Source organism: Beta vulgaris, chromosome 1, assembly GCF_026745355.1.
Source record: "Beta vulgaris subsp. vulgaris cultivar EL10 chromosome 1, EL10.2, whole genome shotgun sequence".
In the NCBI taxonomy this organism is placed as follows: Eukaryota; Viridiplantae; Streptophyta; class Magnoliopsida; order Caryophyllales; family Amaranthaceae; genus Beta; species Beta vulgaris.
Window position 1 is genome coordinate 19,610,800 of NC_079202.1, and position 72,089 is coordinate 19,682,888.

Below are 72,089 nucleotides of genomic sequence, written 5' to 3' on the forward strand. Positions count from 1 at the left end.
TCAAGAGCTCGAGAATGGAAGTGAAGCAAGATTATAATGTCGTCCTAGATTAAGGATTGAGTTTGTATCTAGATAGTTGATTTGAGAATAGTTTTTTATATTTCGTTGTATATAATATTCTGGAATATTAGTCGAGATATTGGTGTAATTGAAGTCTTACATAAAGGATTTTGTTTTATGGGCCCAATAACCCAAAGGTCCATGATCGTTTTATAGGTTATGTTTCCGCTGCGAGTAAATATATAATTCGAGGCTTATTAAACGTTGATTGTGATTAGTGAATCTTAAGTGTGTTTAGCTAGCAACTCGGGAATCGGGCTGTTACAGTCCATGATTAAGAGATTGATCCTACTCTTTTTACCTCTACTTAAAGAGGTGCCGACTTGTAAGACGCACTCCAGTTCTCAAGTCAAGAACAAGAGAACAATGCCATGGTTGTGTAGATTTCTTTATGAATAAGATCAAACACTATCACTCAGGAAGCTTTTTGGAAGGACAAAGTGAAAACCCCATGGAGGTGACCTCACGCATAGATTACGTGCTAATGAGCCAAGGTAGATTGTCCTTATGGTGGCTTAAACAATTGCTATGCATATGCAGAACTGTAATTTCATTATAAAGCATAAAAAGACTACGAATCGTATTTTTCAAGTTTCACCCGCTCATTGAATTTTTTTCTTTTAAATCCTCCCCAACGGTGTGAGCGCACATTTGAGTACCTCATTGTAAAGGTTATGTTTGAAAACATTTTGAAATCACCAAGTCTTTAAAGGAAGACTCATAGACCTAATTAGAGATGGGGATATCATAAGGACAATTTAAGGACTTATCCAATGTATATTTTCCCGTCCTGACTCCATAGATGGTCAATGAACCATAAATTGAGTTCGTCTTGAGGGTACGAACACAGTCGGGAACCATACTCGCCCGTTACTGGCATATACTTAATATTATTGATTTATATCGATTTTTATGCAATAGAATATCAAAATAATATTTTCACGCACTCTAAAAATTATAGTCTAAGCTGATTCAGAAAACATATAAAAACTATTTTTTCGTGATAAGTTATTATTCAATCAAATTACAGGGAACCTAGCATGTTGTTTAAATTATTTGATTAATGTTTAGGACAAATCTTTAGGTCATGATTCGAGAAAATAACAACATGTGGGTGATGAAAGCATTAAATAATACAGAATATATCATGTAAATGTATAAAGATAAATAAAAATAAAGAAAAAGGTTTAAATGTACAAATAGAACAATTTTTATATTAAAGATCTACATCAAGAAATAAAAAAGTTAGTAACTTCAATATTAAAATAATAGATTTATTCGAGGACCCTCAAAATTATATTGTGGCTTGGGTATGAGAGATTGACAACCTTCATGATGAGCAATCGTGAAGCCTGAAAATCTAAAAGTGTATGTATAGGTTTGTATGTGTTTTTGCTAGAAAATATGTGTTTTGTAGGTGTTCGTAAAGTGTTGAAGTGTAAAATGAAAGTCGTATGAAAAACCGTGGAAAATCAAGACCTATTTATAGGAAAACAAAATATTGCGTCACGCAGAGAGTGCGCCAGGCGCACGTCTCTGTGTGACGCAAAATTTCCCGTGTCAGGCACACATTGACGCAATATGCCCAATCAGATGCGTACATGTGGGAACACGCTTGAAAAAAGATATAACGGATATTGCGCGTCACGCAGGGGAATGCACCAAGCGCACGACTGTGTGTGACGCATAGTTTCACGTGTTATGTGGAGATTAGTACACCTGACACACTTGGACAATGGTGTGCCAGGCGCATACCCTTGCTTTTTGACATATTTTGATAGCTCTTTTATAAAATGCATTTTGATGATTTTCTTTTATCTTTTACGTCCAAAAATCCAGTTTTAATTATAAAAATACCTTTGAAAAAATTTATTTATTAAAATAAAACATTAACTATCATAAATAATCAATGATTGAGATTTTTCAAAGGATTGAGCTCAAAAAATTTTTTATAGGCCCAAAACACAATTAATTATCAGGAACAATTAATTGAGCTGTAGGACTTTAATTACCACTTTCACTAGAAGAAAAAAGCTCAAGTACTACTTAAATAGGGTTGTGGTTAATGTGAAAATCGCATCACTTAAGTCAAGGGTTGCGATTAGCCAAAAATCCTCAACCTACGATTTTTGCGCTAACCGCAGCCCTTAGGCCTTAATACTCTATTTGCCCTGAACGAACCCCATGCCTTCCTCCCTTCATATTCGCGTTAAACAACTTCCCATACCCAAACCCTAGCTTATCTTCTCTCTCTCCTTGATTCAACCCCCCCCCCCCCTCTCAAGACTCACTCGAATAACCCAACCCTCTTTCACAGCTCTCCACACCCTTCGTTATCATTCCTTCCTCTCATCGAAGTTTCTGTCTCTCCCACATGCAAATGGTACTCCTACGAATTCGTGCTTGGAGTCGCACGCTACTAGTACTATGATGAATTCGTGCTCGTCGTCACGTGCTGCTACTGCTGCCGTTGCTGCCTTCCTTCATAGTTGTCGGCGGTGCTAATAATTATGGTCAAGTACTCTTCTCTCTTTCCCTCTCCTAAATTCTCTTCTTTCATCTCCATTATTAATCCTAATTGTATGTTTTACATTGCTTCAATGCTATTTGACTTGTTTAGTTTTATTAGTTTCTTTCATCCTAAATGTTGCATTTTTTTAAATATTGTTTCTACTTTGTCAATTTTAGTGCAGGTAGTGAAGAGGAAATGATTCGAATTAGTGGAAAATCACTCTTTGTTCTACAAATCGTCTGCGAATAAAAAGTTTGTAATTCTTTTCGATACTGTAGTGTCAAGTAATTTTCTTTTTCAAATCATAGCTGGTTTATTTTCATTTGCAGTTGCAACCATGCCTGTTTCATCTCCCATTCTTTATCCGGTGAAATGGAGTTCTCTCTCCTCTATTTTTTTTTTTAATTTATGAGAATTTTTTTATTATTGAAGAGGGATCAATGGGTGTAATTCAGAGGAAGACATTATTGTAGATCCATCAAAGATACAAGCATTAACATAATGGGCAAGACCTAGTAATGTAATAGAGATTAGAAGTTTCTTAGGACTTGTTGGTTACTATAGGAGGTTTGTGCAAGAATACTCAAAAGTAACTCAACCATTGACAAATTTGATGAAGAAAACAACTCGATTTCAATGGGATGAGAAGTGTGAGAAAGCTTTCCAAGAAATGAAGCAAAGACTTACTTCAGCATCAGTTTTGACGCTATTATCTGGATTAGAAGGTTTTAAGGTGTATAGTGACGCTTCTAAAAATGGATTGGGATGGGTATTGATGCAACATGGTAAGGTGATAACATATGATTCAAGAAAACTTAAGCCTTATGAAAAGAATTACCCTACTCATGATTTAGAGTTAGTTGCGATAGTGTTTGCATTGAAAATTTGGAGGCATTATTTGTATGGTGTGTCGTGTAATATTTTCACTGATCATAAAAGTATGAAGTATATATTTACTCAGAAGGAGTTAAACATGAGACAAAGGATATTTACTCAGAAGGAGTTGTATGGCATGCTGCTTGCAGAAGCAATTTACAATATTTGGCTTCAAAGGAATCATCAAGTGTTTGAAGGCAACCACAAGCTCCCTGATCAGACAATGGATTTAATTTTATTCAATGTAGCTTGTAGAATTCCTGATTCCATGAAAACCCAACTTAGTTGATAAATTTAGTTGTTGTTCCTTTGCTGTTTTGTTGGCTAGGCTTAGTTGTTTCTTCAGAGAAGCACATGAAGGGTCTTTTCTTACAACCCTTCCTAGAAGGTGGGTAAGTTTGGATACTTATGCTTTCTTACTCTGAAGATTGGAGAATTGGTGTTTGTATTCCTTTTTTTGGTTATCAATAACAATTTTGAATTTCCAAAAAAAAAAAGGATATGGCTTAAACTCGTTAAGGATTATGATTTGGAGATGTTGTATCATGAGGGTAAAGCTAATAAAGTTGTTGATGCGCTGAGTAGGAAGACTAGCCATACGATGAACATGATGGTGTTATCTGAGGGATTGTGTGTAGAATTGAGAAGAATGTGTTAAGAGGTCATGGAGTAAGGGCTAGTACGAAGCTCAATTGAATGCACTATGTGTTACTAATTGATGAGATTTGAGGGAAGCAAAGTAGTGATGAGTGGATGGTGAAGATCAGGAAATATAAGAAGATGGCGTTGCCATCGAGTTTGACATCGATGAGAATGGTGTTATGAGATACAAGGGAAGATGGTGTGAACCTAAGGATGAGGAGTTAAAAAGAAAGATTTTGGAAAAAGCTCATAATACGCTATATTTTGTGCATACTGGAGGAGATAAACTCCATAAGAATTTAAAGCAACATTTTCTAAGGGAAAAAAATGAAATGTGAAGTTGTTGAGTTTGTTGCAAAGTGTTTGACGTGTCAGAAAGTGAAGATTCAGCATATGAGACCTGGTGGAATGATGCAACCTTTGGAAGTGTCGAGTTAGAAATGAGAGTCTATTTCAATGGATTTTTTAATAGGATTACTACTTACTAAGTCGGCAAAGAATGCCATATGGCTTATTAGTGGATCGTTTAACAAAGTCGACCATTTTATAGCAATGAAGGATACTTGGAGTATGCATCAATTGCATATGACAAGTTCTAGGAGAAGTTACAACAAGCATTTGGGACATTACTCAAGTTTAGTACAGCTTTTAACCTTCGATAGATGGACAGACAAAAAGAATAATTCAAAGTTTGGATGATATGTTAGGAGCATGTGTGATAGACTTTGGAGGATCTTGGATGATCATTTGTCGACTATAGAGTTTTCATTTAACAACAATTCTCACTCAAGTATAAAGATGGCACCTTATGAATCATAGTATATATGGGCGTAAATGTATGAGTCCTTTGTGTTGGATGGAGTGACACAAGTGAGACGATGACTTTAGGGCCAGAGATGATTGAAGAAACAACGAAACATGTTAGACTTATTCAGGAGCATATGAGGGTAGTTGAAGATCGACAAAAGGCTTATGCAGTTCAGAATAAAAAGGAGATGTAATTTGAGGTTGGGGATAAGGCTTTTTTGGAAGTGTCACCAACAAAGGGGATCATGAGATTTAGTAGGAAAGCGTTACATCGGACCGTATGAGATCTTGGAGTGAATTGGGGAATTAACCTATATATTAGCCTTTTCAATGGAGTTAGCCAATGTACATAATGTCTTTCATGTATCGCAACTTCGAAAATATGTCAATGATCCTAACCAAATCATTCAACCTGAAACCATTGAGGGAGCGTTTGGTTTACATAGTGGTATGGGTTTGAAATCAGGAATAATAAAATCAAGGTGGTATAAGTTTGGAACTTGATACCTAATACCATGTGTTTGGTTTTATTTGGAAATGAAATTTTTTCTTCTATTTAATACCTAGAGGTATTGGTATGAGCCAAACCCACCTTTCCCCTTGGGTTTTTAAACCACATACCTGATGGGTTTGAGGTATGTGTTTTAAATTTATCAAATTATTAAACAAACACTAGGTATGGGTTTTGCTTATTCTAAACCCATACCTCATACCAAAATCATATGAACCAAACACTCCTTGAGACCTTATCCTTTGAGCAACGTCCAGTTAGGATCCTTGATACCAAAGCGAGAAGTACTCAGAATAAGGTGGTAAAATAAGTTAAGGTGTTATGGTCATGTCAAACTTCTAAAGAGGCTACATGGGAAGTTGAAGATATATGAAAAAATCGTTGTCCCGAACTTTTTCAACAGGTACGCTACAGTTTTGGGGGACGGAACTCTTTAGGGGAGGGGGTAGAATGTGATACTAACTTTTTATTTTCGTATTAGTAGCAAGTGTTAACATTAAAGTTCAAGTACAAACTTTATTTTAAGAGAGAGTAGATGTAATATTCCAAATTGTTACAATTATTCTATTAAGTTGATTTTGTTATAATAAGATTTTATAAATATAAAACTCTGAAAAATAAAATAAAATAATAATAAATTAGATTTTTATAAAAATTCGTTTTATTAATACTAGATTTTTATCCTTTGAAAAAATTAATTTTCGAAATCATAGAAATTTTGGAAAAATATAATTTGAGTTGGTTTTGGAAAAGATCCAATTTTTGAAGTTTTATCTTTTGGAGAAACCCTAGATTTACTTACTTATATACTCTCCAAATCACTCAAAAAAATCCCTACATAATTACTCTTTCTGCATCAAATTGGTAAATTTCAAACCCTGATCTAGCATTCAGTATTGTTACTTTTCAAAGGTTTTAAACAAAAAAAATAAATAACTTCTAAAAATCCCAACGCCGCGGCTTGGTCGAAGTACATGCATTGCTGGTCTTCTTCTTTCTCATACTTCTGTTTCTTCTTTCTCTTTCCCCTATTGTGTGGCATGCGACGGAAGATGCTATTGCAGACTTGCGGTACTATCCTACCTTTGCTTCAAAGCTTTACTTTATTTTTACTAAAAAAAAGGAAAAATTGTTTTAAATAAATCAACATTTGCGTGATCTTCCAATTTCAAGTCTAACTTTTGATTTTTCTTAGTCAAGTCAACTTTGTAGCATCATTATCTTTAATTAGGTTAAATGACCGGTAACCTAATGAACTGGTAAATAAAAAGTTTGACTTTACAAAAACCCATTGACCCACCCATTAACCCACCCAAAACTAAAAACCCACCCAAAACTAAAATAAACCTATTAACCCACCCCTGCAAACACCCCTTCCCCACCTTGCGAACACTCCTTCCCCTGCAAACACCCCATCCACACCCTTTTCCGCCTTTGCAAACACCCCTTCTCCCACCCCAACCCCGCAAACTCCCCTCCCTGCACCCCCCTCCTTACACCAGCCTCTTTATGCGACCTTCCCCACCCCCTGCAAACACCTCCCCTGACCCCCCTCTCTCCTATTTCTCCTCTCTCTCTCTCCCCGCCACCTTCACCGAGCGAGGTTAATGTTGGGCGAAGGGAGATGATAGGGGAATGTGCGAGGGAGGTGAAGGGTGGAGGTAGGAATGGGGAGGGGGTGGCAGCAGAAGAGGGGTTGTGTCGTGGGCTGGGGTAGGGGAAGGTGAGGGGAGGGGTGGGGGTGGGAGTGCTGCTGGTGGAAACGCAGCAGGGGCGGGGGAGGGGTGGAGTGGGCGAATGTTGTTGGTGAAAATGTAGAGGCAGAGAAGGGGTGGGGGTGGGGCTGCGGGGAGTAAGGGTAGGAGGCGTGGCGGTGGGGTGTGCTTCTAGGGATGTAGGGGGCAGGGGAAGGGTGGTCTTAAGGGAGAGGGAAGAGAAAGATGAGAGGAGGAAAGGAGTCCGTGGAAAATAAAACAAAAGTAACAAAAAAAAAAAGCAAACCAATCATGTGACGACACATAACGCATGTAACCTACTAAATAGGTCACAAACAGGTTAAAACTCAATAGAAGAAAATAACCCTGCAAGTCTAACTCAATCAGAGATAATCAAAAGTTAGACTTGAAATTGGAAGATCACGCAAAGGTTGACTTATTTAAAATAATTTTTTAAAAAAAAATAAGAAATTAGGCACCATTGTGACATAATGTCACGTGAAATTGCTTTGACTTTTCAAACATAATTTTCAATGCTTTGCTTTTACTTTTATCTACTTTTAGTTTTGCGATCAATCTCATCTAATTCTAAGTTTAACTAATATAAGATTTCAGTTAATAATTATTATTAAAGTTTTGAACTTCAGTTTTATTTTTGGAATATTATATCAAGTAACTAACTTTAGGTAATATTATTTCTTGTAGACGGAAACTTCGTAAAAGGTGACTTTTAGGTGATATTGCTATACTTGGACACATTCGAGCTAATTCACAATGCCCATCAACAAGTAGAATTTCGTTAGAAATTTTATGTGCTATGTGTAATACATATAGTTATGTGATTCTATGTCTATGTTCGACGCATATTATCTGACATGAATAATATAAGTACGTTTTTTTGGCTCCCTTTCGGGAACCCCCGGTAAGATGAATTTCCTCTGGGCAGCCCTCGCACAGGGCCACTCACTCATTATATCATTAAGGGTAATTTAGTATTTTCAAAGGGGGACACCATCTTCCTTTCCCTTATATAATAGAGATTATTTGTTTTAAACAGAAGTTTCGTAAAGGCGACTTTTAGGTATATTGCTATCGTTGGACGCGTTCGAGATAATTTACAATTTTCATCAACAATTAGAATCTCGTTAGTAATTTTATGTGATGTGTATAATACATGTAGTTATTTGATTCTATGTATATGTTAGATGTACATTATGTGACATGAATAATATCAGTACTTGGCATGACTAAAATTATTATTATTATTATTATTATTATTATTATTATTATTATTATTATTATTATTATTATTATTATTATTATTATTATTATCATCATCATCATCCCTACGCATAATACATATGCATCTACTAGTATTGTTGTAATTATTGTGGACTTATAAATGAAACTATTCATACCATTGTATTAAAATTATACTAATTTTGATGTAATTTGATGGGTACAACTAGTGATTTAATAATGTTGAACAATATTATAAGTTGTCATTGTGACCCTATGAATTTCTAATGATGGACGTATTGGTTATTATGAATTATGGATGTTGATTCTTATAATTCTATAAAGTGATTAGGTTTGATAAAAAAATTTAATGAACTAAAGATGTTCCTGTTAATGTTTATTGTAAGGTTCGATGAGTCATGACTATTAAAATTCATTAATCACGTAAAGTGGAAATATTATTGAGGAAATTATCCTGTGTACTTGGATCCTCCATAGGTGATGAATAATGCTTATTTTTTATTGTGCTACAATTATGTTATTGTCTTCCTCCTAATACTATTGATGCGCATTGCGGATACCCATTAAATTAGTGAGGGATGTGCACTATAGGGACGTTATGCAAAAACGATATTGGCCATTACCCTTAATTTATTTGGGTGATGACCTATGTTGAAGTAGGTGGTTACTACGATTGGTCTCGGTCTACTGACATTCAATTCTCCTCTAATAATTAACTTTATTGTTGTACGAGTCATATAAACTTGAAGTATTTAAATTGGTTAAGTATATTATATATTTGTTTGTATTATGTTATACCTGTATCTACTATGTTATACTTGTATGTAATGTGCTATGTTAGAAAATTTTTTTTCAAAATACAACTATTATTATTTTACAGGGTGGAGTTGTAATTACTTAGCTTTCACTAATTTTTGTGTATTTTTTTCTTTGTTCTTTTCCAATTTAAATTGTGCAGGTTGGTGAAAGTAAGGGATTACGTTGCAGGAATAAGCCCGCTTATAGTTTTAAGTTCACCTAGTTTAATAACATTACATTACTATTATTTAAGATTCTTTGGTTTTGAATTGGTTTAAGTTGGACAACTTAGATTGGTTTATTTTGATAATTTGGATTGTAAATTAAATTTTATATTAGTCATTAGTCTTGCGTTATTTTTTAACAATAGATGCGGCGTTAACAACCTAATGGTTTGGTCAAATATTTAATTGAAAAGTGAATATTTTATAAAAATTTTAAACCAAAGTTTTGAGGTGCGTGTTACGATTATATACTACATTTATACTATAGTCATGATTACATTTAAAATGTGATATATTAATAGTTAAATGAATTTATATATATTAATTGGCTAATGTGAAAAAAGTAATAAAGGTTGTGAGTGATTTTTAATATTAAATTTTTGTGAATAAATTTTGAACGAAAAGAATAGGCATAATGATTTGGTTTGACTAAATTAAATAGTATCAAAGATAGTGAGTATTTTAGACTTTTCAGGTATACGTCATGCATACCATCTTTTCTTATGAAAAAGGTCAAGATATTTTGTCCATTAATTTTTTTGATTGAAATATTTGATACATATACCATTTTTAATTTGTTTAGAATGACAAGTTGAAATGAGTTAGGATTCTTAACTTGTTTCGTTTTGTAATTTTTTTAATTCCATAAATAAACCTCATTTCATTCTTAAAAACCCGACCCGATTGCCCCGATATATTGACCCATCGTTCCGCTAGAAAAAAAAATCGGTTATTTTTGTTATAAAAAAAATATGATTTTGACGGATCGGGTATCTAACATGCGAAAAGTGAGTCAGGTCATGGGTCGTTTAGTGTTACAATGAGTTACCCGGTACACAAGAAATATTTTTAAAATTCTATTTTAGACGGACTGCAACAGTGGGCCTGGCCCATTCACTCCCTAAATCTCACGGTTCAAGATGGATCATTCTTTCTATATTACATTCTCATTCTTACTCATGCCGACTTAGTGTTAGGGTTCTCTCATTCTTACTAAGGCTCCATTTGGTAGGGCGTAAAATATTTTTCTGGAAAATATTTTTCTCTATTTTCAAATTTTTACATTGTTTGGTTTGCAAAAGAGTAAAACCATTTTCCCTTGAAGTAAAATTGCTCTCTCAATGATGGAAAACCATTTTCCTTTTAAAATGAAGGCAAAACTGTTTTCCTTCTCTCTCTTGTACACTCTTCTCACTATCTCATTACTTTCCCTTTTATTTTCCTCTGATCTCTTTTTATCATTTTTCTTACATAGAACCAAACAACGGAAAACTAATTTTGGAATTGTGTTTTTCGTTGTAAATTGTTTTCCATGAAAATTATTTTACACTGAAAAAATTTTACGCTAAACCAAACAAAGCCTAAGTGTGTCTCTTTGCGAACTCCAACTTGTCATTCTCACTAAATCTCAGTCTCATGCCTGTAGGAATTCATTTTCATAAGTGTAATGTGTATCGCAATTATGGTGTGCTACTGTGCTTTACTTGTGAAAAATAACAAGAAGAGGGAAGAGAAAGTAGTGATCATCCAAGTATTAGTTAGTTGTTTCTTTTATCTCTATTGTATGCTGATGTAATCAGTTAGAATCAGTTAGAGGTTGTTATAGAGATTGTACATGTCAGCTTTTCTATGATTGGTTGTAAGAGCATTAGCTCATTATGATTGGCTAGGATAGGTCATGTTGTTGTCGTATTTAAGTCAATCAATGCTGTAATAATAACAATCATCAGAAATACAATCTCATTTCGCTCTCATTCTATTATCTTCTATTGTTCTTTCTCTCTCAAATCTGAGAAGAAATATAAATGAAGTTCTAAGAACTTCTTCATGGTATCAGAGCCTCCAACAACTACTTTCTTTCCTGAGTACTGAAAGACATGTCTAGGAGCTAGCTTGTTGAAGTGCTTTCACCAGATTGATCTCTAGTACTCTCTGAGACATTGTAAGCATACACCTGACCTGCTGAAGGATTTGATGAAGTCTGTCTTTGTTTCTCATCTTGAACCAATAATAACCTGTAAGCCAAAGATAGCTTAGGTAAAGGCTGCATCATCAAGATATTTGACCTGGCATTGGCATACTGATTATCCAACTTCATTAACATTTGTATAAGCTTGTCCTCATCTTGCTGTTCCATGAACTTCTGTGTGAGATTACACTTGCATCCATTACAAGTACAAGTAGGCAGAGGCCTAATTGCACTAAGCTCATCCCAGATTCCTTTAATCTGAGTGAAATAATCAATTATGGAAGAAGATCCTTGAGAGATTTCACTCAGATTTTGCTGTAAAGAATAAAATTGAGGTCCTGAGATTTGTGAAAACCTTTCCTCAAGATCTTGCCATATTTCAGTGGCCGTACTCAAATACATCACACTCTTGGCAATGCTAAGCTCTAAAGACCTCAAGATATATGATATTATAATATCATTACAGCAAAATTGGATTGTGGAACGCAAACATAGGCACTTACTTGAAACAGCAAGAGCATTGTTCTTTCAAGGTAAGGATCCTGATAGATTTTGGGGAGATTGTTTAATGTGTGTCACACATATAGTGAACAGAATGCCTCTTAGCAGCATTGGATTGTATTCCCCTTATGAGAAGCTTCATGGTACTAAACCATCTCTTGCTCACCTTAGAGTCTTTGGATGCCTCTGTTCAGCTTCTACTCTTAAAGCTCAGAGAACCAAATTTGATTCCAGAGCCAACCTATGTGTTTTCATAGGTTATCCACCTGATCAGAAAGCTTACAAGCTTTATTGCCTGGACTCTCACAAAATCCTAATTTCAAGAGATGTTATTTTCTATGAACATCATCTTCCCTTTCACTACACAACTCAATCTTCTTCTTCCACATCTTCTTCACCTATCTACATCCCCTCAGACAACACCATTGATCTCTCCTTAGACTTTCATATCCCTGAACTTCTTCTATATCCTGACATACCTTTCAATACACCCTCAAACACCACTTCTCATTTGTCTCCTCCTGACACTACATCCGCTATCCAAACCATTCCTTCTCCTTCCCAACTTCTTGATACATCTAGTTCAGTTCCTCCACCTAGATGTTTTACCAGACCTAAATCCAAACCTGGTTATCTTGATAACTATATCTGCCTAGCTGATAATGCCCTCACTCATTGGTGCAACATTGTCCAACTAAATCAACTACCTTCCCAAATCCAAGCTCACATCACTCACACTTCTTATGTCACTGAACCTCTGAATTATTGGGAAGCTTCTCAACACCCTGGCTGGGTGGCTGCTATGCAGAAGGAAATTGATGCTTTGGTTGCCAACCAAACTTGGGATTTAGTTCCTTTACCCAAACACCAGAAGGCAATAGGTTGCAAGTGGGTGTACAAGGTTAAATTGAAGGCTGATGGGTCAGTGGAAAGATTGAAAGCTAGACTTGTAGTTAAGGGTTTTACTCAAAGATATTGCCTTGATTATAAAGAAACATTCTCTCCTGTCATCAAGATGACTACAATCAGATGTTTACTTTTAATTGCAGCTTCTCATACCTGACCCTGGCATCAATTGGATATAAACAATGCCTTCTTACATGGCACTCTCCATGAGGAGGTTTATATGAAGGCACCTGAGGGATTCTCTAATCCTGATCAGCTTGTTTGCAAACTTAATAAGTCTTTATATGGACTTAAACAAGCATCTCGTCAGTGTTTTGCAAGATTAAATGAAGAATTATTGCACAAAGGTTACTATCAGTCTAAGAATGACTATTCTCTATTCATCAAGAAGATAGCTTCTAATCTCACTGTTGTGGCTGTCTATGTGGATGATATCATCCTTACTGGCTCTGATCTTGATGAAATTCTCCTTCTTAAACAACATTTACATGATGTTTTTAGCATCAAAGATCTGGGTATCCTTAACTACTTCCTTGGTATGGAAGTTTCTCATTCTTCTGCAGGCATCATCATGACTCAGTTCAAGTTTAGAAAAGAATTGTTGGCTACTTGTGGGCTTGATGTTTCCAAAAGGGCTAAGACTCCTCTTTCTGCTTCTACTAAACTTAGTGCCTCAGAAGGAGATCTTTATCCAGATCCTGAATTATACAAATGCTTGGTTGGCAAACTGAACTTTTTAACTCATACTAGGCCAATTCATGCATCAACCTCAAATTCCACACTTTGAATCCCTTCACCATGTTCTTAGATACCTGGCTCATACCCTTGGTCAAGGTATTCTTCTTAAAGCTACCCCTCATCTCACTTTACAAGCCTTTTCAGACTCAGATTGGGCTTCCTGTGTGGATTTCAGGAGATATGAACTGGCTATATCTTGTTGTTAGGTAACTCTCCAGTTTCCTGGAAATCTAAAAAGCAAACCACTATCTCCAAGTCATCTAGTGAGGCTGAATATAGAGCCATGGCTGCTGCAGCTGCTGAACTCACATGGTTAGTCAGGTTGCTTCAAGAGCTTGATGTGATGCATCTTACTCCAGTCACTTTGCATTATGACAATTACACTGCTCTTCACATTGGCAGGAATCCAGTATTCCATGAACGTATCAAACATATAGATTTGGACTGTCACTTCACTAGAGAACATGTTCTTGAGGGCCTCCTTGAATTAATTTATCTTCCTACCTCATATCAGCTTGCAGATGTTCTTACTAAACCTCTATCTTTCCCTCAACATTCCAAGCTACTTTCCAAGCTTGGCATGACTGATTTTCAGTCATCCTCCAGCTTGCAGGGGGTAATGAAGATATGAAGTCAAGCAGCAAGCAACAACAAGCTACAACTAACTCTCTGCCTACTGCCAGCTCATCCAAGTAGTTAGTTAGTTATTTCTTTTGTCTTTACTGTATGCTGATGTAATCAGTTAGAATCAGTTAGAGGTTGTTATAGAGATTGTACATGTCAGCTTTTCTATGATTGGTTGTAAGAGCATTAGCTCATTATGATTGGCTAGGACAGGTCATGTTGTTGTCCAATTTAAGTCAATCAATGTTGTAATAATAACAATCATCAGAAATACAATCTCATTTCTCTCTCATTCTATTATCTTCTATTGTTCTTTCTCTCTTAAATCTGAGAAGAAATATAAATGAAGTTCTAAGAACTTCTTCAAAGTAAAACCAATTTTGTTCTGTAACGACGAAAAAATGAACAGAATTGTTGGTTTGTTGCCACGAGGGTTAGGGCTTCTCGTAAGCCTTTTCATGTATACTTGTATTAGTTGAGTTTTAGGAACAGATAACTCAAACATAGATCTATATTACGAATTACAAGTTATGTCATGAACTGTTTTTGGGTACCTATGACCCGACCCGGTAAAATTGGGTACCGACGAACCGGGTATCCAGTTTTTCCGGGTGGGGACACGGGCCAACTTTTTAACTACCCTCATATGCAGGTATGTGCATGTTTGGGTATCCAGTTATGAACACCCTTATCACCAAACAATGAGAAATTGAATAGAAAGCATTCTAAAAAGTTTTACTATTATTGGGTGTTTTTAGATATAGTTTTTGAGAGTAGCTTGAAGAAAGAATAAATGCGAAAGAGTTGGAGAGCCAAGTACCATATACATGCTCTTATATAAAAGAGATAGAGATAGAGATAAAGATAAAGATAAAGATGTAGATGTATGGCTATCATTGTGCCAAGTCCTACAATTGCTCATGATATCTACTCATGTTATTTAAAGTATGCATAAAAGTTATAAAAAAAAAAGCACATAATAGTAATTTAGCAATACAATCAGACTAAAAAACTTCAACCTTGATAAGTACTAATAGAAACGTAACAAAATTTTCTTTCCAGCAAGGACGAGAACCATTGACCAATTATTCATCATTCAACCATATTTGATACAGAAGAAGCTTATTTGTATTTTAAATATTAAAGGAATCAAGTGATCTTGGTAAATATGCTTCTGATCAATCAGTGTTACAACAATACATTTACACAGCAACACAAGGTGGCTGATCCACAGGGAGAGAGGGGTATATCAATCATGTATGGTACAAACTACACACACTATTGACTATTGAGTACACACGTACAAACAAAAAGGCGAGACAGAGAGATACTGTACATGAAGGTTTTCAGTTAAGACTGGTAAACTATGGCCATTTTACAACAGACTGCTTTTGAAATACTTGCCGAGCGGCTCCTCCTCACGGCAGTATTCGTAAATCACTTTGTAAACCTCGATCAGAAGCCTCGGGAATCGAGATGTAAAATAGTCATCGAATCCTTCAGGAACTGGCCCTAATACTTCCCTAAACTCAGTTGGGAGCTCCCTGTAGTGATTTAACTTGTTACGTACAACACGAAGCAGGCCACGAACACTGTCATAATTGTATCGTCTGTATTGCTTGAGGTTGTCGAGAAATGAACTCGGGAGCTTCTCATTCCATTTTCCACCCACAGCCACTTCTGCGGTGGCTTCTAGCGCTTTCAGTAGCTCAGAGTCGATTACTCTGTCTTCTAATTCTACCCGATCACTGGCATCTCGAAGAAATGAGAGCCGCTTCTCAGAATTCCAAAATAACGGGTGATGCAATATGTCCATGGGTTTTAGCCTACAATAAGTAATACCAATTCAGCATTCAGCTATCTAAATCCTTAGACCATGATGAAGAGCCCCCCAAGTATAGAAGTACACCTAAAAATTGAATGGTTGACCGCTTAGGTGAATTATGGTACACGGGTTTATTAGGAGATTTGCATGGCAGTGATTTACACTATTTCTCATGATTTTCCCCCACTCTCTCGATAATAAATCTTTCCTAATGCTAAGAAAGAAAAATCGAACTACCAGCCCGCTTGGTAGGTGGTAATGAATGATAGAAATGAAAATTCGTCTAAGTTTGTAGGAAAATTACATGTCAATATCCATGGTCCCAAAATGTATTTTTCTTCATGAATTTTCATTACCACTCGATACCACCTTCCCAAGTTGTAATAGATGATAATGAAATTTCAGGAAAAAAAAAAGATATTTTGGGAGTGAGGTAGCATGACTATAATATTGACTAGGTGAATTTCTTTACAGATTAAATGATCAACACTCAAAGACATTTTACCATTACCATCATTTATTACCGCTTACCAAACAAGCCGTAATAGTTGGAAAATATATCACGTAAAAAAGCATACGTCAATATCACTCCAATGCCTTTAAAAGAGGCTTGTCCATAAAGCACTGCAGTTTTATACTTATAGAAAGAGGTTGTGTCCAATCGACCCATCATCTGATATACTACAATCATCTAATACTTTACAGCAAATTATAGGTGCAGGCTATTAAGATTAGTCATTACTGCATACTGTAGTCAAATATCATCCAAAAATCAAAGAACTGTAAATCTTCCAGTGGGAAGGGACATATAAGTAAAACTTAAAATCTTTACCTCAATTCTGGATTGGGATCTAAGAGATTGGTAATAAGATCCACAGCTTCTGGAACATGCTCGACTAAAAATAGGTCCTTTTGATTCTTTACAATATTGACATCCCGCTCGAAAATGTCACCAAACGGATGTTTACCTCCAGTCATACAAAAAAAGAGAACACAACCTAAACTGAACAGATCCACTGCACGCGTCTGCCGACCCTGAAGAATTTGCTCAGGTGCTCGCCAACCTGAACTCCCACCTCCTACAAAAGAAAGCCAGTGAAATCTTAGCTGGTAGATATACTCCAAGTCAGTAGTAATGTATAGCAATTATCCAAATAGACACTCAGAATTCAGAGATAAGTTGGGGCAGTAGTTTGTGGAACACCAATACGATAGTACTTATACAAAGGGGATAATTTCCCCCTTTCGTAGACTTAACATTCTAACCATGGGCGGATCTATGAAGGGTCCTGGGTGGCACGGGACCCCCCAAAACAGATAATTTTTTTTTTTGTTTTGTCCTTGCGTCAGACCTGCAGAAATATAATTAAATAACATGTACGCGCTTTTGATTCACGGATTAGGACCTTGCTCCAGTGGTTATTGTACCTTTTCTCATGATTTTAGTTTGGTCGCAGGTTCGAGTTTCTATTCAGACAACTTCAATGTTTTCTTTTGCATTCTAAACAAATGCTTTTTGGTTCAATTGAAGGCTTATTGCTTTTCCTTTTACGTTCTATTTAATCCAAACAATTCATCTATTTTTATTTCAACTCTTAGTTTTTAACAATCACATATTAAAAAATTGATTTACCCGTTTTCAAATAAATACAAAAAATTGATTATATGCACTTTTTATATACTAAGTTTGAGCAAGTAAAAAAAAAAACTATTAGGTAAGATGTTAAACTCTTCAATTTTCAAAAAAAAAATATCAATTTCTTATACTTTTATGTACTAACGAAATATTAAAAAAAATTAATAGTCAAATTTGTGTATCTGCTTGCACAAAAGTCAATGTGCTAGATGGTTTAATTAGGACCCTTCGAATTCGAAAAACTGGATCCGCTTCTGATTCTAACAGAGGATGGGTGGTGGAAAGATGGAGGTAGATAATGGAGAGAAAGAGAAGGGAAGAACATTGTTTGTGGATGGCGGAGGGGATAATCACTCTCCCTCAATAAGGAAAAACCTCTCCTACAATTGATCCAAGACCCTAGATGAGTTAACCCTCCCCCCCAACCCCCCCCCCCACACAACACACACACAAGACACAGACGCACACACGCACAAACATACACACACACAAACAAAACACACGCACAGACACACACACAGAAACACAGTGTAGATTTATTCCGCCATTAAAGAAGCTTCAGGTGAGAAGTTGTGCTAGGTCTGAGACATCTACAGAGACTGAGAGGTAGCAATCATTTGTAAGCCCAAGCAAAAATACGGTAAATACCCACCAGTAGCATGCTGCGTTAAGGAAGACATGTCTCCAGCAAGGCGCTTGCTGATGCCCATATCTGAAAGTTTGGCACAAAAAACTTTCTCCTTGATTATCAAAACATTCTGAGGCTTCAGATCTCGATGTATAAAGCCGAGTTCATGAAGGTGTGCAACCCCTGATACAACATCCCTGTGAGAAATTTCAGACAGCATCAGTAATAAATATACTCCCTCCATTCTTTTTTAGATGTAACACGGGTACTATTCATCCACCTCCCTTTGACCATCAACTGTTATTTATATGTAAGGAAAAATATAGTCACGTGGGATCTTGTTAGATTCGTCTTGATATACACTTTCCAAATATGTATTTCTTATAATTTTTACATTTACAAAATAAGAGATATTGTGGGCCAAACTTGTTTCTCGACAAGTATGAAAGTCAAATGTTAGATCCATTAAAAACGGAGGGAGTATAATCCAATGAGGCTTTAACAATAAATTCTATCCATATTCCCGAGACTTCATAAACCTCAAGTACCCTCATCAGGACAAAATCTGCAATTTTCATAAGATCTAACACCAGGACATGTACCTACATCCAATCCTTAACAATAAAACCAATTAAAAGGTCAAGGTGCCAATTGGTAGTGTGGTAGAAAGTCAACCACACAGAAACTAGCAAAGAGGGGAGACAAATTTTGTTCATTAAGGGTCTCACAAGTCACTAGTTTCTGGATGGAATATTTTCTGACCAACACAAAATCACACAAAATGACCATTGTATACACATAGATAGCAAACGATCTTCAAGAGATGCAGGGAAGCATACTATTCTTCATTGGCCGGCACAAGGTCATTAAACAAATCAGAGAGGAACAACAAGTAAGGTTGACAAAATCTATTACATTTAAAAGCGAACCCCACCCCCCTCCAGAAACAAACTGCAAAAGGCATTCCAATCAAAAAAATCTAGCAGTCATGCATCTCAAAGTTAAAACAGCTCGGCTAAACAAACTATTTAATTAAGGAAATAACAGGATGATTTCAATCAGATTTCTCCAGTTTCTCCCCACTACATTCATATGAGTCACATACCAAAGGTTGAAGCAAATATATATCCAGCTGTTTCAGCAGATGCAAATTTAAGGACATATTAGTGTGCTTCCAAACATTGCATAGGAAGTGGTAAGAATATGAGAAATCTATGACTAACCTCATCACTTTTAATAACTGAGGTGAAGGGTATCCATTAGGCTTCCACAAGTTGAAGTCATCATTGGTCTCCATGTTTCCCAACAATTGTGCAAAACTAGAATCTCCACCCCCAGTACTTGTTTCTCCTTGTGAAGATTTAGAATAAATGTATATCAAATCACTCAAACTACATAGGCAGCGTTCCAGAGACAAATAAACAAAGTCTGAATCAAATTCCACTCCAAAAAATCTGACAATATTAGGATGCTGATCAGAAGCCATAAGATTCTGAATTTCTTTCAGCGCCACATCATGATGAGTTCGCACAAGGCGTTTAACAGCTACAGGACGACCCTCGTATGTACCCTTAAGAACAACCGTTCCATTGCTTCCCTTTGCAATCTCATAACTTGAAACACATAATTTACCAATCTTACGTCCATCAGTTACACCAGAAAAAAATGACTCTGACTTCTTCTCAAGCCCTTCAATATGTGGAAATCCAGCCAGAAGGCCATCATCTGATTTGTAGATTCTTGCCTTTGTATCATTTTCAATCGTGTTGTTCTTGCTGCTTCCTGGTTTTCTAGATTTCTTTTTCTTTGATACTGTAGGTTTTCGCTTCAAATCTTCATGCTTCTTATATTCTTTGACAAAAACACTACGATAGACAGCATAGCCCACCGAAATTAAAACTAAAAACCCAAATAGAATTGGTGACCAGAAAGAGGATTCAGGATATACAGTTGATCCGCTGTTGTGAGCAGAAGGTGGCAAAGCCAGCACCTCAGAGTAGGGAAAAGAACTTGGGCTCTCAGGAGATGGCAAAGCCAGCACCTGATTCAAATCATAATGAGCACCAGGTATTTCACCAGTTTGCACTGGAAAGTGCAAGTTAGGACTGGGCAGCGGAAGCTTTCTATTCCCTGCCAGTGATCTCGGCATGTCATTAACTAATTCAGTCCCAGTAACCAACTCTGAATATCCACGATCTCGGATCCGGTACACAATAGTACGTCTTAGACAAGGTTCACATGTTTCAGATCTACCTTTATAAACAGAGCTCAGTTGATCCTGCAATTTATCCACAATGGAGCTATCCACCTTCGGACAGAAAGACTCAGTCTCGAATTCTGCTAATGAGACATTCCATAAAACCTTGCCAGATAGTTTTGAGTAGGCTAAAAATGAATAATCTGTCCTTGTGATGGAAATCTGCTCTTTACTCTCATCTCTAATTACAATAGAATTTTCTCCATCCTCAAATCCCAGACCAGAAGCATCAGAAAATTTCACAGTACGAATTATTGTTCCAGTCTTTGCATCCACTACATATACTGTAGTGGCCATTTGACCTATTACAGCTGTTCCATTCTTGGACAGTCCTTTTGTCTCCTTAATTAAATCTTTGGCACTCTTGAGCCTCTGAAATGCATGAGAAAATAGCACTTTAGCAACGGATGATGATATCTAATAACCTCGAGTACAAACCGTATATGAACCTCACTAAATGATCACTCATCCTATGTATTACAATAGATGATCTGTTGCATCCTACTTTGCGGTAACAAAATATAAAAGAAATCAATCCATAAACAGAAAGAAACAAGACAAAGTGTACAGCATTTGCAAATTGCAACTCATAGAATTATAGAAAGTGATGGAGACACATATAAGCTCAGTAGATTATCATCAAATTACCTCCATTATTCCTTTAGCTCGGTCATGTCTGTACAAAATCCAGTCATCTCCGCAATCTATATAGGTATCGTCTCTGAGCCCAGAAGCATTATCTAAATTAAGATCAAGATTTTGTGATGCTTGATAGGACGAATAAATTGGAGAACCTGTATTAATTGACCACAGGATCTTCAAGGAATTGATCTCCACTAAAGATAAAGTGCCATCCAAAGTAGCCACAAGCACAGTTTCATGTCTACCATAAAACGAAATACAAAGCAACACAAAAGTCAGTCAATATCTTAAATGACATAAACTTTGATCAACTGATGAAAGAACAGCTAATGAAGATGCTATATATTGGACTAACAATCATGAAAAGAAGCTAGGAAAGTGCAAAACAAAAGGTATGACAAAAACTATTGCACACACTCCAAAAATAAACCCAATCTACTTTTTCCTCCATCTGCCACAGAAATGACCATGTAAGCTTCTCCCAGTTGAAATTGAGCATAAATAATCTCAAATTAGACACTTCATATAGGATTTTTGCACAACTCATAGAGTAACATTCAATTACAAGAGAACAAACAAAAATTAAATCTTACATAAAATTAGAAAGAATAAAAAAGAAAATCAAACCCAAAAAAATCCCACCCGTAATTAGATAACAGGCATAATAGTACAACAATACATCAAATCACCTCAATTAAGCAAAAAGGACAAAAAAACAAACTCAAATCAGCACCCAAATTTCTTCCCTAAGTGCTATTAACTTGGCAAAACAACTACTCGAACTAGCAATTAGGTTCATATAATTCACTACCATAAATAGTAAAAACCCACAAAAATTTCCAAACACAATTTCCAGTTCAACAGAAAAAAAAAACAAAAAATTAAGATATTAGCAGAAAAAAATGAAGATCATAAGTTACCTATTAGCAGGAACAGAAGAAGAAGAAAGATGAGAAGGTCTCTTAGCCAATGAGAAGGAAGAAGGAGGGGGCAAACCCTCAGAAATTGTGGGTCTGAAAATGGAGATGAAGAAGAAAGAAATAAACCACACTATATGAACAAACCAAAGCTTCATCTTCATTCTCATCATGTTGATAATGATGATGATGATGATGATGATAAATATAAATATAAAGTGGGAATTTTGAAGATTTTGGGGAGCATTAGATTATGGAGGAGAGAGAAAGAGATCGAAGAAGGGGGTTTGGATTAAAAAATGGGTTTAGATTTTTGGGGATTGAAGGGACGAGAAGATGAAAAAGGATGAGGTTTTTGGAGAAATTGCTTCCATCACCACCAGCGATCTATCTTGACTTCGCCGTGGAATTTTTACCGTCCAGCGTTTTGTTCCCCGATCAATCAGGGTGCAACCTTTTGACTTTTTGGATTGATAACATGTTACTTTGTTGCTTCTTCACCAAGAGTTAGAGCATCTCCATTCATGTCCCAAAAAAACATGTCATTTCTCTCTCTCATCAACTTTCTCTCTTATTTTACAAAAGTTGATCATATTTTATGACTCATTTTGATAAATACACCCCATTCATGATCCAAAAAAAAAAATCATCTTTCTCTATCCTACTTTTTACTATACCCCACCTTATATTCCCGCTCCTACATCAATACATTATTTGTACCTTTAGATATTTATAATATTATAAATAACATTGTTTTGGCTATTTTTGATCCTAATTTAATACATTTAGTAATTAATTTAGATTAAAAAAAATTGGGTATTTATTCTTTTGTGTATAATGTAAAGAGAGAAAATAATAAACTTTGAAAGTGTTTCAAAATATAATAAAATGGATATCTATCTATAGATCTCAAAAAAATATGACCGTTAGTGAATTTTTTTTTTTTTTTTTTGTATTTTAAAAGTTATTCAGATTACAAAATCTGAATGTTAAAAATAATAGTGGCCCTTTCCTCCTCCTTTTACATGACTTGATTCATGTTTTGGGTCATATGATGCCCAAACATGAATTGAGTCATTCTATGACCCAATCTAAAGCATGCAAAAGTCAAGAGTGGAAGACCATGTTTTTTTATTGAGAAGGTATTGGGTCAGATGCGTCCGACCATAATATTTGGTCAGACCACTTTCAGTTGGTTTCAATTTATTTTCAGTTGGTTTCAAAAAAAAAATTCAGTTGGTTTCAATTTTTGTTCAGAAGACCAAATGAAAGAAAAACAACACAACCTGAAAGAATTTACACACCAACTGAAAGAACACAGAAGACCAAATAAAAAAACAACACAAGCTGAAAGAACACAGAAGACCAAATGAAAGAAAAACAGCACAAGCTGAAAGAATTTACACACCAACTGAAAGAATACAATAATCAACTGAAAACATCAAAAAATAAACAAACATGTATAATTAACTCCAGACGCCGAAATCAAGCTACTACTACCACCTCCAACACCACCATTCCCATTCCCATTCCTCCCAGCCTTACCAACCATCAAATTAAACCCGCCACTCGGCAGCGAAGAAGCAAAGTTACTCCCACCTTTCCTTCCTCTAACGGCACCAGAAAAAGATTGGTCAAATGCCACTGAATTTTCGAACTGCCATAAGTGTTGATGCCATTGATGGACGGTACGCATGCTCGCTCTATGTCTTCCTAGGTAATGTTAAGGTGTGGAGTTCAGCGCATGTTTCTAAGTTCTTTACATTTGATGCTTGTGTGCTTGAGTTTACGAAAATGGGGGATCTACGGTTGATTGGGATGAATGAACAGATTGGTTGGCAGACTGCCACTTCAGAACATCCTCGGAATTCTCCGAATCAGCAGGAAAAATATCCGAAGGATTATAACTTCCAACAACAAGATGAGAAGTAACAACGTCGGATAAAGGACGACGAAGTGGAGAAGAAGGTACAACAGGATAATGGGGTCCCACAGTTCGAGAAGAAGTTAAAAGAATCAGCCCGTCCGACGGAAAGTATTGGGTCAGACGGTCTGACCCAATACTTTCACTTTTTTTTAACCTTCATGGATGACCCAATTTCATGGTCAATTTGTCCATGAGTGGGGATGCTCTTAGGTTCTATTCACCTTACCCTCACCCTTTATTAGAAAAAAAATATAAAAAAATTCTGATAAGGATTAGAGTCCGTTTTTGGAGAGTGTTAACATGACATCACGCACGTGTATCAAACTAGCAGTACAATTAGATGAGTGTCTGTATCTATTAGTTATGCTAACCTTAAATTGTTTCTGGGTAAATTAGTTAAACTCTGAAGTATATTAGTTGTATCATAAAAATCATATTATAATGTTTACTAATGCATACAATAAATAAAACTAATGACCTTAAAATCATAGCTATTGACAGCCCATACTATCAACCCTTAAAGTATAATTGTTAACCAAATATCAAAACTATAACCATAAAACCATGCATCATTATTACTCATGAAATTAATAAATAATTATTCTTATGCTATAATTATAATTTTTTTGTTACTTCCTAGACTAAAAATATTAGCCATAAAACTGGAAGTAAAAAACAAAAGGTCATAACTAATGTAAAAAACAATAATAATTAAATACCCAATATCATAACTATATATCAAAAAATAATAACTAATAGCATAATCACAACTATCAACCATAAAACCATAATTGTTAACCACGATTAATAACTAATAACCTAAAATCATAACTATGTATCCGAATTTCATAACTATTAAGCAAAAGCTAACTATGAATCTAAAAACCATAACTAAGAGCCAAAAATATGTAACTAATTATTAAAATTCCTTAACTCATTTGAAAATTATAACTACAACTTGAAAATGACAAAATTAGAAAGAACAACCAGAAAGAAAAATTAAAGTTGGTTTAATAAGGAGAAGCCACAATTTTGGTTTGCTGTCAATTACTTATACCTTCTTAACAAAATAAAATCCCCGTGCATATTCATTCCTTCTCCAGCGAAAAAATTTCCCCTCTCCGTACTTTAGCTGCTTCGTTACTCTATGAGAGCTAGGGCGAAGCTGTTCGTTGCCACCACCATTCCTCTTTGCTTCATCATTGCTTCTGCTAGCACTCTGATCCCTGTTCTTTTGTGGTGTCTCTGTCTCCACATGTGGACAAATTTTTCGATTTGATTACTCCAAATTTCGCTCTTCGAAAATTGTTGATTTCTCCAAAGTTCAATTTCAGCTCACTGTTTTGTAGCTGCAGCTCATGATGATGAAGACGATGATGATGATGGTCAGAAACGGTGTTATTTTTCTTCTTGCTTATGATTTTGCAACAACTGCCATTAAAATTGAAGAGTGGGCGGATAAATGCGCCTATGGTTGGCGGTAGGGAAGGCAATGATGCGAGTCGAGGTTTTTGGGTATTTCTAGGAGGTTCTTGCTTAAGGTTTTAGCCTTAGGTATTGGCTTACTTGCATACAAAGGGTTTTGAGAGATCGACAATTAAGTAGTTGCTAAGAAGCTTTCTTTGAGCACAGGTTTAAGCTGTAATTTCAGCTAGCCAGTTTTTTACTATGTAGGCAATTTACCTTATTGAACCACGTAATTCATGGGCATAAATGAACATTTTAACCTTAAGACATCCCAACCATGTCATATATCAAGTTTGGTTAGGTTCTAAGCTCGGATTCAACCCTGAAAGGCTCTGTAACTGGAAGTTCATTGCTATGTGATGAAACGGTCTCTATGCGATTTTCATAATCTTAAGGAATAGGCTCTCAAGGGATTTCTAACTTATCTATTGGTTCTCAAAGATTTCTCAAACACTAATAATGATGGTTCTTATCCACTTTTAGCTTTCTTAACCACTAAAAATGATGGTTCTCATCCACTTTTGTCCTAGTATGATGTTGGAGAGAATTGTAACTACTTAAAGGACCAAAGCCTAATGAAGACTTAATATAGCTAACAAATTATTTAAACCTGCTTAAAAGTTCAGGCTATTACACTCTACCACCCTTAAAATAAGTTTCATCCTCGAAACTTCATAACATAAACTCATAGATCAACCTTAATTATCCATATATCACGCACTACAACCTCCAATAGTCCGTACTAAATTTCTATGAAAACGTTCTCAATATTCCCAACAAATAGATTTCAAATATCCTCAAATTCAACTTCGAGTTGCATACTCTTATTCCCAAAGTTTTACACAAATCTACACTCTTATTCTTATTCTATAGCTCAAAACTTGAACTCTAATTACCCAAGTAACTGTAACGCCCCGAAAATTCGTAACCTTAATTACTCATAATTGGCAGCGAAAACAAAACTTAAGTTGTGGGTTATGGGCCCACAAATAAAACAATAGCCTTAAAATGGTCTCTAAAAATATACAAACTCTCAACTAGAGTAATAATGATTACTCATAATTAGGCCTGGTTATTGGACAGGGTTGTCCAATGGCATAAGGGTCAGGCCATCATTAAAGGGTTTTATTACCCTTTATTCCTTAATGAACAAGGCTATTATTGGGTTTTAGATGAAAAGGGCCTTTATTGGGTCTTATTGGACAACCCACTTTAAACTACTATTGTCCATAAAATCAGTAAAGGGGTCTCATTTTCCCCCCTCTCCTCTCTATCCTCTCTCCCCTCTCCTCTCTCTTTCAGTCGACAAAATTTAGGGAAATCCTCACTAGCGAATACGAGCCTTCGAGAATACAATACGCTCTTCGAGAATACGAGCCTCACCAGCGAATACAATAGGAGGGAAATCCTCAATAGTCTTGAGAATAACATCGACTTCATTTTGATCAGGGTATTTAGGCAACTGTAAAGCCTTCTTTGTCTTCCAACTTTCAAGGCTTCATTTCTCATCAGACTTCTTAACAACAGGTGTAGTAGTAGTAGCAGTAGATGAAGCAATGGGGTGGTTTTTGTCGGCGGTTTCGACGGTGGAGATGGATCGGGGTTTATGTGGGAGGAGAGAGAAACTGTGTTGGTGAGTTGTAGGGGTGGATGGTAAAAAACCTTGATATAGGAAGAATGGCGTTGCTTGAAAATTCCATTTTTTTGTTCTTGTTTTTTTAGATGCCGATTTTTGTTGTGGTTAGCCGAGAAAATGAAATGAAGGAGAGAGAAAAAGACATAATGGGAATGGAAGGTTTAGGCTGAGGAAAGAGAAGAGAGAGAGAAGTGGGGTTTCTCAACATAATGGGTAGCTGAGACTTGGGCTTAATGAACGCGAAAGTTGGGCAAAACAAGTTCAAGTGGGCTTGACCCGCTAATGACCCGCTTTAATTTAAGCCTGACCCGCACCCGACCCTGACCCTTTAGACCCTAACCCTGACCCGCTATGGACTATGACCGACCGTCAACTGACCCGCCCCGCTAGTGATCCGCCCCGACCCACCCAATAACCAGGCCTACTCATAATACATAGTATAATAAAAAAAAATCCCAAATTATACAGAGTCACTTCAGCATAATCCATAATATCACCCTTGCATATGCTTTGCCATACTTAAAATAGAAAACAAAACATCATGAGCCAAGGCTCAGTAACATACTATTCTAACAACGTAAATTCATTTCAACTCATTTTATTTGAAAACAGGAAGAAGAGAATATCGCAAACATCATTTTATAAACATATAACTTGATAATAGAAATCCAACCATTTTGAGATATTATCCTTTATAATCTTACATCATTTTTAATGGTAAATTGGCATGTACAACATCATAACATCATAATCATTAAACCGAAAGGCGGCCACAACAAATGTGGCACTTGTGGTGCCAATAACATTAATCCGAAAGGCGATCACAACAAAGGTGACACTTGCGGTGCCCATAATATTAATCCGAAAGGCGGTCACAATAAAGGTGACACTTGTGGTGCCCATACCATATATAAATTCGAAAGGCGGTCACAATAAAGGTGATACTTGCGGTGCCAATAACATATATAAATCCGAAAGGTGGTCACAATAAAGGTGACACTTGTGGTGCCCATAACATATATAAATCCGAAAGGCGGTCACAATAAAGGTGACACTTGCGGTGCCCATATCCGATAGGCGGTCACAACAAAGTTGACACTTGGTGCCCATAAAGTACTGCCAAGAACCGTCTTTCACTTTCATTTATCATGTTTCATCATTTATATATATACGTCATAAAACATCTCTTAAGCATCATGAAAACCAATTATATCATAACAGTATCGTAAACATCAGTTAGCAAAACATTTCACATCCCGCAATCTATAAACACATATTATCAAAATATTATGTAAAAGCGTCATAAAACGTAGTTGGAAGGGGAGTGCAGGTGCTAGTAGTAGACGTTACCTCGAGTCGCAATCATTATACTTGATAGCTGGGGGAGGCTTGTAATGTCCTTTTTTCCTTTCTAATCTATTTATGAATTAACAAAGGACGACTTATTAATATATTCTATTCTAAATCTTTAAGCTCCACGATCCATTTCTATCATATGCCCATTATAGGAAGTACTTTAATATAACTTAATAGTGAGTTTCTGAAATTAATAGTTATGAAACCTCATTATCACCATTTATTACTTAAACTATAGTTCTTGAATTTAGTAACTTGGTTACTAACTTATGTGAAACTATTTAATTAGTAATAATCACCACTTATAAGATTCATGGAAAATCATGTTTAATGACTTGAAGGTATGATTATATAACTTTCATATTTTAATTAGACTTTTAATAGTTAAGTGATATCTAACTCATTGTTAAACTCTAACTTGTATTAGTGATATTTCCTACTAGTTAGTGTCCATGTATAAGTGACTTACGTAATTTACAACTTAAGAAGTGATTTTTATTTCATTAAGCTAAAAAGTGGGACTATAATTATAAATTAAGATTATTAACATTATACTTAAAATCCAAGTGTACTTAATTAGTATTACTGTATAATACATGACTTAAGTTATAACTATGTGAGCATGAAACTGTAATTTTATTAATCAAAAACACCATTTATGTAGTTAAGGTGTAGTAATAGTGACTAGTTAAGGTTGTATGATTATTTCATAAAGTAAAGTGGACTTTATAACATCAAGTTAATTAACTAAGTTCAATCAACTTGATTTATTAAACCTACTAAGTCCCTATATTTAAATTAGACTTGCAAGGTTAGAAGTACAGTTATAAGTTCATTAGCTAATATGGGTTCTAACTATAAAACAAGATCACAAGTTAAATTAGTTTAGTTAATTAGCCTAGCAACTCAATTACTAATAACATGAAATGGGTCAAGTAGATTAATTGATAAGCCTAAAGTAACAAATAAACTAATGACTCAACTACTTCTGATAACTTTCCAAAATAAAGAATAGGAGGGAAAACTATATATAACTTACTGTATTACAACACAAAGCAACGAAGGAGGGAAAGGTGGTCGGAGCTCCGGTGAGCGGGTGGCGGTGCAACAGTGAGCTGGAAGGCAGACATGCGGCGCGAACGTGGCTGGCAGCAGGTGTGGTGCGGCGGCAGATCAGGCGGGCGCAGAGAGTGCGGCGACGAAGAGAGGAGGGAGAAGAGGAGGAGGGAGAAGGAAGGGAGTGTTCGCGCAGGCTGTGGAGAAGGAAGAGGGAGGGGGCGCACGCGGCTGGTCGGCGCCGGCATAGGGAGCATATGAGTGGTGGTGGTTGTCGGAATTTATGGAGGTTTTGTTTGAGGTATTTTTCTGATTTTTGGGTGGGAATGAATAGTGAAATCAGCAAACTATTTATAGTTATCATAGGAGCAAAATTCAATTAAAATAATAAAGGCTTAATGGTGAAGTATACTTGGCGAGCAAGGAGTTCTAGAAGCCTTGGGGAGCAAGGTCATATGCTTGAGGAAGAAGATGAGTTGTGTGGATGGTGAATTTTCTTTTTTTGGAAAATTTCTAATTCTTTTGCTATTACTAAAATATTGACTTTTCCTACTTTCTTTTAATCTATTACAAATCTAACTTAGCTGATTTTTGGGTGGGAATGAATAGTGAAATCAGTACACTATTTATAGTTATCATAGGAGCAAAATTCAATTAAAATAATAAAGGCTTAATGGTGAAGTATACTTGGGGAGCAAGGAGTTCCAGAAGCCTTGGGGAGCAAGGTCATGGACCTTGAGGAAGAAGATGAGTTGTGTGGATGGTGAATTTTCTTTTTTTGGAAAATTTATAATTCTTTCGCTATTACTAAAATATTGACTTTTCCTACTTTCTTTTAATCTATTACAAATCTAACTTAGCTTATTTTATTAAATACTTGATTTTATTTTGTTTCAAATACATTAGAGAAATGATTTAAATTTTAAACAATTTATTTAGCTAATTATCAATGTTAATCAAGTTTAAATTTTCGGGATGTTACAGTAACAGTCACACATTCCCAATGATCTTTTACCCCGCTATGTGGCTAACTCTGCGCACTGTTGCAGGGTTGCTCTGATACCATTTGTAATAGCCCGATTCCCGAGCTGCTAGCTAAACACACTTAAGATTCACTAATTAAATATTTACTCGCAGCGGAAACATAACCTATAAAATAATCTTGGACCTATGGGTTATGGGCCCACAAAACAAAATCCTTTATATAAGACTTCAATTATATAGTTATTCAATCTCAAATTCCATGGCAAAAGAATAATCTATATTGTAAATAATTCTAAATAAACTCTTCTATATACAAACTTAAATCTCGGACTTTATCCCATAATACACAATTAGAATCATAACTTTGCTCTCAACTCCATTCTAGCTTCCAACACAATCCTGCATCAAAATAGACTCTGCCACCCACCAAGTGACAGGCCACAGAAATGACAAAACAATCAGCAAAGCTGAGCACACACTGTGTAATAGAAAATACAAGTTAAGGTGTATTTTGAAAACTAACGCGTAGTTATAATAACAAATAATCACATTCAACTCAGTACTATAGTTTCACAAAATCAAATCGTTTGGCATGAACGTGAATGGAGAGGGGTACCACGCAGTACAAGCTGTCTCCAAACTATTGAGGGTCGTATAACACCAGGAATTCGCCCTTCCCGGAAGGCAACAGTTAGAGACTACACGCCCTAATTCGGGTGCATGTTCACGCCTCACTTTCATATTTATAATTTAAGATGTTTAATGATTCATACTTTAATCCTTAATACTCAACATTCTTATCAACTCATCTTTAATACTCAGAACTCTTATCAACTCCTTTCAATTACCCTTACCTTGATAGTTGAGAAGATTTAGGATTTTCATACTTGAAACTAGTTTTTAATGTATAACTTTAATTGAACATAACCAATTATGTCTTAGATACTTAATACTTAGACATACATTTTATCGAGAGATTACTAATTATCCATTACTACACAAGTCCATGTACTTAGCACATTCCATTTAGAAGCATAATCGTAATGACTTAGTGTATAAGTGTTGTTTAGGTCAAATAAAACATCTCCAATGAACCTTAGCATGCTATATCCATCTTATATACTCCATATACACATAATAAAATACACATCATAAGTAAATTCATTTCGTAAACATGTTTTACACTAGAAAGAAATAATCACCTAACTATAGTTAGGGAAATCTCTAGGATGAAACTAAACCAAGTGTGTACCTTCACTAAAGATGCTTAACTCAATGAAACTTCTTAATCCAATTGCTTATCTACTCCTACAACTTCCCCTGAATATGTAAAAATGCTAAAGACTAGTTTAAACAAGCTATTAGATATGAAAACTAAGCTTAAACACAAGAGGTGTGATCTGTTGAACTTACAACAACTTATGTGATCTTTCAGCAAGGTTTTTTATATGAGTTCAAGGTCTAAAGATTGAAAACAAATCTTGAACTACTTGGTATGGATGTTAAAAAGAGTTATATGTAAAGAAAAGTGGGTGTCCAAGAGGAATAAATAAGAGAAAAGAGACGCAAAACCCAGAACAAACTTTTATAGTCTATTCTAGCGGTACCTAGGGAGGAGAGAAATGGGTTCTGGGCAAGGTCAATTTTTGGGTATTTCTGGGACTTTCTTGCTTGAGGTTTTATCCTTAGGTGTATGCTTACATGCATACAAAGAGTTTTGAGAGATCGACACTTAAGTAGTTGCTAAGCAGCTTTCTTTGAGCATAGGTTTAAGCTGTAATTTCAGCTGGCCAGTTTTTTACTATGTAGGCAATTTACCTTATTGAATCACGTAATTCATGGGCATAAATGAACATTTTAAACCTTAAGACATCCCAAGCATGTCATATATCAAGTTTGGTTAGGTTCTAAGCTCGAATTCAACCCCGAAAGGCTCTTTAACTGGAAGTTCATTGCTATGTGATAAAACGGTCTCTATGCGATTTTCATAATCTTAAGGAATAGGGTCTCAAGGGATTTCTAACTTATCTATTGGTTCTCAAAGCTTTCTTGAACACTAATAATGATGGTTCTTATCCACTTTTAGCTTTATTAACCACTAAAAATGATGGTTCTCAACCACTTTTGTCTTAGTATGATGTTGGAGAGAATTCTTACTACTTAAAGGACCAAAGCCTGACGATGAAGACTTAATATAGCTAACAAAATATTTGAACCTGCTTAAAAATTAAGGCTATTTAAGAAATCATTAAGAACACTAGCGATTCAAAGAAAATTATTATTTCTCCCATACTTTATTTCTCATGAGTGGCGACAAAAAAAAAAAAACTATTTGTAAACTCATGTATGGTGTAGATGATTTTCATTACTTGACACTTGATAAGAGTAAATGAAAACTAATTGTAGATAACGTCTTTTGTAATTTATCAAACAAGAACCTTTTCTACAAAAGTTAGCATAACAAGTTTCAAATTCTTGGCCCCTTCGTCAAAGCACATCATCTCCGTAGATGAAGCAAAGACCCAAGTATCTTCATCATTATTCCTCTCTTTAGCATTTGTAATTTCTACCTTCAAGCAATATATTTGTTTTGATATTATGCAAAAGCTATATTTTGTCTAAAATGTTAAGTTAGTTGTCTCAACTAATTCTATCTATCTTATAGTAATCTCTATCTTCGAAAAATGTATTTGTTTTGATTTTATACATAAGTTATATTTTGGTATACTAACAAGTTAAGTATTTCATATGATTCTATCTAATCATATCCATACAAACAAAGATCTTAAAGAAAAAGAGATGGAATATCAATTACGTAAATTACTATTATATGAAAAATTTGTCCAAAAAAATAATAATTTTATACATCAATTTTTGTGATAAACAAAGTTTTAAATTTTTTGTTGCCAACTTAACACCTTAAAAAGAATATTTGTGACCAACAACCTTAACTTGCTTTAATGCACTTATAAAACTTTTCCGGCATTGACTTACGCCAGACTACCATGTGCAAGACACGACTGACTTTTTCCCCTCTATTTCCAACGTCTTCTCTCCATTCTGACACATAAATACCCACCATTTTCCTTCTTGAAAGTAGACTAAAGTTGTCTTTCGCAATCAAATTCTTTTTAAGGTCTTAAGTTGCTTAGAAAAATTTTAAAATTTTTGTCGTAAAAAACGATATATAAAAGGTATATTTTGGCAACATTTTCATTATTCTATAGGTCTTTTGCATGTCATAAAGGGTACATAGTTCTAGTTAGATGCCAATACAACCAATAAAAGGAAATTTTGTACTATGCATTGGTGTAATGACTTTAGTTTTTTTAAAGTGAAAAATCATTCATGATAAGAAGTCATACGACGTAAAAATAACATATAAATATTAAATTGAGAGGAACATAATTTTATTCTGGAAAAAATACAATCGTTAAGTAGATCTAACAATGATGAATACTCTATTTCACATTGTTGTATTCACTATTCTGATGATTACAAATACTTAGTCGTAGTTTGTATAGTTGTATTTTGCAAATTAAAAAACATAAAATCCCAAAAAATATTGTTTTATATTAATTTTTACATGCTAATATATATTCTATCTTGTGGGCCATGATTCCTAAATCGCGGCAAAATATACAACGTGGAGAATGTGGAGTGAAGAATAAGAAGTTGCTTCAACTATTTCAGAGAAATACTTTGTTCGAAAATTGTAGATTTTTCAAGCATTAAGATTGAATATTTACTTTGAAAGTTTTTCTGTAATTTTCTTCTTCTCTTTCATTGCGTGTCATTTTAATATACTAATGTGTTGGTTGAGTGAAAAATTTCAGAGTATCCTTGTAATCAAGTGAGAAAAAGAAAGAGAGAAAGAGAAGACTTCGTGTGAAGTCAAGTGAGTGTCACTAGTTCAGGAGGAACTAGGTGACTGGGTACAAGTTCCTAGTGGAACAGAGTGAGGTCGAGCAATAGGTTGTATGAAGTGTCATTTGACCTATTTTAATAAGAGAAGTGTTGAGTCAAAAGTACTTGAGGTCAAGGTTTTTCTTCCCATTGGGCCTAGGAAGTTTTCCTTGTAGGTTAAACTTTGTGTGTCATTCTCTCTTTTCTTTAAAGTTATTTCAAATTCCGCAATTTAGTTTAAAATTTCCCACAACTACAATTCATCCCCTCTTGTGGTTGATCTAGTGTTCATACTAGAATAACAATTGGTATCAGAGTCTAGTACCTCTAAAAATTAGCTAATCATGAGAATCTTGTATCTGGCACCATGAACACTATGGGAGAAAATTCAACCCAACGTCCTCCTATGTTCAATGGAAAGCATTATCCATACTGGAAGAAATGCATTGATATCTTCACTAAAGTAGAAAACTATCAAGTATGGAGGGTTCTTGAACTTGGCGATTTCAAAGTTACAACAAAAAATGAAAAGGATGACTTAGTTCCTAATTATGATTTTGACAAAGATGATTTTAATAAAACGGAGATGAACAAGTGTGGTCTTGGTCCTCATGAACACAACAGAGTCATCGGATGCAAGACCGCAAAGCAAATGTGGTAACTCCTTCAAATTACTCATGAAGGAACAAGCGAGGTGAAAAGGTCGAAGATTGATATGCTTATCCATAAGTATGAATTGTTTCAAATGAAGCAAAAGGAGCATGTTCATAACATGCTCACTCGCTTTTCGAACATTATAAACGAACTTGAATCTCTTGGAAAAGTCATTACTCTAGAGGAACAAGTTCGAAAAGTTCAAAGGAGTCTCCCACAGGAAGTGGATGGCTAAGGATAAAATTCTATTGGAAACAAAGTATTTCACCACATTTAATGTTGACTGGTTGGTTCCTTGATGACCCATGAATTGCATCTAGGAAATCACGAGGGTTGAACCTATGATACCTAAGGCTCTTGCTCTCAAAATAGAAGATCAAGAAGAGTCAGAGATAGACGATGAAGAAGCCGCAATGATCGTTCGAAGATTCAAAAAGTTCTTCAATAAGAAGTACAAGGGGAAGGTCACAAGGAAGCCTACAAAGTTAGATGTCATAAGTGTGGAAGCCTTGATTACTTTATCAAGGAGTGTCCTCAATGGGAAACCGAGAAAGGCAAAGGAAAAGAATAAGGAACAACAAAAACTTTTTCGAGAACAGACATGAAGCGAGCCATGGTTGCAGCATGGGGAGAATCTGATTCAGATGATAATCAGGATCAGACTGAAAAAGAAATTTCTCATCTATGCCTCATGGCTAAAAATGAAGATGAAGAGCAATCATCAAACACCAAGGTATGTTCTAACACCATAGAATTAAGAAGAGCTTACAAAAGTTAACAAAAGCTAACTTGTAAAATTACTTTTGGAAACCTTAGACGACTATAAGGCAATTTGTGAAAAAAATGAACAAGTAGAAAATGCCTCAAAAATCACTAAGAAACATTCAAATTGGCTAAACTCATTAAAATCTTATACTGACATTGGTTCTTTGATCTTTTTGATAAAAATTGAATTATTCAAGAAGCTTCTGAGAATGTTAAAAATTCGAATTAGTTATTGCATATGGAATTGGTAGAATTGAAACTATTTGTTCCTGAAAGAATAGGTCCTTCTATAAGCACTAGAACAGATTTCAAAAAATAAAAATCTGATTATGAAAATGCTTTCATTGAAAACATGGTACTTAGAAAGGAACAAGCTTCCTAATTCATTGAGCTGGATACAAAAATATCAAAACAAAGGAAGGGATGACCTTGATTTCAATCACAAAAAGAAAAAAAATATGTGGATATGCCAAGTAGCAAAATATTTTCTTACTGTAGGAACAATGGACACATAGCGTGATACTGTTTCGCCAAGGAAGAACGTATTGAGAGGAATACTTATATTGTTAAACAGGTTTCGAAAGGTTAAGAGTGATTCAAAACAAAGGAACCCAAATAATATTGGGATCCTACCACTGACTAGTTGTTGTGGACGCAGACTGAAGTGAGGGGGGTGGGGAAATCTGTGGTTCCTCGACAGCGGTTGTTCTAAGCATATGACTGGAGACAAATCAAAATTTCTCTCACTTCTAGTTTACAATGGAGGAACTGTGACCTTCGGAGACAATATTACAAGTAAATAGTAGCAGTTGGTAAGATTCAAAAACCTTAGTCACATTCCATAGATAATGTAGTTTTACTCGAGCGTTTAAAACATAGTTTACTTAACATCTCTCAGTTTTGTGATAAGGATAATATAGTGAAGTTTACTATTGAGTCTTGTGTAGTCAACAATGAAAGTACATGAACTAAGATTCTTTAAGGAACAAGGAAAGGGAATACTCATATGGTAAACCTAAACCTTGTTCCTAGGAACAATCTCACATGCTTGAGTGTGATTGAAGAAGATCCTGCTGTGGCACAAGTGTTGCGGTCATGTCAGCTTGTCACTATTACATAAACTAAGTGGGAAAGACTTAGTGATTGGGTTACCAACAATTAAGTTTATGCATCATGGTGTTTGTGATCCATGCATAAAAGGCAAGCAAGTGAGGTCCTCATTCAAATTCAAGAAAATGGTAAGCACACAAAACCCATTGAAACTCATTCATATGGACTTATGTGGTCATGTACGAGTCCAAAGTAAATCATGTAAGAGATATATATTGGTGATTTTAGATGATTTCTAGATATACATGGGTTACCTTTCTTAACCTTTGGAAAAAAGATTCAACGAACTAGGGGTTTTATATTGAAACATTTGAGATCTGACCATGGTAAGGAGTTTGAAAACTCCAAGTTTGATGAATTTTGCAGCAATGAAAGATTAGATCATAATTTCTCAGCTTCAAGGGCACCACAACAAAACTGAGTAGTTGAACTAAAGAGCCGGACCTTGGAGGACATGGCTAGAACAATTATTATTGCAAGTGTTCTTCCAAAGAACTTTTGGGTCGAGGCAGAGAACACAACATGCTATATCATCAACGGAGGCATGCTAAGGCCAATCACATTGAAGACGCCCTATGAACTCCTTAGAGGAAGAACACCCAATATCTCTTATTATTGTGTTTTTGGATGTAAATGTGTTGTACATAACAATGGAAAATAAAATTTAGGAAAGTTTGATGCTAGAAGTGATTAAGCTATATTTCTAGGATATGCTTCAAATAGTAAGGCAAACCGACTCTACAATAAAACAACAATGTATGTAGAGGAAAGTGTCCACCTCATTTTTTACAAGACTAATTCTCTGCAGGAATCAAGTTATGATGATATCTTTGTGATTTGATTGACTCGACCTGAAGAGTCAAACCACAATGATGAGCAGCTAACCCCTGCAGGTAAAGAAAAGAAGCATGTTCCTGAACTTGATAACCCTATGCTTGATCCTCAGGAAGAACAGGCAGAAGATGTAACTCAAGAAGAAGAAGGAACTCATGAGAATAAAGAAACTCCTATGACACAAACACCTCAAGAAGCACCAGAAGGAACTACAACAATAAGAGATTTGATCCAAAGCCTAGGAAACACCAAATTTCTCATCCCTTAGAGTTAATTATAAGTGATATTGAAAAGGGAACTCAAACAAGATCCCAAATGAAGAATTTTTGTGCTTTTCATGCTTTTCAATCTATGACAGAACCTAAAGATCATGTGCAAGCACTAAGAGTGGCTAATTAGATAAATGATATGCAAGAGGGACTGAATGAATTTCAAAGAAACAAAGTTTGGCACCTGGAACCCAAACCAAGGAACCATAAAGTAATTGGACTGAAGTGGGTCTTCAGGAACAAGTTTTATGAACATGGAACAGTCATAAGGAACAAAGCCAGAATTATAGCCAAAGGGTACAATTAACAAGAAGGTATTGATTTCGATGAAACTTTTGCTCCTTTTGCTAGGATAAAAGCTATTAGAAGTTTGATTGCTTTGACAGCCTTTATGGGATTTAAGTTGTATCAAATGGACGTAAAATGTGCATTTTTAATTGGCTTTTTATTAGAATACGTTTATTTGGAACAACCTCTCGTATTTGGAAACCCCGATCTTTCAAATCAGGTCTATAAGCTTGACAAATCTCTTTATGGGTTAAAAGGAGTTTGGTTACTCGTTCTAGTGCTGAAGCAGAGTACAGGGCGGTATATCATGGTATGAGTGATTATCAAAATTCTCTCTTTCTCATGCCTTCGTTAAAGGAAAAGTTGATGTTCCTTAATTCAAAAGGAACAAACATATTAGTAGTCCAAATTTATGTTGATAATATTATATTTTGTGCTACTAATGATCTTCTTTGTAAGGAGTTTGTTGATCTGATTAGTAGTAATTTGAAATGATTGTGATGGGATAATTGAACTTTCTTGTGGGCATGCAAATCAAGCAAACCGAAAGAGGAACAATGATCCATCAACAAAAATATGTAAAAGAACTACTAAATAATTATGGACTAGAACAATCCAAAACAACCACACCCCCATAGGAACATGATCAAAGTTAGATGAAGATACAAATTGTAAGTGTGGAAATGACAAGAAATATAGAGGTGTGATCAGTTCTTTACTATATTTAATTACCAGTAGACTTGATATTGTTTTTAGTGTTGGTTTATGTGCAAGATTCCTATCAAATCCCAAGGAATCTCACTTGACGACAGTCAAGAGAATTCTTAGGTATATGAAAGGAAGTGATGATTTGTGTTTGCTCTATCCTCATAGTGATGTATTTGACTTAATAAGTTATTCGGATGTGAATTATGCTGGAGACTTGGTTAATCGAAAAAGTACATCAGGAATTGTCCAGTACCTAGGAACAAGCTTCGTCTCGTGGTGCTCAAAGAAGCAAAATATTATTGCCTTGTCAACTACAAAAATCGAGTATGTGGCTGTTGCATCATGTTGTTCCCAAGTCCTATGGATCAAGCAACAGGTGTGAGATTTTGGTATTAATTTTAAGTGTTTTCCTATATAATATGATAATACTAGTGCAGTCTACATCTCCAAGGAACCAATAGTCCATTCTAGGGTCAAGCATATACATATTAGACATCATTTCCTTAAGGAAAATACTGAAAAAGGTCTAGTCAAAGTTGAATTTTGTCCAACTGAAAATCAAATTGGTGACATTTTCACTAAACCTCTTCCAAGGGAAAAATTCGAAAAGATTCGCTTAGAGTAAGGGATGATTAGAATACATTGAGTATGCTACTTCTAATGACCTCCTATGTTGCAAGACTACTCTAAGTGACTAGCAAAATCTTGTGAAATTATTCATACAGTTTACAATCAAGGTCAAGGACTCGCGTTAGTCTTCATAATACTGCCCTTACTGTGCAACTAGTGAGTGAACTTTAGTAAGGCTTGTGTATATTCAGCTTGAACATGTAACATGCATGAGTTCATTTTATCTATTTTTATTTTTTATTTTTTCATAATTTCGTAAATATCTTCTTTACATTCTTTTTCTTATTCCACATTTTTTTCCTTCACTCATCTCCCACAAAGTTTTATTTTTTTATTCAATGCAACGTTTCACCAAAGTCTAAGTTCAAAACTTAATAATCACAATTCAATAAATTAAGAGAAAGAGAAGCACCGTCATAAATTCTCTCACAAAAACCCATAAATATATCCCCTCACAAAACCTTCCATCACATTACCAAAATTTTACACGACATTTTTACTTTTTACCCAAAACCATCAAACTCTATAAAACCGCTCAAACCCTCACCAAAACCTCTCAGAGGCAAATGGATGAATGTATAATAACACTAGAGCTCATAAGATACAAAATGGAACAACATCATTCCCTGACCTAAGCCCATGCTAACTAACAAAAATTGAGCGCAGAAGGAGATAACCCAGAGGGGCATCTCATCTAACCCAAACACCACAGAATGCGAGCAAAGAATTAGCACTAAGCCAAAAATTCTGCATTTCTTCTCAATCCTTGCTTCGCTAGAGCATCTGTCACCATGTTTGCTTCTCTATTTTGTGAATGATTGAGAGGTTAGCCAAGACCTCCTAGCATTTCGGATGAAATTCAGAGAAAAGTGTAAATTCTAAGGTCCCCGTGAGTCTTCATTGCATCATCTCACATCATTGCAAGAATATGGCTCAATAATGATGACTTCATTTTTTATTATGTCACTTGCAAAGTGATTTTTATTGCTTTAAGGATTTCAAAAAATTTCGCTGAATTAATCTCCATTAGAGGAATTGGAGATGAGAAAACTGGCATAAAAACACCCGAATTTGCTCGAAGAACGCTGCCCACCGCAGCATGAGATATTATTGGGTCAAAGGATCCGTCAACATTCCATTTCAAGGAACCCAAAGGAGGAGGGACCACATGATTTTACTACTGACAAGAGAGCAAGGATGCGACAAGATGCAAACCATTCGAGACAAGAGTGGGTTCGAATTACCTCAGAAGAGGAGTAAGGGAAGTCATCTTGCCATCCTGTAATCCACTATGAAATTCTCAACAACACAAAATCTTAGAGATCTTTTGGAACAAATATTGAATTCCTATAAATTCTTGTATTACACTCTTTCCATAGTGACTAGTTGTGGGTTGTTAAATCTTTGATGACAAGAAACTTGATGAACAAAGTTCGTGAGATCCTTTGCTCGTACTTGAACCGGTAAAGTAATTATCCCCATAGGATGAATAACTCCTCCCTCAAACTCAATGAATGGGTGCTGAACGGGGACCAAGTTATTCTCATCAAATTTCAACCTAGACAAATAATAATCTGCACTAATGATATCCGTCAAACTTCTAGTGTTAATAAAAATCTTTCTTACCTTTAGAATTGCTATCTTCATTTTCACAACTAGAGGATCATTAGAAGGGGTCTTCAACTTCCCCAGTCCTGCTCAATGTAGGCGTGTTTATATTTCTCCCACGCGGGATGAACACATATTTAACTACCTCATTGTAAAGGTTATATAAAAAATTATTTTAAAGTCGTCAACAAGTCTTTAAAGGAAGACTCATAAACCTAATTGGATATGAGAAATCATAGGGCAACAACTTACGGAGCTATCCCATGTATATTTCCCACATCCTGACTCCATAGATGGTCAGTGAACCAAAAATTAAGTTCGGGGGTGAGGGTACGAGCACGGTCAGCAACCACGTTCTCCCATTGCTGAGCTCTCCTTAATATTGATTCATGTTAATTTTTATGTAACCACATAATGTTTTAAGCACCCGAAAAAAATATTAGTCTAGGTTGGTTCAAGAAACACATAAAGATTATTTTTTTATTGACTTGTTATCATGCAATCAAATTACATGGAACCTAACAGGTTGCTCAAATTATCTGATTAATATTATAACAGTTCTTTAGGTCTTTGATTAGCAGGAAGAACATGTGAGTGATGAAAGCACTAAATTAGGACAATCATATAGCATGCATGGGCATATGAATAATAAATAAAAAGGAAGATATGGGATTAGAATGTACAATCGAATGATTTTATATCAAAGATCTACATTATAAGAAAATATTTAGTAACTTCAATATCAAAAAAAAGAATTTATTGATCCTCGGGATTATATCGTGGCTTGGGTCTGCGAGATGACAACCTTTGGGACGAGCAATCGTGAAGTCTGAAGAAAATATGTGTTTTTGAATGTATGAGTTTTGTAGAGAGATTCGTAACGTATTGAAGATGCAAATTCGAAGAATTAAAAGTATGTAAAAACGGTATCAAAACATACAAAAATTAAGACCTATTTATAGGGAAAAAGAAATTACGCGTCACGCGCTGGGTGCGCCAGATGCAGGCCATGTGTGACACACTGACACTCATTGGTGCGTGTGATGCACATTGGTGCGTCTGACGCATCATACTGAATCAGTTTCATACATGTGATATGCGGTTTGAAAAAGATAAGAAAGAAAATTGCGTGTCTCATAGAGGAATGCGCCAAGGGCAGGACTCTGTGTGAGGTACAATGTCGTGTGTCAAGTGCAGATTGGTACACCTGACACAGGAGGACAAAGCTCTGCCTGAAGCACGATGGTGCGCCAGGCGCACTAGCTGGATTGTTTTGACATGCACGCTTTGACAACTCTTTTAGAAAACATGTTTAGACGATTTTGCTTTTATCTTTTGACCCTGAAATCCGATTTTAATTATGAAAATGTCTTTCAAAATATTTATTTATCAAAATAAAATAATTATCTTGAATTATTAATGATTGGGATTTTTCAAAGGATTGGGGTTTAAATGCAATTAATTATCATGGATAATTAATTGAGATTTAAAATAGGACTTTAACACTTTTCGAAATAGTTTTAGGTTGTCTTTCCGGGCTGCTCTTTCCTTGGGTCGGACCAAGTAAGACCGCGGTATTTTTCATCATCAGATCCTTAAATGGGGAGATACGATTATATGTCTACCGAAGCCCCCACTTTAACTGAGGTTCAGGAAACCGAAAAAAATTCAAAGTATACGGTGTTGGGATGGAGAACTATTCTAAACGCCATACTGTTTAATTAGAACTGATCTATATACGTCGTTCTCTGCAAAACAAGTTAGTATGTAGGACAATAACTATAAGCAATCTGATTATTTGGAGAAGAAGATGTTAGCTGATAGGTTCAAACAACTAAGATAAAGCACATAATGATGCAAAAATGCAAACTTAGACTCTCTAAGGATGAATGAGACACTATGCAAGGATTAAGGTTATGCAAAGCTAAGCAAGATGACTTGTCATGCAAGGTCAGGGTTATGCAAGACTAAGATGTATGAAATACAATGCAAGATTAGGATTTTGCAATGCTAGAAGATATGGATATGTAGAAATATAGTTAGATCATAAATAGATTGATTCATTTTCGAAAACAATTTTTTGTTAATAATTGGGGTCCACAAACGAGGTTTGCAGATTACAACTTTTCGGAAGTTTGATTTGATTTGGAGGAACCACCATGTAACACCCCATTTTTTTGGGAATATAATTAATATTTATTCTACTGAAAATAAATTATTTCTTTTAATCATTTCATATTTAATATTTTTATGTAGGAATTATTTTAAATATATATATATAAATGTTTATGAATTTAGTGGGTTAAGTTTAGTGAAGAGTTTAAGGATTAACAAAGAAAGGTTATATATCTATATAGTTATTTGGAAAAAAGAAAGGAGTCGTGTTCATATTAAAAAGGAAAGGGGGAAAATAAAAGAATAAGAATAGAAAAAAAGACAAACAAACTACGTTCATAACATTTCTCCATCTTCATTCTCACCATCAACCTCTCACAATCTTCATCACACAAAGAACACTACCACCTTCAACCTCTCTATCTTTCCGGCGCCTCAACTACAACACAACAATCTCTATCTAGCGGCAAGCGGCACCGTGAGGAATAGGTTCAACAAAACAAAACAAAAAAGTCAGATTTTCTCAAAGTTTATGAAATTAGGGTTTTTATAATTGAAATTGAATTGGAGGTTTTTGATTGTGAATGTTGGGTGTAGTTTGATTTAGTGAGATTGTTTCATGATACTCCCTCCGTTTTCTAAAGATCTTCCCACTTACTGTTCCTACAGATACCAAGGAAAATCAAGTTGTGTGGGGCATGGTGTGAGTAAAGTAGGAGAGAGAAAGGGGTTAAGATAAATAAACAAATAAAAAGGTGTTAAAGTAGGAGAGAGAAAGGGAGTAAAATTGAATTAATAATGTAATGGTGGACCATATGATAGTGACATGAGAGGGTAAATAGGGAAATTTGTTTTGCCAAATAAGGAATAAAGCAAAAGAGGGAAGATCTTTTGGAAATACCCTTAAACGGAAAGAGGGAAGATCTTTAGGAAACGGAGGGAGTAATAATGAGTTTATGAACAAGACTTGAAATTCGTAGAAATCACAGGTCAGTTTCGTAATTCATGTTTTTCAATAGTTTTCGGGCGTTTTTCGGAAAAATACTATTTCACAAAAGTTGTTCATATCGAAATTATACTCAATTTAGGATCAAGAAACGCTTGATTCGGAGTTTGAATTAGGAAGTTATGCCATTTTAATTTTCTGCTGAAATTAATAAATCTAGTTTCGAGTGTTTTAAGTTTGAATGTTTTTCCTAATGGATTTTAAGTATCTAAATATATATTATGAAACTTAGGTGTTGGTTTTATATAAACTAAGAGAGATATTAGTAGTTAGAGAAGATTTTTGAAGAGGTATGTATCTCATTTTGGTTGAAAGTGGTTTGAAAAGGAGGATGTTCCTCCATTAATAGAAAGTTTTGTTGGTAAGGGAGGATGTTCCTCCAAAGATAAAGATGTTGGTTTCCGAACCACAAATTGAAAGTTAAAGGAAAGTTTATAGAAAGAGTATATCAAATAGTTTTGTGTTTTTAAAAGTTGTGGGGATTGCCTATGTGGCATCTCAAAGAATGGAACTTTATCGGGTTTGGCTCGATTTTATAGAATAGTTTGTGGGGGTACGTTGATCAGTACCTCGGACTCTGATCTTCTGCTACGGTTTGGCCGTTTGTAGGGTGTGCACACTAGGGATCTTTGTCTTAGTTTTATCCCTGAGGGCCTAGCTAGCCCAATGGAAATAAAAGTTGTTCCATTCTCTAGATTTATAACTTTGAGACTTTTAATATATTTTGTGAAAGAAAAAGGAAAGAAAGAATTTGGTTTCAAAAGGAAAAAGGAAAGAAAAGAATTGGTTTCAAAAAGAAAAAAAAAAGAATGTATACGTTTTGGAAAGAAATACAAAGAAAGGAAAATGGGTTTTATAAAGTTGTATTTAGTATTATGTTTTGAAAGTAAATGATTTGTAGGATATGTTTGTTATATCCTACCAACATATATGTTTGGCTTCTTAGTATGAAATCTTGCTCAGCCTGTTTGGCTGATACTACATGCTTGATATATGCAGGTACATGAAGATTTGCAAGTGGGGTGTGGGCTGAGAGCAACGTTCCACTAGCTTAGTTGAAATATAGTAGTTCTATTTCCGCTACACTATATATATATATATATATATATATATATATATATATATATATATATATAATATATATATATATATATATATATATATATATTATATATATATATATATATCATCATTTTGGAACTTAAGGTTGTAAATATTAATTTACTTAAACCTTTACACGTTTGGACTGTAATAGTTTTATTTAGTTGTTGCTTTAACATTAATTCAGTTAGGTAGTTATCCTTAATGGTTATTCCTACAATAACCGTGGAATAACACTTTTGGATTTCGGGTACTTATGCATGGATGTATTGACTTTTGAGCTGGATAAGGATTTTGGAGAACTTGGTTTGGTGGATTATTCATACAGGTTTATAATTTGGACGCGAATCCTAAATTGAATTTTAGGCAGTCCATATTTCAGACGGAGCTCTTCCGAATTTTCTGTAGAATTTTAATATTATTTAATTTAATTAGCAACTCGAAATTCAGGGGTGTTATATACCACATATAGGAATCCCCCACTTTGGGTAAGCGTGTCTAAAATTAGGCATCTTTAGCCTTGATTAGAAAGTAGTTGACCTGTCTTGAGCATTAAGAATCTTCATTGGGGATTCTTCTTTGGGAAGTTGATTTAGGCAAAGTCGAATATTGCAAGAAACCATGGAATTGTCAGATAGTCCTTCAGGGAAAAGGACAGTTTGGATTGAAAAATAAAAATTCAAAATTTTCACTCAAATATATGTAGGTAGGAAAAGACTTTGACAAGACTAGGTTCAGAATCAGGTCTATGTCAGGATCTAGAAAGAATATGCTCCTGAATTCTATGAAATTCAAACCATTAGACATTGATAAATTTGTTTTATTGAAACGTCTATACCTCGAGATGAGGATTCCTGCGTAACAAACCATTCACAATTGTAGATTTGATTTTTTTATTATTATATTTTTTCGGTTTTTTCACCATGTACCCCTCTCAATTTTATTTTGACATGAATGGACTCAAATTTACATGACCTAATATGAATGCATAATGGACTCTGAATGCATATGGCCCTACAATATAATGAATGCAAGTGGGTTGGATTTGGTTGATTGGATTATATTGAAGGAAGGTGTTTGAACCGGATTTAGAATTTTTGAAATTCATTTTTGAAAGCAACCCCTTGTTTTTACTTTTGTTAAGAAAAGAGGATAGATTAATTTTGAAAATATTTTTTGAATGTCTTGTATGATGACGTTTAGTAAATACTTTTGAAAAAGAGTAGAATAAAAGAGGGTGTAGGATTGGTTTTGAAAAATGTGAGTCATTCCCAAAGTATTAAAGAATGCTTCATCAATGTCAACCTTCACAAGACCGCCACCATAAGCACCTTCCTTTTCTTCGTCTGCAACTGCTACAGGGGGTTCAGTTGAATCCCATATTTACTATTGATTTGAAATTCCGCAAAAGTTTCAAAGGAATTTGAGGGAGGAAGATTATTCGTTATGAGGTGGGGGTTGGGAGGAGCATGGAGCGAGATGGAGTTAGTTCCAGTAGGGGTAAGGGAGGGGTGAGAGTGGGGTAAGGGAGGGGGGGGGGGGATGGTTAACACTCAATCTTTTTCCTCTGAATGAAGATTAGGAAAAAAACGGGTTCTTATTCATATATGAGGTTGACAAAAACCCAGTCATTCGAGTTTAGTATGAAAGAGTTAGGGTGGGAGTTGAGGTTACTGGATTCCAACTTGGGCAACCACTAAATCAAGGAATGGAGCCGATCTTTTAGCGTAATGATCTTTGCTACCACAAAGAGGGCACACTTCATGAACTCCCTTGTAGGAGAGGAAGAACTCTGAGCTTTCTTCTTCAGTAGCCATGGTAATAAAGCGGGGCATAGGGTGAGGGATGTTGATGTTCAGGCAAACACGTCCAAATTACGCTTTATCATCATTTTGAAGTGTGAACCAATCAAGCTTCATGAGGTGACCTATCTTTTGGATGAGATTAGCTAGATGGGTCCAAGAACAAAACTCATTAGGAAATAATGAAATTTTCACCGATTGATCAACATGTTGGGTAATAATACTGTTTAAAAATAGTTAAACATAGGTGTTGAAGGAATGAGCACAAAGTTGAGGCCTTAGACAAACCAAGGCCTCATATCCCGTATAGATTTGCTTAGCAAAGCAAACGACTATTAACTACATAATGTTACATAGGGAAATCTTAGATCCATGTATTACTATGTCATTTTTGGAAAAAAAATAGGATTTTTCTTGGGTTTATATTATATGCTATATTCACATTAAAGTAAGAAATAATCCATTCTAGTATAACGAGTTTCAATTAGTATAAAATTGATTCAATCAATAAAACTCTTTATCAATCAACAGAACAAGTTTTATCATGTTAACATATAGTAAACTTTTAGTAAAAAATTTGAATCAACAAAAGGAAGTTTAATTAGCAAAAAATAGTTTTATAATTCAAAATAGAGTTTGACTTTTAATTTGTCAAAAAAATTGTTTCAATTACTCTTTGTATATTCTTTTGTTCTTAATTTGATATTTTTCTCTCTAAAAAAATTTCAAACAGGAAGAACAAGAAAGAATAGAGATAGGAGCAAGTAAGTTTTAATTAGTAAAAACCAATCGTGACTTTTGATAAGCCACAAACTAGGTGAAATGATACATGGAATTAATTGAATATATATGAACTTATTGCAATTGAACATCAAAATTATTTGAAACATTTTTATATTTTTGTGTGAAATAAGTTGAATAGAGGACAAGTTAATCACACTACTCACCATTATAGATAGCTAATTAGGACTACTCGACATCACTATCTTTTTTCAGCATATTACAGCAAAAACAGTGTGATATTCCAAAATACTACTCATTGGCTAGAAGTCTACTCAAGGCATGCCACCTATCATTGAAAAGATTTTAAAGTCTAGTTTCCAAATATGTTGGAATTATTCGATTCTAAGAAGCATATCAAAAGTTATGATCAGAAGAGTAGACATGACTTCTTCTTTTTTACTGATTTTCCACTTTGCTTTCATTCAAACTTGTACTATAAAATACACAATCGATCCTTATGCAGTAGTTTGCTTCTAATCGCTCCTAATTACTCAAACTTGTCCAGTCATACTCTAATTAAGTTCTCAATACTTGAAATTCATCAAATAACACCATAAACACACGAAAGGAGTAATATTTCGCAAAATTAAGCTCATCATGAGTAGGATCAATAGCATACAAGCAGTGCATCCTTCGAAGATTGACAATAGAAGGATAGTACCATGCAACAGTCGCAAGGTCCAGGCGCTTGTCTCAGCCCCTTTTCCAAGCTCCATTAACTTGGACGACGACAGTGGAAGAAAGCGGAGAACCGAAACGCCAGAGACAAACATAATTTGACATAGCTCGTGAAGGTGGAGGAGAACATATATTCGAATTATAAGTCACCCGAGACCACCTATGGATATTCTCCATAATCAAATTCATTATATGGGTTGGACAGGGAGCAACATGGCGGAATAACATATCGTTTCGCGCACACCATATGCTCTAGAGGATAATCACAAACTGAGCCACACGTTCTTCGAGAACCTGCTTTGGTGTACCTGTATCAAACCAACAAGGACAAACAATTACTTACCCACGTCTGGACCGGAATTGAGATGCGATTTATGCGAATTGAGTCTGAAGCCCCAAATTTGAAGAATGCCACACATGGTGTGTTACTTCACAATCCTGGAAGAGGTGTTCAGGAGTTTCAAAATGCAAATAATAACAAAAGTGGGACTTCGCTTCCACCAAGATACCACGCTTGTGTAACACTGAGCCCGTAGGAAGCGCATTATATAACAACTGCCACGTAAAAAGTTTCCACTTCGGGGACAGATGGCCTCTCTATAGGGCTACCCAAAGCCTGGAAGTACTCGAGGGGTGGTCAGACGGAAGTCACCAATATGCATGCTTAAGTGTATAGTCTCCATAATGTATAGTCTCCATGCTTGTCAAGAGTATGTAATCAGAATCAGTAGGTCCAAAGCGAGAATTCGTCGGGAGGTAGGCACATTAAAAGTTGCTCAAACTCGGCCAGCATGCCATTGACCATTAAAAATAGACTCTGACACTACAGGGGGAGGTTGGTTGGGTGGGTATTGATTCTTTAAAGTTGCAGCATGGCCATGAACCTAACAAGGATGAGTTATGGAGTTTGGTTGGGCGGCGTTGGTTCTTTAAAGCTGCAGCATGACCACAGGGCCGTTCCTGAATATTATTGGGCCCAGGGCGAAATTTTTAAAATGGGCCCTTGACGCACAAGAAATTAAAAAAATTACTCAATAAATTTTTTAATGAAAAGTTTCATTATATTAAAAAAAAAACATTACAAAAAATCATGGGAAGATGGAGGGCACAACTGTGAAATGTATGCTGGCAAAAAAATTAGATGCTGCTACCGAAAAAAAGTTCCTAGATATGCTATTAGAATATGAGACGATATCAAACTACAGTCACTACACACATAGCATCTAGAAGGGTGGAGATGGAGAAAAAACTTATTTAGCAAATTCAACAACTGGATGACTAATCCAATAGAACAATCATGAACTATACAAAATCAAGATAATCTAACTAAAACAAAACTAAACAGGTCCTTACAACATTACAACAAACTCCAGACCACTAATTCAGTAAGTAATCCAAAAACTATAATAAAAAAAAACCTTATTTCTTTTATTATCCCAACACCAAGAATCTAAATCTCAAACTATTAGGAAATAAAGTTCATAATAATAGATAAAAACTAGCATACAAGAAAGAAGAAGATTAGAATTACAAACCCACAAGTATTGTTGCTTGTGACTGCAGATCCCATTAACAAACTGAGCTATTTTACTCAAGTTTTTCGTCAATTTGAATTTTATAAATGGAGAACATCATAAGTTCAATTTATATGGGAAATTTGCAAGAATTTTAGGGAGAAAAAAAAGGAAAAATCGTTGACTTGAAGATAGATTTTTGTTGCTTTTGTTTACTGAATTGTTTTGACCATGGTAATGGGGAGAAGATGAAGAATTAACGAAAAAAAATCTTAATTTCGAAATTTCTTAATAATTTCAATAGATTGGAAGTAAAATTTATGAGTAATGCATTATATAAATGTAATTTTCCCCTAGTTAAATTGTAGAAAAATATCTCGTTGTTATATTTAAAAGGAGTTTAACAGCTATATTTTGGAAAATATAAAAATTTCAATGATATTAATGGTGGTTAGAGAAAATAATGGAGATTGAATTTGGGTCTTGGAAGGAGAGAGAATAACTGAAGAGTAAAGGAGATTAAGAAGCGTTTATGGAAAATATAAAAATCTCTACTTTCTCTTTCTTCTGTAATCACGCTCCTCTTCAAAAAATTATTGCCAGTGACTTTTTTTTTAATCTACAACTGGGGCCCTTTTTAAACTTGGGCCCTGGGCCACCGCCCCTCCAAACAAGGCTCAGGGCCGGGCCTGCATGACCATGAACCCAACGAGGATGAGTTATGGATGTAAAAGTGCCATTACCAGTCCTTCGACCTAAAGCTTCCTGAAAACGCTGGCCAACCTTTAACAAAACCCTCATCCCCAAGGCATCACCTTGGGACTACAACCACGCATAGCCAGAGACAACAGTGAACCCCCATATCTCCCACATATAACCTGACTGACCAGCAAAGAGGGTTGCGAATGAATACGCAACACTGCTTCCCCAATAAAGTAGCATTCCAATCACCAACATGCCACAATCCTAACCCCTCTGACGTAGGAAGGTTAGCGGATAAGTTCGATAACGAAGTTCGACAAAAGAGCCTGAAATGATTTCTACTAATCGGGCCTCCGGAGTCCGATTGCTTATTGTAATACCTTTCTGGAAACGGAACGTGCCAACAAGTCAAACTCATCACTACGCCGTGACCTATAGGCTTTTGAAGTCATCCGAGTTCGTTTAAGTCCCGAAATCAGCATTCTAATTATTTCAGGATTTTATTATTTTCTTAATTTCGTATTAGGGTTTTGTGTTAAGTATTTAAACATTATTAGGTCATTATTGGGAGGCAATTTTTGGACTTTTAAAAATATCACAGAGTTCGTACTCTTTTCTGGTGGATTTCGGATTTTCTACAGATTTATCGCTTGTAAATCTGTTCGTTCTTGATCGAGATTAGCGCTTGCTTTTCTCCATATTTTTCGACTGCGTCACCCTCTCATGTTTATGCTTATGTACAAGGGTTGCCTTTCGATAAATGATCGCCTTGCGATAAGAGGTACCTCGCCACCTGAAATGCAAGAGAGCCGAAGAGAGTGCTTTGGTAATCTTTTGGGTTAACAAATAAAGAGACATCATATGAGACAACATGGAGACCAAGACAGTGTTAGTGAGGAGTAGTCGACTTGCCTTTTCTATAAATTGCTATGATTCCCTTTCCTTGAAGTTGCACAATAATTGCTACAAATTCCTTTTAGGAAAAACTTTTGCAACCCATAATTTCAACTTATGTGGAACTTTCTATCTCGGGTGTCCAGTCTTCCTTGTTCATATTCACATGACATGTGGTCTTACTTTTATCACATTACATATTCATTGTTTTATATGCCGAACTCTAAATAGCAATTACAAAATAAAAAGGAAAAAAAACGCATGGAAGAAGTACTACTTTATATCATATATCATATGTCATATCTCAGCCGTAGGAGTTATCATTCAGAATTTATAAGGTATATTATAAAAGGTATACACAAATTTGAAGAGCCTGGCACTAGCAGTGGCACTGTGTGACTGATTTATTAGCCTCATTTTTAGTTCCACCTTTGGTTACAAGCAATTTACAAAATGAGAAGCTGATGCAATCATGTTATAAAAAAATTTTGTTCACTCAGACCATATTAGGCCAGATGCAGAAACACCAAAAAAGAAGCTGAAAGAGTAGAGAAAAGAGGAAATTGCATCACTCGTAAACTTTGCACTCTTCATCAGCAGGGTTATCCTTGCAGAAATCCTCCAATGGGTCTCCGCTTGATATTGCTCCCTCCATTCCAGGCCACTTGTTTGCTACAAGGTGTGCCAAGTCCACCACCCGTTGGCTACAGAAACCATCAAATTACACAGTCAACCTTAATGAATAGCATAGACAAACTTGTACTCAAGTCACAGGTTGACAGACAATAAGTGGATCCAGGGTAGCATAACTTCTAAGACTAAGTGCATCAGCCACTACATAAGCTTTACAAGGATGGAACAGATAGCTGACATTTTTTTGGTCAATTGGGTTCACTGTGTGTACATATAGTAGAAAATTTGTGGGAGAACCAGCCTCCTAAAACAAAACTTACTAAGTAGCTTTCAACTGAGTATATAGGCATGATATTTTTAGCTATTTCCAAGAAGCACCACAGATGATCTTTTAAGTACGATTTTTAGTCGTTTTGCAGATATATATAGGAAAAACTGACAAAGATACACTAAACTATGTACCATCCAGCAATGATAGCCAAGATGAATAAACGAATGAACAAGAATAGACTCAACTATAATCTATGTGAACCAAAAGTTTGGATTTAATGATGTCAAATCAGGCATCTATATATTTAATATGGATGAACACAAACCTCCTAATTGCTAATGATTTTGGAGAGGAAATTCACTTTGGAATGCTATTTTTCATCCTTTACTGTGCTTTGGATGCCTAAATATTCACCTTTGACATCACTATTCACTAGCTCTGTCTGTGTTCGCATAATTCATAGTTCTGTTTTTTTACGCATCTCTTTAGTTCAATCTATTCTTCCGTGATTGCCAATTGTTCAGTCTAATTTTGTCAAATTCTCCTAAGATGAGTGATTGTTCTACTTACAAGGATAAGGTTCAGAACGTATAGGAAACTGTTAATAGAACCAAGTTCAGCAACTTTTTCGGGTTCAAACACAAACAAATTATTAGCCTACACAGTATAATAATCTCACCTGTAACCCCACTCATTGTCGTACCAGGCAACGACCTTAACCATATCATCACCCATGACCATGGTGAGAGATGAGTCAATGGTAGATGAGACATCAGTGCACCTGAAATCCACTGACACGAGAGGGATGTCGCACACTTCCAATACACCTTTAGATGGACCTGCTGCTGCTTTCCTGAAGGCATTGTTTACATCCTCAGCTGTGATCCCTTTCTTTTCAATGTTGACAACAAGATCAACAACAGAGACATTAGGGGTAGGGACACGGAGGGCAATGCCATTGAGCTTTCCCTTAAGTTGGGGTAAGACAAGGGACACAGCCTTAGCTGCACCGGTGCTGGTTGGAACTATGTTCAGTGCTGCAGCCCGGGCTCTTCTCAAGTCCCTGTGGGAAGCATCCAAGAGCCTCTATACCAAGCAAACAAAAGCAAAATCAGGATCAACCAGTTAGTATTTTTCGGCTAATAAACAGATACATAAATCTACTCTTTTCTATTGTACTTAGTTTACAGTTATTTTGAAAACTAAAAACGCAGAATAAGAAATGAGAAAAAATTGTTTTGAATTGTGATGTAGTCAGTTCCCGGAATAAACTTGAGTAGTATATACAAAAATATTATACAGTTTTTAGAATCTTAAAACCAAAACTGGCACTAATACCGAATGGTAAGTTATCAGGCTCTTCATTCCAGTATAGTAAACCATGTGTGTGATTGTTGACAATCCAGATAAGGTATGACTGAAACAGAAAACTAATATTCAACATGAATCCCATAGACAAGATTTATGACCTTACCACCAAGCTTGGCTTGGTCTGATGGTACGACTTACTCCTCATGACCTTAATCAAGTCCCACTAGGAACACTTTGGAGGTGGGATGGCGGATTATCTCCTCCCCCCACCTTTGAAGCGTCCGAAATGTTGTGATCATGTGATGGACTAGTTATCTTCTGAGATACGAGGGCCGACCCCAGACCCATACTTACATATACCTGACCCACAAAAAAATATCTATGTCCTTGCGTCTTGGCAAATCTAGAGTAGTTGAGCGACTGCTTCTAAGAGACATGAGAAGAACATGTTGGAATGGAAGTAGTGACAGAAGAGGTGGTGAATGAGAACTAGGTTGATCCAAACCCAACTCCAATTTGTATAGTCCGAGTAACGTAGTATACTATGCCATAAAATAAAGCACGACAAATATCACTTCCTTTAAGCAAAGATTCAGTAACATTGTCGTGAGTTATAACCTGGTCACCAGTGTAGGAGTGAGTTGTGGTCATTGTCCCCTTCACAATACCTGCAAACAAAATTCAAGTAGATAATATTACAATTAAGATCATTAAGTGCAAAGAAGTGTACTATCATTTGATACTGATTACAGATATCTAAGTATATATATAGTATTAATAATTACATGATAGAAAAGAGGCAGGTCCTCAAGTATGGCTCTGTTCTACTCAACTTGAACTTAACTCATTATTCTTAAACTTAACTTTTGTTTTCTGAACTTAAAAGTAAAATTATTTAACTTGACTTATTTTGGTGAATTGAACCTATTTTTGCTTAACCAAGCTTATGTCTACTAAACTTAACTTATTTATTGCTGAAACCTATTTAATACGTTGAGAAGAACACATAGTGCATCTTAGATGCATCAGAAGTAGATGCCTAGATCGATTCATTGACTGCTTACCGAATTCTTCATCCATAATCTTCACGAAAGGAGCTAGACAGTTGGTGGTGCAAGAAGCATTGCTGCATATTACCAAAAACTTCCTATCATTTCCGCATATTATCATATCCAACACTAAAAACAATATAAACTTCTAAAAAGTCTAAATAGATAGGGCAGTCGATGTCGATCAATGAATAGGAGATTTCGGGTTTTCATTTTATAAAACTTAAATATAACGATTAACTAACCTTATGATGTTTGCAACATCATGAGAGTAGTCTCCCTCATTCACACCAACAACATAGGTGGGGATATCAGCACCCTTTGCTGGAGCAGTGATGATAACTTTCTTCGCACCAGCTTGAATGTGTTTGCCAGCACCAGGGCCATCAACAAAGACTCCTGTTCCCTATGTATCACACAACAAAACCATATAAGGATTTTTTACAAGTAATGCATGACAAATACATCTATTTGGGCTAAAAGTAAGTTTTGCTTATGGTACAATGATACTCCGAATTTTGTGGCAAAAGTTGAACTTCTCGTGTTTCCATCAACTAAACAAGTCTGCAGTTTTTTGCATCCCACAAAAGTCTACTTCTGAATTTCTGATGTTTCTTTAGGCCAACCAGACAAATAATACAATTAACTTTTGGTACTTGTTATTCTGAGTCGTCTAGTTTAAGAAATGGGGATCATCTTGGGATGGGGCCATGGAGCCATTGAGGGAGTAGAAGTTTACTACTAGCTATAAATCATCTAACCACAAATTTGCATCCTTCATGTCCATATACACTACCATTAACAATGTAACACAAAATCAAAGTGATCTGAAATATAAAAATATTACCTCAATGACGATATCAATGCCAAGATCAGCCCAAGGGAGTTTAAGAGGATCCCTGTTAGACACAACCTTGATAGACTTGCCATCAATGGAAAAGGTCTCATTGTCCACAATCTTCACATCGGCCTTAAAGGTGCCTAGTATTGAGTCATACTTGAGCAAATGTGTTGCCTACAATAAAAAAAGCAACATACATATTTTATTATAGCCCAAATTATCATCTAGTAATTAATCTAGTTCTACCACCCATTTTATAAACGATAATAAAATAATGATAATAATAAAGAAAAAATTATCTCAATATATCCACATTAATGTTTGTCCATCAGGATATACTTTTGTTTATTTCTATAAATTTTCATTGTCATCCATTATCATAAAAATTATGAGGTAAAACACATATTTGGAAATGAAACTAGCTTTTAAGCTCGGCTACATCCTGAGTAATTATATTTTTTATTTATTAATATTTTACTTTAAAATAATAAAATCAAGTATCGCTTGGTTTAATACGTTGAAACTTTGGTATATATGCTTGTGATCACCGAGTCCAACTTTATACAATGCATTTTCTATTTTTTTAATTGTATGTGGATGATATGGAGTTAAACAATTTGGAAATTACCAATGGTGACTCGAACTTTTCAAGTTTCCCATTGGTGACCCTTATTTTTTTTATTTCTATTGCTAACCCTTAATTATTGTTCTACCTCCAAATGCGACCTTATTAAGCAAAACACCATTAGATCCTTTTAACTTTCGGTTAGAACTAATGTCTTGGCACGCAAACCTATGTGTTTTCGATCATTTTTTTCAATTTTGACGTCATATATGTCTCTTAAGGGCTAAAATGACACTCAATTCCTTATCTGAACAATTTTTAGACATGAAAATCAATTTAGACTTTTAATTTGATCCTCAAGGGATAAAGTGAGCCCCAAAAATATAATCGATAACATTTGAGGCACGCAAACCTAGAACTACTTGTTAGTCTATTACCACTACTTGTTAGTTGTTACTAGCTGTAGGTGTAACAACCTCTGAGGCCCAAAAACCTACCCTCTCATATTTGCAAGCAATCTAGGTGGGCTCATAGTGTAAAAATTCTTTTATAAATTCATTTACCGGTTAGTCTATTACCAATACTTGTTAGTTGTTACTACTTACTAGCTACTAAACCGGTGGCTTCATACTTGATTCTTGTAACCTGAAAACTCCCTTATATAAACTTTGTATGATTAAAAAAAACTTACACTCTTGACACCTCCGCTGTCGTTGACGACAACAACATCAAGAGGAGAGTCCTTGCGGCCATGCCAGCACCTAAGGAAGTTCCTACCAATGCGTCCAAATCCATTGATTGCCACCTTCAGCTTGGCCACTGTTTCACCCCTAACAGGAGCTGCTCCCGTAGTCTAGATAAATTATCAAAACCAAACGCAAATTATTAGAAACAATAAGGCATTATATTCGATTTAGATCTCGCAAAAGTATGCCATACAAAGTGGACACTACCAGATGATCGATTAATAAATGGGTTGGGTTACGGATGATATATTATTAACCTGAACTAACACGATTTTAGCTGCTTAAATTATACAGCACAATGTAAAGGTGAAAAGTTTAGCAGTGTCTAAATTCATCATTCTAAATTCCTAGTATATATAGACCCATTTAGTTATATGAGCCTGGTTAGTGTACGAGGTTTTCTACATTACAGAAGCCATTTGTGAAATTGTGATTTGCCAACAATAATAATAGCAAAGGTATGATGCATTATGCATACCTTGGTTGTTAGCTGGGCAGCTATAACATCATGAAAAGATGCCTCTCGGGTAAATGTAACGCAGTTGCTGGATCGCAACCCAGAGAAATCAGCAACGTCAAGTTTCTGCATTACCCATAACAATGAATATTATAAAAACCATGATTAGATCAAAAAATGAGCCAAGAGAAGAAAAGGAAAGGAAACCTTAAAGGAGCATTGAGTAGGAAAGGAGTGCTGTTGAGCAGCCTTAGTTGGAAGCCTTGTGCTTGCAGGGATTCTTGTAGGAGCAAGAGCTGCATGAGAGGCCATGATTGATTATTACTCAACTGTGGCCTGCAGGCTGCAACAACTTAAGGTTAGCTTACAGTTTCCTGCAACTTTATAGTAGCCATACTTATTTGTGTGATAAAAAATAAAGTGAAAACTATGGTTCCAAATGCATTGAGAAAATGAGTGGTGAGGATGGTATATCAACAGTATACGAAAAAGATAAGATGATATTGGGGCCTCATCTTCTAAATCTGAGCCAATGATGTCCAATATTATTTAGATAAAAATACCTCATAGGCCACATTTTACTTTTCTTGGCACCAGCTTAGACCCGGCAGATCAGTCTCAAATAGTTGATCTGGAGACTAATTCATCTATACTTAAATCTTGGCTTTGGGGATTTAGCCTTCTTAACCGATTATTCTTGTAAAATTCGACGAGCAATAGGCCAACATGAACCGGGCCATTAAGGCTCGCAGTGGACCACAATTGGATGTTTAAGCCGTCGTCTATGCTTGATACTATTCTTCCGGCCCTTCCCACAAAATACAAAGAAGATAATTGTTCAACTTACAAACTCTATTTGATTAACAAATTAGGAGCTAATACCAAGTGCTCGAAAATTACCAGGATAGCCGATTTGTAAACCAATTAAGTTTAGTAAACTTATAACCACGGGAGAAGTTAACTTGGAGTAAATAACGTTGTCTTTTAAATCCAAATATTTAGTACAAACAAATAAAGATTGAATGACTGGGCTTCAGTCACCATATTATCAGCATCTAATAAAGCCAAATTTTAGCAGTATGTGGCCTAAATGCAAAAGACAGGTCTCTATCGGATTTCATACTTGATCACCGAGAACCAATCGTCAGAAAGCAGAACTTTGTGCAATCCATTAGTCATACAACAGGAAGCAACAGCATCGTTTGTTCTTTCGTATAATAATAACCCTCCTGAAAGAATAATTGCTTAGTAAATGCATTTTAAGGACTTGTGCAATCCATTAATCATACAATAGTGCATGGTAGTCATTTTCCATACTAGAACTTCTGAAATCTAAATCTTCGGAGCTTACATGGTTGAAATAGTAACCAAACTATAAACATCCAAAATACACACAAACAATGCTCTACTTGGAATATTTTGGCACTTTATATCTCATATTAGCTAGATACAAAATCTGATAATTCAGTTCCTAGTAAATGAGGCAAAATACATTCTATCCGAGCCAGGAACGAGGTTCAACATCAAACTTCGCAAGTACACCTTGTTAATCGCTGATACAAAGTACATGAATTGAACAACATGATTTGATATCTCATATGGTAGCTTCAAGTCCTTCCACTTCATCAGCGTTCACGGCTGCTCCATTTGGGGCACCTTCAGAGCGCAGCTGAGATGACACGTCATCAATGGCGGAGTTCAACTGATCAATTTTCTCAGTCAGAATTTTCCTTGTTCTCTGTCAATCAGCAATTAACACATCATTCAGCCATGACAGAATAGGTCCAAAATGACAGTTTTCAGGTTCATTCGATGAGAAGTGAATGGAATGGAAAGACAAATCCTTAACCTACCAATTGAACCGTAAAATTGCTTTCTTCTTTTTCTGGTTGGAAGCCGAAAACTATTATATGGAATCTTCCACTTTCCAGTTTCAAAGTAGCAACTTCAAAAAGTAAATTACTTTAAGAATGTGCTCGGCCACAACTCACCTTGCTTACTTGGCCAAACAAGCCAGCTCAACATTTTATAGCCTGTTAAGGGAGCTTCATAAAACTTGAACTACTAATCTAAGCTCAGCTTTTGAGAAGCTACTTCAATAAGCTTATGCCCTATCATAATTCTCATTTTTTTAAATTGGAACCCTATCATAATTTAATTTAGCTTCTGATAAAACAAAAATCATCTTTAACACCTTTAAATTTAGAAAATTATGTATTAAAATTGGTATCTATGATAGGTCCTTTCATGTATTTCCCTGCTACGTCATCCTATAATTTTCCACAAGTTCAACAGCTAAATTTGCCCCAAACTTCAATACATTCAACTGAAAGAAGAACTTTCACCTCGTAACAGGCAATATGTCAACCACCAAATAGTTTTTCAGCTTTCAGCTACCTTTTTGCGTAATTTCACCAAAGAGAGCCTAAAGATTGTACTCACTCCATCCTCAAAATGATGATGAAATTTTCAAATTTTGCAGTCACAAGACATAATTAAAAATCTCTCATTATTTAGTTGAACTGCATCAAAATGGGTGCACTAGTGGGATCCTCAAGATAGGGGTAAATGATAGGGGAGAATGCAATAAATGATGTCTCCTTATCTTTCTTCTAGTCCCAAAAGTACACTGAATACCTTCAAGCAAGATTACCCAGCAGCACAACTTTTCATTCCATCATAATACAAAATCAGAGAAAAATAGGGGTGCAAAATGAGCATGCAAAAGGGGTGCAACAATGAGTATGAAAATTTTGATTTATTGAAAAATGAAGATATGCCACACATAAAGATAAGATAGCAACTGGGTAATGAATATTTGAAATATGACTGACAGATCCCCAAACACAATTGGACATGCCAGTCACATGGTTCAGTGAGATCTAGCAGCCTTAACCCTAAGTGAACAAACTGGCAAGGAACTGCTTTGTACTTTTACAGACAAAGAAAACCTTTATCATAAAACAAAAATAAAAATTGTAGTACAAAAGTATACAATTTTAGAAGAACTATCGTAATCAAGCAAAAGCATCCTTAGGAAGAATCAGCAGTAACCCCAAAAAGAAGGAAAAGGGGAGCAAAGAACAAGAGTCATATGAACAAATGTAGTCATTTTCAGAGCAAGGGCACAAGAAGGAATCACTTGAAACACTACGATAAAATTGCGCAATTTAAAAGGTGCACAGTGTGTGCACCCTGTTCTACTCTCATTTCGAACTGTATGTTCTTTTCACAGTATTCTCTTTTTCATTAAAACCTATCTTCTTCTAAACATGGCTCAACACGATATCAAACATGAACCTATTTCCTACCTAGTACATACAAAAAAGAACATGACTCAATAAAACATGAATTTGTCTAACGAGAAACTAATGACATTCGCATATCCTCATGAATCGGACAATACGATGTTCTGTTGTACCCAAAGAAATCTTTCTTTGTATCATTTCCCAGAAAATTGCTAAACTAGGTGGATATGTAAAAGAAATTCTTTGTTTTCCATCATTTTGACATGTATAAAAAAATATTATGACCTTTCATTTCTTACCGCATTTTATTCCATTGCTAAGATTCATCCAGTCAAAATAAAGAATCGATTCAATACATTTCTGGAGATCCGAACCCATTTTTTTTGGATCCTTCGAGAAAAAGATTCATTCTCTTCATAAAAAATCGGAGATAGAACCAATAAAGATTTCTTTTTTACCGTTCAAAATCAGTATGTTTCTTAATTTAAAAGGTTTATTCTTTGGGTTTAGTACTTAAAAAAAGAACATAACTCAATATGAGAAAAGAACACTAGACTGTTTTAATTATGTTTAAGTATAGTTCAAAGATCGATATGATATTTATAATTCAAAATGAACGTTCTTATAATTTAAAAATTATGTTCTTCTAATAGAGTATATACAAAATGAGCATAACCCAATAAGAGAAAGAACATGAAACTGGTTAACAAGAAAATCATTGAAATTTGTTGACTCCTTACTTCAAAATTAAAACTAGAAAGTATGTTCTTTTAATTAAGATTGAATCTTCTTTTACAATTATGTTCTTTTCAGTATGAACTATGTTCTTTTATGAATGGCAAAAACGGGCACATTCTATGATCTTAAGTGGTGTGTTCTTTTACCTAGAAAAGTTGTTGATATTCTTTTAAATTGATGATATGTTTCTTTTTGGGTGCACAATGAGCATTGTGCACCTTGGTCCATAATCTACGCTTTGAAAATCCAAATATGAAAATGACTTCCCACATTAAAAAGACATGATCGCAGAAAGAAAAGGCAAGTTTTGAGTTTTTTTACACAGCATGCAGTCAATTTCAAATATCAATTTTGGTTCATTAGTTCATGGTCATCAGAAATCAAAAGTGGTTGGAAAATACAATTACCCATGCATCTCCTTTCCCCATATCACGCTCAAATAAATCAATAAAGTAAATTTGTGACCCAAGAAACACCTACTACTTTAATTTGGCACCTGTACCGTATAAGTTATGACTCAGCCTCCTTTCTTAAGCAACCAAAGGCATTGCCATTGGCCTAATCCACTTCTAAGCCATAGCTTAAACTGAGATCACCGGTTGGTCTGTTAAACTTTTAATTTTGTGTGACACTCTCCCTCCTTTGTACCACCAGGAAGGCTGGAAGTACAACTGTGATGCATCAGCTCAAAAGGCCTAATGTACTCACTTACAAGAGGTGTAACAATATAAGGGTAGATCAGTAACTCTAGGGAGGACTGGCAGAAAGAATATGAGGTGGCAAAAGTTAGTTATTGCCAGAGTTTTCTTGTACAGAGGATTTTCAGTCTTCTAGAATTAAAGGGGAGTGAAGGTCCAGATTCAGGGTATGAGATTATTGTAAAAGGGAATTGATCGGAAAAGTGGGAGCCTCTCGAAAGCTCACCTTCTTTTGTATTCATTTACATCATGAATTATATTAGCATCTTCCTCTCACTTATCTTCTTCTTCTATATTCTGTTGTTGCATTTCCCATCTCCATTGTTACTGTTCTGTGTCCTTGGTGCTGTATTTTCTGTGTGCAACGTTCAGGTGGTGAATTGAGTTCATCAAATCAACTATTTTATAGAAGAGGTCTAATTTCATTTGAACGGCCTCAGAAAGATGATCAGTAATCACAACATTTGAGCTCAAGTGGGAAGCTGAAATATTAGATACCAAGGCTCCTAAAAACATTAGATGCTTATGTCGAACCCCTTTGTGCTATCCTTGGTTCCGTTGTAAACGAAAAGAACTTGAATTATCTAATTTAGTCTCAGACGAGAACTTCTAGTACGACAAAGATCTTAACTTGTGAAGTTTGGCATATGAAAATCACCTAATATAACTATCATTCTTCCATGACATAGCAGATAAAAGGCAGTGTTGCCAATCTTCTTGTCTGCGGGTCACAAACATCCATCAAAGAAATTCGAATACCATATATAATGTGAATGATCATAGAAGTCAGGACCAAAGATCTAAGCATTCGGTCAAGAACTCATTATAATTGCTGCCTTCCTGAACATGCAGATTGCACATTGCACGTTGCATGTAAATTTACATGGCTACTGCAGATTGCAGAAACAGATAAACTAGAGCAGCTGTAAATTTTATTGTATCAACAGCAAGGAGTTTCACAAATTTTTTGGCTGGTAAATCAAAGTAACCAACCATAACTGACAGTAACCTAGAACTGTGCAGCAGTACCTTGACCTAGTGTCAAAGTTCAACCCTTTAAATACCAGAGGATCAAAGCTCAGAGCCCCATCCCAAGTGCACTATAAGTCTACAACCTCCACACACTCACCCATCCCCACAGCCCTATAAAGAGCAGTAGACAACGGCAGAGGAAAGCACCAAAGAAATTTAAAAATGAAAAAAAGTAATGAAAAGCAGTAAGTCAGTTTAGTGCTATCATTTGCTAACAAAGAACAAAGGTAGTGGACTACATTTTGAATAGAAATTTGAAAGACAGGTACCAACTAAGAAAAAAGCAGTGATCATACATGTCTAACTAGTTCCAGGCACTCTCATAATTTCTCCAATGTAAAGGCCAAAGGCTAAGTAATGCCAAGCTTGAGGAAAGCCAGAACTTCAAAGATGCGAAACTCTATATTACATATTAAAAGTAAAACCAGCCAGTATCTAGCCACTAGCAATTAAGAATTTACTTGAATGTGAAAAACACTTACCTCCAACGCTTTCTCCTCATCATAGATAAATTTTGGTAGTTTCCGCATTAGATCTTTCTTGTCAGCTCCAGAAAGAGCCTTACTTATCTGTCAAACAGTGGCAATGTAGCATGTATAACTCTAAAAGTTGCTTCTACAACAAGGGATGTGAATAGAAAACCACGTCCTCTCTTCTAACACAAACAAGTTAAAGTAAATAAATCCAAACTCTGACAAGACAGCAAAGAAAGAGAGATCAGATGCACCATTCACATGACAGCCAAGTGAGAACTCCACCCCAAAAACAAGCACATAATTACTTGCCAAGCCCAAAGTCATGGACTGTTGGAATATATTGAGCATATACCCAGAGTAATCAAGTGAGGCAAAATAGCTTTAAGTATTTGCCTCTAAACATGGATTACTAGAGAAAATTCTTACTTTAGTGACATATATTACATGTACTTGACAATAGAACTAGAAAACGATCCCTCCTAGATAATCCAAGAACTAAAGGAGTAAAATTATTTGGACTAAGCCCAACACCAGACTCAACCAAGTCCGATCCAATATAGCATCATATCACACTTATTCTAGAAATTGAATTGGACTCACATTTTAGCTTTCTCAAAAGGAAAAGCTGAACAAGCAATCCTAATTATGCTCTTTCAGTCTTTCTTCTACAATGAGTCCCAACTTTTGATTAACTAGGAATTGCACCAACTTTGAGGCGTGTCAGCACATATTGGTCCCATGCTGAGGAAATAGGTAAACTTTTTTTTCCTCTTTATTAGACATGCTGCCACCAACACCCACCACTGTCACAAGTCACAACCTCCCTTTCCCAGACAGTACATATACATGCACCTCAACCAGACCCCAACCCAACCCCCTTCCAGATGCCCAACCACCTGAGAACCACTGGCACTGCAGTCATGTTGGGGAAACTCACAATTCATCTGATTGAAAGGGAGAGAAAAGGTGGGCAAAACAAAAGTAGAAAAACAGATTTTAGAGAGAATAAGGCCCAACTACTTTTCTTCCTTATCCAATTTTCATGTTAATTGGAGAAGTTTATTTCGTTTCTTTAAATAGAAAGGCCTTACTCCATTCGTAGATTAGAGAAGAAGACTTTGCTTTTGCCTCAATTTCGGTGCACATAATTTTTTTTTTATCACAATTAGTTAATGACCCAGAGTTTGGAGAGTTGTCATGTTCAAGGGGGTGGGGGGGGGGGGTGGAATATCATGAGGTCAATGAGGAGCATGTTGCGAGGGTGCAGGGGTTGAGGTTGGGATCCTAGTGGTGCTTAAGATGTGGAGTGAGGTGAAGGTGGAGGATAGTGGTGGCACTGGGTATTGTATGCATCTTGTCTCAAAGTGACTTGATTTCCAATGGACATCTTTTCATTCTCTCTTTTTGTCTTGTTTCATTATATAATTGATATGCCAACAAAATACTAGTCTTCACGTCATGTGACTAGTGCATCGAAAATCATGCAACATCAAAAGTGTGAGCAAGTTATAAATCAACAAACTCGACCAAAGGCTCACCAGGTTTCAAAAGTTCACAAGCTCACCAAAGGGAGGGTGCAACAGGACAGAATAAAACTGCCTAAATAGTATCATGTCTCAAGTTGAGCATACCTGAGGTGCATATACACAGCCAAGGGTACCAACGACTAATCCTCCCAATACGAAGCCACTAACGAAAATGCTTGCACTGTTGGGCCTCCCACCATCACTATCACAAACCCAAAAAAAATTGTCAACATGTGAAAGAAGGTTTTTGATTTTGTTCAAATAGGGATGTTCCAGTTTATCAACTTCAAATGCCTCCCAGAGTGAAGTTCATGAAACGAAGTGGTCAAGCAGAACTTATTAGCTTTGAGAATAGCTTCTTAACACCTAAAAAATGATATCACAAATTGCTTTCCAAGCTCCTATATTTCCTACTTGTTTCTCTTTTGCATAAGCACCTAATACTTGCAGGAAGGTGGAATTTGAATAACCTATATTTGTGACATGCAAATCACAAACAACATGGTCTTTCCCGCATAACAATGTACTGAAGCCACCTTGTTGTATGATATGTATATGCACATAAGAGAGTAACAGCATTACCTATAAGCAGCTTGAACAACAAGAGGTTTTTGTGCAGCCTTTCTGGTACGAAGTGGAGAGAAGCTCAAACTGGTGGGACACAAGACTCGAAGATCCGATTGCTTGAAGGAACTGCCTATAACAACCATTAAATATAATCAGGGATAACAACCGATGAACAGTAACCAACAGATAAAGACAACTATATTTCATGCTAGAAGAGTTAAGACTGGGAAATCATGGAGCACACGCATCTCCATCACATTTTAGGCACCCAGAAATGTCTCGCGCCAGCTTCAGTCAAATGATTTATAAGTATTAGAATTTCAAATACTTATGCTTTCATTTCCCATATATCTACAACTGTTTTAGTGAGTGCAATACTAAGTGCAATGCCATCCAGCTATCCAAGGACTTTAAACAAATAGCGTTAACATCAGGCTTCATCTTCACCTGCTACTGAAGATTACATAAGCTCAACGGACACGGAAACCACAAAAATTAATTTTCTCATCAAACACTCAATATGTTAAGTGACTTAGCAATTGTCAGTAAATGCTTAGTTCATTAGCAGCAGTTAGATTGCAGACGAAACACGGAGACAACTCCATCTCACATTTGTTCATGCACCTATTCTGTGGACGTGTACAAATATGATCAAAAGAGTTAAAAAAATGGTGAACTATGACTAGAAGGGACGATTCCATTTCACTGTCTCAGATGCATTTGCAATGACGAGAGAATTGTGTAAATCCAACCACGTTTTTTTAATAACGCAACCTCAATGAATTAACATGAGATGATCCAAACAAACAAAAATTGCCAAACATCTGAGGCATGATCCATTTAGCAAATATCAGGCTTTTCATCAACAATACCAACTACTCCATATGATATTCTCAATAAACTAGACATATAAATCATAGGTACCCCATATTTATCATAACTACTCCATCACAGCCAATATCATTTCCGCCTCGTGGTTATTCCTTCCTCTAGATTCATTTTGGGTATTTATGGGTGAAACTGCACCTTCATGTAGAACCCATGAAGTCTACAAATAGTACACTATGTGACCATTTTGGGCTCGGGAAAATCCGACCCATTAATCCTTGAACTTCACTTAACTAAATTCATTCATTTGTCACCTAAGCTGGCTACTTCCAGATTCCAAAACCCCCAAAAAAAGGTTCAAAATAAACTACTAACTATCAAATCAACAACAATATGTTTCAAATCAAACACACTCACATCATAAAACGAGTAAATTGATCGATATAACTCCTCATTAACTAGATTAAGCAGCAATTGACGACATTATAGTAAATGAACAGTGTACAGAAAATGCAATCAAACAAAATATACAAGCATAATAATAAGTATAAATGAGAAAGGTAATTCAAATTAATTACCAGATGAAAAGTGAGAGGGAGAGTTACGAGCCAAAACCAGAGAATTAGAAAGGGAAGACATCTTCAATGACGTTTCGTAGACGAGGAGAGAGAGTGAGAGACGGAAGTTAAAAAAAATCCGAGTACAAAGAGAAGAAAAGAAAGAGGATTTTTTTGGGGGTGGACGAAACAGATGAAAATGATGAGAGGAGAGAAATTCGATAATGTCGAAGCTCGTTGCTTAACTGCACCTTATTGTGATTTTTTTTTTTAATAAGGTAATAAGAAATACTATACGCTGCCTCACATAGTCACATAGAACTAGGGATGGCAGTGGAGCGGGTCAAGTAGGAGACCCGCCCCATCCCCGTCCAATTGGGGCGGGATGGGGTGGGGATGGGAATTAAAATTATACCCACAATGGGTGGTGGAGCGGGTGTGGATTTTACGTTATACCCGCCCCATCCCCGCCCGTCCCGCCCCACCCTCGCCCCGCATATTTATTATTAAATTTCTATTTATATACATATATTACTAACGTATTTGAAGACACTTTTGAAATGTAATAAAACATTTGCCTTTGTTAATGTATTTTAACTTTTCTTTACTATATTATATTGTGATTTTATGAAGTAGACAACTATAATGGGTTTATGGCAGATTTTTTGGTGGATTTTTTGCGGGGATGAAGTGGGTACGACGCGGGTGCGGGGGTGGGTCTAGAATTTCCCCCCGCAATGGGTGGTGGGGCGGGGATGGGGATGGAAACTTTCCCCGCAATGGGTGGTGGGGTGGGGATGGGGATGAGAATTTAATGCGGGTGCGGGTGTGGGGGTACCATCCTTCGCACCCGCCCCGCCCAATTGGCAATTGCCATCCCTACATAGAACTTAGAACCTTCATTTAGAGTTCCCCCTCAAAACAAAAAGGAAATAAAAAACCTTATTTAGAGGCCTATTAGCATTTTTTTTTTTTTTGGGTATGAGATGGGGTATACTTCTTCCGTTTTTTTTTTACACTAGTTGTTGGTCCGCGTGCTATCGCGCGTGGCCCCTCAAGGTAGCAACCATATCGACGTTCAACTAAACGGTAAACATTAGCATAATCGGATAAGATTAAACGAAGGCACTTCGACTTGGTAGGTCATAAGGAAAGGGTAGTAGATTGCATAATATATACTCCTATGCATATAGGCAAGGGTGCGCGTAGAGAAACACAACTGAAAAAATGGTCCGTATGGCTGGCAATTGTTCTTATTGTAAAAGGTTTTATGGTACGACAATCGAATCGGTGAAAGGCACGGTTAAACGTGGCATTTACGGTTATGCTTTTGTAATAACCGGCTAATTGAAAAAGTGGCATAGGAAATTTTTTGTCTTCATAGTTAATAAGGCTGAGTTTTAAAGGCAATCACTTACATAATTATTTACAAACCAGAAAAACGGTTTCCAACTCCTCCTCTTCCTACATTTGAGTGTTCTATTGTTTGCCCGAAAAAAATGCACTTTCACCAAGTAACTGTATACACACTTTCATACTAAATTAAGAGGTGTACATTTCTCTTCATAGTCCCCAAAAAAAAAAAAAAAAGGAAAGTATGCTTTTGTTCAGCATGATGGAGAAGTTAACGATCCCGCGTTCTTCTTTGTTGAACAGCTACTATTGGGGTTCGTTTGAAAGCTACAAGAAGACATAGATAATTAGAAAGAAGAAATGACCGATGAAGTAGAACAACTTGGAGCGATTATAAAAGGCGGAAATGTTATGTAACAATAGCACAAAGAAGGTTATTTTTGGAAATCCCAACAAGTTATTTGAGAATGATGGATTAGTATACTGCATCATTTCTTGTTAACGGAAAGTACGTTTATTTGGTTAATTGGAGGATCCTCAATTCATAATGTGTATTGCAAAAGTGCTGAAAATTATGTAGATTAATTGATCCGAAGTCGATACGAAATGAAAACAACGGCATACTTATGCATAATAATCTATTGTATGTACAACGGGGTTTTTTGAAAATCAATGCTTTAGGGGCTTATAAATAAAGGAATTTTTAAACCGCGATTTCAATAGGTTCAATGACTAATCTAGCAAATTGTTACCTAATTCACTAATTGTTAAACTTTTCTGGGCATTAATTAAGCATCCTCTTGCATGACACATAAAACACACACATAACAACACACTATAAACACTGGCATTGTGCTTCCGTGTGGAGTAGCTCAGTTGATCTGTGCATAACAGTCAAGTAGGCATCATATTTTTCACGCACACTACACCAAAGCAAACTTAAATACTTATGTTCGATAAGCCAATAGCTTAATTGGATTTTGAGGTTGGGTGTGGTTATGTGTAGTTATGATATTGTGCATACGAACTCCTATCATGGCTCCAATGATTTGAGAAAACCACTTAGAGGTTTGTATTTAGATTATTATCTTATAGAAATACAATTTTAAAGACTTTTGTGAAGTTCTTACCCCTAAAAATTCTTATCCCCAAAACCACCAACATAAAGTTTAACTTCGATATAGCAAAAAAACACAGTTATTTTGCGAAGTGAAACATAAGCAAAATCTATGTTACTATATTGTACTGTACTAATAGAAGAAAACATAACAGAAATCGCAGTTTATTTACCATATTGTTATTTTCATTAAAATTTCCATTTCACAGTGTTGAGATTGATGTCACACCTACAACCATCTCTTATATCATATGGTATATTTATTTCAACTCTGCATAAATTATTCTTACTCGACAATAGCAAAGACCAGTTTTTGTAGCCAACACCATGATGTATACTCTTGTACATATAACCTTGTGTTCTTGGTGTTTTCTACAAAATCCCCCACATTTACATCTCATTGTGAGATAATCCGTAACTTGTAAATATTCATTTGACTTGGCAATTTTGAGGATGATATCACAAAGGTAAAGAGAAAAATGCAAACATCATATCTTTGATACAGGATTTTGACATGAAACATAGAAATTAATACATTCTAATTAAGTCAATAGTGTACCATATACTACAGAACTATGAATTGGGTGTCTGGCTCTCTCATTACACAGTTTGTTTTTATTTAAATGTCACTTGTTAGATTTTAATCGCGTTTTAGTTAGCATCATTTGATGATTAGGAATAAGTACATGCCATATTGCAACTACTATCTCATACACAAGAAGCAAGAGTCTACGACTCACCAATACCTACTGAAAACCAAATACAGACAAAAGTCATAGAAAGATCAACTGTTAAATATGCTAAATACTTAAAATTCAAGCACATATGTATTTACTATATGGGATTATACTCTTACCTAAGGCTAATTTGCCTTTTTGTATACAAGGAAGCAGGGATGTCGGAGTCTTCATCATCATAGGCTTCGTCATCAGAGTCTTCGGTATCATAGGACTCGTTGGTATACTAATTGTCCGCATGGCAAAGATGTAATTCCCCATCACTACCCTCAATAAACATATCATATGTTTTGCTTGCTTCCTCCAATGAACCACTCCCAATGTGTCGGCCTATCGATGGCAATTTTGGGTTTCTAACTGGATCCTCTGTAATTTCTATCTGCATTTCAAATTGTTTTGTTTTCCCTTTACCTATGAGCGCTGTTTTTTTCCCTTCCCCTTTCCCTATTTCAGATTTCGGTTCATGGATGCTAATGCATTGTGTTGTTTTTTGGGTGGTAGAATTTGATTTTTGCAAGTCGGGGTAAAGGGGACCTACAAGGAGGAGTGTCGAACATTTTTTCAGCTTCTTCCATGACTTTTTCTAAGGCCTCGTACGATTCCTTGCTCAGTTTATCACTTGCTTCGCCAGAGTAGAACATTTTCCAGGCAAAAGGGCTGCTGTCGGAAATTAAGTTTGCAAGAAGTCTGCAAAGGTAAGCTTCTTCCTCTGTTCCAACAGCAGTGGCTGCTTTCTTGAGTGGGTGGGTGTTTATGAAAGATGACATTTTAGGTGGAGAATTTGAGGAAAAAGAAGAATGGAAGGAAGGTGTAGAAGATGAAGGGAGAAGAAGGAAAGGTATTTAGAGATGAGGGTTTTAAGTGACGTTGGTTTTCAATTGGGTTTTAAGGAAAGGTTCTTGATATAAGAGCTACAAGTTAGAAGGAAGGAGTATTAAGTGACTTCGGTTTTCAATTGGGAGTTTGGGTAATTGTTCATTTGAGAGATATTTGTTTTGGGGGTAGGAAGTATGTGTTATATTTTTGTGATTTATAATCATGTACTATATTGTTTTAGCAAAAAGGATAAGTACCTTATTTATAATTATGTAATATATTGTTTGATAATTATGTAATATATTGTAAAAAAGAAAAGGGTTATTTAGAGGTACATTTATGTACTGACTTGTCTAGATTGTGCAGTTTAGTATTAAGGATTTAGAGCCTTTTTTCACTAGCTTATTTTCAGTTAAGTTCAGTTCAGTTCAGTTTAGTTCAGTTCAGTTTAGTTTAGTGCAGTTCAGTTTCAGTTTAGTCTAGTTCAGTTCAGTTCAGTTCAGTTCTATTCTTTTATAACCATTTTGTTAAATATTATTATTACAAATAATATAAAATAATAATTATTAATTATCACTAATTATTATTATTAATAATTTATGATTATTAATATTATTTATTTATAACTATCATTTGAAAATATCCAAAATACTATTATTATTATTATTCATTATTATTACTT

General features: G+C 35.6%; 4 protein-coding genes and 1 long non-coding RNA gene across 5 annotated transcripts; all 5 read right to left on the reverse strand.

The window, feature by feature from the left end:
• Positions 1–11,293: 11,293 nt before the first annotated feature.
• Positions 11,294–11,776, reverse strand: LOC109135743 (uncharacterized). The gene has a single exon (XM_019251288.1). It carries the CDS (start codon positions 11,774–11,776, stop codon positions 11,294–11,296), a length of 483 nt encoding a protein of 160 aa, XP_019106833.1.
• Positions 11,777–15,248: 3,472 nt separating this feature from the next.
• Positions 15,249–22,587, reverse strand: LOC104901015 (serine/threonine-protein kinase/endoribonuclease IRE1a). The gene is made up of 6 exons (XM_010688558.3): positions 22,052–22,587; positions 21,138–21,372; positions 19,456–20,861; positions 18,257–18,429; positions 16,801–17,047; positions 15,249–15,969 (listed from the first exon to the last, which is right to left on the reverse strand). The coding sequence occupies exons 1-6, from the start codon at positions 22,219–22,221 to the stop codon at positions 15,519–15,521; spliced, it is 2,682 nt and encodes an 893-aa protein (XP_010686860.1). The 5' UTR covers positions 22,222–22,587; the 3' UTR covers positions 15,249–15,518.
• A 25,852-nt stretch (positions 22,588–48,439) lies between these two features.
• LOC130590380 (uncharacterized) lies at positions 48,440–51,548 on the reverse strand. The gene is made up of 2 exons (XR_008968093.1): positions 50,267–51,548; positions 48,440–49,039 (listed from the first exon to the last, which is right to left on the reverse strand). It is a non-coding gene; the product is annotated as an uncharacterized LOC130590380 (long non-coding RNA).
• Positions 51,549–52,103: 555 nt separating this feature from the next.
• LOC104901009 (glyceraldehyde-3-phosphate dehydrogenase B, chloroplastic) lies at positions 52,104–58,112 on the reverse strand. Its single transcript, XM_010688554.4, has 9 exons — positions 57,922–58,112; positions 57,736–57,840; positions 57,203–57,364; positions 55,953–56,120; positions 55,351–55,511; positions 55,121–55,182; positions 54,675–54,724; positions 53,425–53,831; positions 52,104–52,545 (listed from the first exon to the last, which is right to left on the reverse strand). The coding sequence occupies exons 1-9, from the start codon at positions 58,024–58,026 to the stop codon at positions 52,410–52,412; spliced, it is 1,356 nt and encodes a 451-aa protein (XP_010686856.1). The 5' UTR covers positions 58,027–58,112; the 3' UTR covers positions 52,104–52,409.
• An 832-nt stretch (positions 58,113–58,944) lies between these two features.
• Positions 58,945–67,653, reverse strand: LOC104901002 (hypothetical protein). The gene is made up of 5 exons (XM_010688549.4): positions 67,406–67,653; positions 66,015–66,129; positions 65,538–65,634; positions 63,913–63,999; positions 58,945–59,452 (listed from the first exon to the last, which is right to left on the reverse strand). The coding sequence occupies exons 1-5, from the start codon at positions 67,464–67,466 to the stop codon at positions 59,309–59,311; spliced, it is 504 nt and encodes a 167-aa protein (XP_010686851.1). The 5' UTR covers positions 67,467–67,653; the 3' UTR covers positions 58,945–59,308.
• Positions 67,654–72,089: the final 4,436 nt, after the last annotated feature.

What these genes read in the sequence shown, in the direction of transcription:
- LOC104901009 (XM_010688554.4), bottom strand. Translation starts at nt 58,026, where the DNA reads ATGGCCTCTCATGCAGCTCTTGCTCCTACAAGAATCCCTGCAAGCACA. An exon ending in GCATTGATATCGTCATTGAG is followed by an intron (nt 55,512 to 55,952) that starts GTAATATTTTTA and finishes TGTGATACATAG; the next exon opens with GGAACAGGAGTCTTTGTTGA. An exon ending in GATTATGGATGAAGAATTCG is followed by an intron (nt 54,725 to 55,120) that starts GTAAGCAGTCAA and finishes TTTTGTTTGCAG; the next exon opens with GTATTGTGAAGGGGACAATG.
- LOC104901002 (XM_010688549.4), bottom strand. Translation starts at nt 67,466, where the DNA reads ATGTCTTCCCTTTCTAATTCTCTGGTTTTGGCTCGTAACTCTCCCTCT. An exon ending in TCCCTCTCACTTTTCATCTG is followed by an intron (nt 66,130 to 67,405) that starts GTAATTAATTTG and finishes TGGTTGTTATAG; the next exon opens with GCAGTTCCTTCAAGCAATCG. An exon ending in ATGAGGAGAAAGCGTTGGAG is followed by an intron (nt 59,453 to 63,912) that starts GTAAGTGTTTTT and finishes GCTGATTGACAG; the next exon opens with AGAACAAGGAAAATTCTGAC.
- LOC104901015 (XM_010688558.3), bottom strand. Translation starts at nt 22,221, where the DNA reads ATGATGAGAATGAAGATGAAGCTTTGGTTTGTTCATATAGTGTGGTTT. An exon ending in TCTTCTGTTCCTGCTAATAG is followed by an intron (nt 21,373 to 22,051) that starts GTAACTTATGAT and finishes GTTTTATGGTAG; the next exon opens with ACATGAAACTGTGCTTGTGG. An exon ending in CTTAACGCAGCATGCTACTG is followed by an intron (nt 17,048 to 18,256) that starts GTGGGTATTTAC and finishes TTTCTTTTGTAG; the next exon opens with GAGGTGGGAGTTCAGGTTGG.
- LOC109135743 (XM_019251288.1), bottom strand. Translation starts at nt 11,776, where the DNA reads ATGTATTTGAGTACGGCCACTGAAATATGGCAAGATCTTGAGGAAAGG.